Source organism: Ambystoma mexicanum, chromosome 13 (assembly GCF_040938575.1).
Source record: "Ambystoma mexicanum isolate Mex_15411 chromosome 13, UKY_AmexF1_1, whole genome shotgun sequence".
NCBI lineage: Eukaryota > Metazoa > Chordata > Amphibia > Caudata > Ambystomatidae > Ambystoma > Ambystoma mexicanum.
The window spans coordinates 45,976,863-46,048,951 of NC_090938.1; positions in this window are offsets into that span (position 1 = coordinate 45,976,863).

Consider the following 72,089-nt stretch of genomic DNA (forward strand, 5'->3'; position numbering starts at 1 on the left):
AGGAGTGGGAAAGGGGGTGGGGATGTAGAGGGGGGCATACCAGGCAGAGGAGTGGGAAAGGGAACAGGGGGGATGTGGAAGGGGGCATACCAGGCAGAGGAGGGGGAAAGTGGTCAGGGGGGATTTAGAAGGGGGCATACCAGGCAGAGGAGTGGGAAAGGGAACAGGGGGATGTAGAAGGGGGCATGCCAGGCAGATGAGTGGGAAAGGGAACAGGGGGGATGTAGAAGGGGACATACCAGGCAGAGGAGTAGGAAAGGGACAAGGGGGGATGTAGAAGGGGGCATACCAGGCAGAGGAGTGGGAAAGGGGGTGGGGGATGTAGAGGGGGGCATAGCAGGCAGAGGAGGGGGAAAGGGGTCAGGGGGGATGTAGAAGGGGGCATACCAGGCAGAGGAGTGGGAAAGGGAACAGGGGGATGTAGAAGGGGAAATACCAGACAGAGGAGTAGGAAAGGGAACAGGGGGGATGTAGAAGGGGGCATACCAGGTAGAGGAGTGGGAAAGGGAACAGGGGGGATGTAGAAGGGGGCATACCAGGCAGAGGAGGGGGAAAGGGGTCAGGGGGATGTAGAAGGGGACATACCAGGCAGAGGAGTGGGAAAGGGGGTGGGGGATGTAGAAGGGGGCCTACCAGGCAGAGGAGGGGGAAAAGGGGGTGGGGGGATGTAGAAGAGGGCCATACCAGGCAGAGGAGTGGGAAAGGGAACAGGGGGGATGTAGAAGGAAGCACACCAGGCAGAGGAGGGGGAAAGGGAACAGGGGGGATGTAGAAGGGGGCATACCAGGCAGAGGAGGGGGGAAAGGGGTCAGGGGGGTGTAGAAGGGGGCATACCAGGCAGAGGAGTGGGAAAGGGGGTGGGGGTGTAGAAGGGGGCATACCAGGCAGAGGAGTGGGAAAGGGGGTGGGAGATGTAGAGCGGGGCATACCAGTCATAGGAGTGGGAAAAGGAACATGGGGGATGTAGAAGGGGGCATACCAGTCAGAGGAGTGGGAAAGGGGGTGGGGGATGTAGAGGGGCGCATACCAGGCATAGGAGTGGGAAAAGGAACATGGGGGATGTGGAAGGGGGCATACCAGGCAGAGAAGTGGGAAAGGAGGTGGGGGGTGTAGAGGGGGGCATACCAGGCAGAGGAGTGGGAAAGGGGGTAGGGGGTGTAGACGGGGGCATACCACGCAGAGGAGTGGGAAAGGGGGTGGGGGATGTAGAGGGGGGCATACCAGGCATAGGAGTGGGAAAAGGAACATGGGGGATGTAGAAGGGGGCATACCAGGCAGAGAAGTGGGAAAGGGGGTGGGGGATGTAGAAGGGGGCATACCAGGCAGAGGAGTGGGAAAGGGGGTGGAGGTGTAGAAGGGGGCATACCAGGCATAGGAGTGGGAAAAGGAACATGGGGGATGTAGAAGGGGGCATACCAGGCAGAGAAGTGGGAAAGGGGGTGGGGGATGTAGAAGGGGGCATACCAGGCAGAGGAGAGGGAAAGGGAACAGGGGGGATGTAGAAGGGGGCATACCAGGCAGAGGAGTGGGAAAGGGAACAGGGGGGATTAAGAAGGGGGCATACCAGGAAGAGGAGTGGGAAAGGGGGTGGGGGATGTAGAGGGGGGCATAGCAGGTAGAGGAGTGGGAAAGGGGTGAGGGATGTAGAAGGGGGCACACCAGGCAGAGGAGTGGGAAAGGGAACAGGGGGATGTAGAAGAGGGCATACCAGGCAGAGGAGGGGCAAAGGTGTCAGGGGGGATGTAGAAGGGGACATACCAGGCAGAGGAGTGGGAAAGGGAACAGGGGGGATGTAGAGGGGGGCATACCTGGCAGAGGAGGGGCAAAGGGGTCAGGGGGATGTAGAAGGGGGCATACCAGGCAGAGGAGTGGGAAAGCAGGTGGGGGATGTAGAACGGGGCATACCAGGCAGAGGAGGGGGAAAGGGGTCAGGGGGGATGTAGAACGGGGCATACCAGGCGGGGAGTTGGAAGGGGGTGGGGGAAGTAGAGGGGGGCATACCAGGTAGAGGAGTGGGAAAGGGGGTGGGGGATCTAGAATGGGGCATACCAGGCAGAGGAGTGGGAAAGGGGGTGGGGGATGTAGAGGGGGGCATACTGGGCAGAGGAGTGGGAAAGGGGGTGGGGGGTGTAGAAGGGGGCATACCAGGCAGAGGAGGGGGAAAGGGAACATGGGGGATGTAGAAGGGGGCATACCAGGATGAGGAGTGGGAAAGGGGGTGGGGGATGTAGAAGGGGGCATACCAGACAGAGGAGTGGGAAAGGGAACAGGGGGGTGTAGAAGGGGGCATACCAGGCAGAGGACTGGGAAAGGGAACAGGGGGGATGCAGAAGGGGGCATACCAGACTGTGGAGTGGGAAAGGGGTGGAGTGGGAAAGGGGGTGGGGATGTAGAAGGGGGCATACCAGGCAGAGGAGGGGGAAAGGGGTCAGGGGGGATGTAGAAGGGGGCATACCAGACAGAGGAGTGGGAAAGGGGTGGGGGGATGTAGAGGGGGGCATAGCAGGCAGATAAGTGGGGAAGGGGGTGGGGATGTAGAAGGGGGCATACCAGGCAGAGGAGTGGGAAAGGGAACAGGGGGGATGTAGAAGGGGGCATACCAGGCAGAGGAGATGGAAAGGGGTCAGGGGGATGTAGAAGGGGGAATACCAGGCAGAGGAGTGGGAAAGGGAACAGTGGGGATGTAGAAGGAAGCACACCAGGCAGAGGAGGGGGAAAGGGAACAGGGGGGATGTAGAAGGGGGCATACCAGGCAGAGGTGTGGGGAAGGGGGTGGGGATGTAGAAGGGGGCATAGCAGGGAGAGGAGTGGGAAAGGGAACAGGGGGGATGTAGAAGGGGACATACCAGGCAGAGGAGTAGGAAAGGGAACAGGGGGATGTAGAAGGGGGCATACCAGGCAGAGGAGTGGGAAAGGGGTCAGGGGGGATGTAGAAGGGGGCATACCAGGGAGAGGAGTGGGAAAGGGATCAGGGGGGATGTAGAAGGGGGAATACCAGGGAGAGGAGTGGGAAAGGGGTCAGGGGGGATGTAGAAGGGGGCATAGCAGGGAGAGGAGTGGGAAAGGGATCAGGGGGGATGTAGAAGGGGGAATACCAGGGAGAGGAGTGGGAAAAGGGTCAGGGGGGATGTAGAAGGGGGCATACCAGGCAGAGGAGGGGGAAAGGGAACAGGGGGGGTGTAGAAGGGGGCATACCAGGCAGAGGAGTGGGAAAGGGAACAGGGGGGATGTAGAAGGGGACATACCAGGCAGAGGAGTGGGAAAGGGGGTGGGGGATGTAGAGGGGGGCATAGCAGGCAGAAGAGTGGGAAAGGGGTGGGGATGTAGAAGGGGGCATACCAGGCAGAGGAGTGGGAAAGGGGGTGGGGGATGTAGAGGGGGGCATACCAGGCAGAGGAGTGGGAAAGGGGGTGGGGGATGTAGAAGGGGGCATACCAGGCAGAGGATGGGGAGAGGGGTCAGTGGGATGTAGAAGGGGGAATACCAGGGAGAGAAATGGGAAAGGGGTCAGGGGGGATGTAGAAGGGGGAATACCAGGGAGAGGAGTGGGAAAGGGGCCAGGGGGGATGTAGAAGGGGGAATACCAGGGAGAGGAGTGGGAAAGGGGTCAGGGGGGATGTAGAAAGGGCAATACCAGGGAGAGGAGTGGGAAAGGGAACAGGGGAGATGTAGAAGGGAGAATACCATGGAGAGGAGTGGGAATGGGATCAGGGGGGATGTAGAAGGGGGAATACCAGGCAGAGGAGTGGGAAAGGGGGTTGGGGGGTGTAGAAGGGGGCATACCAGTCAGAGGTGTGGGGAAGGGGGTGGGGGGACATAGAAGGGGGCATATCAGGCAGAGGAGTGGGAAAGGGGTCAGGGGGGATGTAGAAGGGGGAATACCAGGGAGAGGAGTGGGAAAGGGGTCAGGAGGGATGTAGAAGGGGGCATACCAGGCAGAGGAGTGGGAAAGGGAACAGGGGGGGTGTAGAAGGGGGAATACCAGGGAGAGGAGTGGGAAAGGGGTCAGGGGGATGTAGAAGGGGGAATACCAGGCAGAGGAGTGGGAAAAGGGGTGGGGGATGTAGAAGGGGGCATACCAGGCAGAGGAGGGGGAAAGGGGTCAGGGGGGATGTAGAAGGGGGAATACCAGGGAGAGGAGTGGGAAAGGGAACAGGTGAGATGTAGAAGGGAGAATACCAGGGAGAGGTGTGGGAATGGGGTCAGGGGGGGTGTAGAAGAGGGAAAACCAGGCAGAGGAGTGGGAAAGGGGGTGGGGGGATGTAGAAGGGGGCATACCAGGGAGAGGAGTGGGAAAGGGGTCAGGGGGATGTAGAAGGGGGAATACCAGGGAGAGGACTGGGAAAGGGGTCAGGGGGGATGTAGAAGGGGGCATACCAGGCAGAGGAGTGGGAAAGGGAACAGGGGGGTTGTAGAAGGGGGAATACCAGGGAGAGGAGTGGGAAAGGGGTCAGGGGGGATGTAGAAGGGGCAATACCAGGGAGAGGAGTGGGAAAGGGAACAGGGGAGATGTAGAAGGGAGAATACCATGGAGAGGAGTGGGAATGGGGTCAGGGGGATGTAGAAGGGGGAATACCAGGCAGAGGAGTGGGAAAAGGGGTGGGGGATGTAGAAGGGGGCATACCAGGCAGAGGAGGGGGAAAGGGGTCAGGGGGGATGTAGAAGGGGGCACACCTGGTAGAGGAGTGGGGGAGGGGACAGGGGGGATGTAGAAGGGGGAATACCAGGCAGAGGAGTGGGAAAGGGGTCAGGGGGGATGTGGAAGGGGGAATACCAGGGAGAGGAGTGGGAAAGGGAACAGGGGGGGGGTGTAGAAGGGGACATACCAGGCAGAGGAGTAGGAAAGGGAACAGGGGGGATGTAGAAGGGGGCATACCAGGCAGAGGAGTGGGAAAGGGGGTGGGGGATGTAGAAGGGGGCATACCAGGCAGAGGAGTGGGAAAGGGAACAGGGGGATGTAGAAGGGGAAATACCAGACAGAGGAGTAGGAAAGGGAACAGGGGGGATGTAGAAGGGGGCATACCAGGCAGAGGAGGGGGAAAGGGTCAGGGGGATGTAGAAGGGGACATACCAGGCAGAGGAGTGGGAAAGGGGGTGGGGGATGTAGAAGGGGGCCTACCAGGCAGAGGAGGGGGAAAAGGGGGTGGGGGGATGTAGAAGAGGGCCATACCAGGCAGAGGAGTGGGAAAGGGAACAGGGGGGATGTAGAAGGAAGCACACCAGGCAGAGGAGGGGGAAAGGGAACAGGGGGGATGTAGAAGGGGGCATACCAGGCAGAGGAGGGGGAAAGGGGTCAGGGGGGTGTAGAAGGGGGCATACCAGGCAGAGGAGTGGGAAAGGGGGTGGGGGGTGTAGAAGGGGGCATACCAGGCAGAGGAGTGGGAAAGGGGGTGGGGGATGTAGAGCGGGGCATACCAGTCATAGGAGTGGGAAAAGGAACATGGGGGGTGTAGAAGGGGGCATACCAGGCAGAGGAGTGGGAAAGGGTGTGGGGGATGTAGAGGGGGGCATACCAGGCATAGGAGTGGGAAAAGTAACATGGGGGATGTAGAAGGGGGCATACCAGGCAGAGAAGTGGGAAAGGAGGTGGGGGGTGTAGAGGGGGGCATACCAGGCAGAGGAGTTGGAAAGGGGGTGGGGGATGTAGACGGGGGCATACCACGCAGAGGAGTGGGAAAGGGGGTGGGGGATGTAGAGGGGGGCATAGCAGGCAGAGGAGTGGGAAAGGGGGTGGGGATGTAGAAGGGGGCATACCAGGCAGAGGAGGGGGAAAGGGGTCAGGGGGGATGTAGAAGGGGGCATACCAGATAGAGGAGTGGGAAAGGGGTGGGGGATGTAGAGGGGGGCATAGCAGGCAGATAAGTGGGGAAGGGGGTGGGGATGTAGAAGGGGGCATACCAGGCAGAGGAGTGGGAAAGGGAACAGGGGGGATGTAGAAGGGGGCATACCAGGCAGAGGAGATGGAAAGGGGTCAGGGGGATGTAGAAGGGGGAATACCAGGCAGAGGAGTGGGAAAGGGAACAGGGGGGGTGTAGAAGGAAGCACACCAGGCAGAGGAGGGGGAAAGGGAACAGGGGGGATGTAGAAGGGGGCATACCAGGCAGAGGTGTGGGGAAGGGGGTGGGGATGTAGAAGGGGGCATAGCAGGGAGAGGAGTGGGAAAGGGGTCAGGGGGGATGTAGAAGGGGGCATAGCAGGGAGAGGAGTGGGAAAGGGGTCAGGGGGGATGTTGAAGGCGGAATACCAGGGAGAGGAGTGGGAAAGGGGTCAGGGGGATGTAGAAGGGGGCATACCAGGCAGAGGAGGGGGAAAGGGAACAGGGGGGCGGTGTAGAAGGGGGAATACCAGGCAGAGGAGTGGGAAAGGGAACAGGGGGGGTGTAGAAGGGGGCATACCAGGCAGAGGAGTGGGAAAGGGAACAGGGGGGATGTAGAAGGGGGCATACCAGGCAGAGGAGGAGGAAAGTGGTCAGGGGGGATGTAGAAGGGGGCATAACAGGCAGAGGTGTGGGGAAGGGGGTGGGGGATGTAGAAGGTGGCATACCAGGGAGAGGAGTGGGAAAGGGGTCAGGGGGGATGTAGAAGGGGGCATACCAGGCAGAGGAGTGGGAAAGGGGGTGGGGATGTAGAAGGGGGCATACCAGGCAGAGGAGGGGGAAAGGGGTCAGGGGGGATGTAGAAGGGGGCATAACAGGCAGAGGAGTGGGAAAGGGGTCAGGGGGGATGTAGAAGGGGGCATACCAGGGAGAGGAGTGGGAAAGGGAACAGGGGGGATGTAGAAGGGGACATACCAGGCAGAGGAGTAGGAAAGGGAACAGGGGGATGTAGAAGGGGGCATACCAGGCAGAGGAGTGGGAAAGGGGTCAGGGGGGATGTAGAAGGGGGCATACCAGGGAGAGGAGTGGGAAAGGGATCAGGGGGGATGTAGAAGGGGGAATACCAGGGAGAGGAGTGGGAAAGGGGTCAGGGGGATGTAGAAGGGGGCATAGCAGGGAGAGGAGTGGGAAAGGGATCAGGGGGGATGTAGAAGGGGGAATACCAGGGAGAGGAGTGGGAAAAGGGTCAGGGGGGATGTAGAAGGGGGCATACCAGGCAGAGGAGGGGGAAAGGGAACAGGGGGGGTGTAGAAGGGGGCATACCAGGCAGAGGAGTGGGAAAGGGAACAGGGGGGATGTAGAAGGGGACATACCAGGCAGAGGAGTGGGAAAGGGGGTGGGGGATGTAGAGGGGGGCATAGCAGGCAGAGGAGTGGGAAAGGGGGTGGGGGATGTAGAAGGGGGCATACCAGGCAGAGGAGTGGGAAAGGGGGTGGGGGATGTAGAGGGGGGCATACCAGGCAGAGGAGTGGGAAAGGGGGTGGGGGATGTAGAAGGGGGCATACCAGGCAGAGGATGGGGAGAGGGGTCAGGGGGATGTAGAAGGGGGAATACCAGGGAGAGAAATGGGAAAGGGGTCAGGGGGGATGTAGAAGGGGGAATACCAGGGAGAGGAGTGGGAAAGGGGCCAGGGGGGATGTAGAAGGGGGAATACCAGGGAGAGGAGTGGGAAAGGTGTCAGGGGGGATGTAGAAAGGGCAATACCAGGGAGAGGAGTGGGAAAGGGAACAGGGGAGATGTAGAAGGGAGAATACCATGGAGAGGAGTGGGAATGGGATCAGGGGGGATGTAGAAGGGGGAATACCAGGCAGAGGAGTGGGAAAGGGGGTTGGGGGGTGTAGAAGGGGGCATACCAGTCAGAGGTGTGGGGAAGGGGGTGGGGGGACATAGAAGGGGGCATATCAGGCAGAGGAGTGGGAAAGGGGTCAGGGGGGATGTAGAAGGGGGAATACCAGGGAGAGGAGTGGGAAAGGGGTCAGGAGGGATGTAGAAGGGGGCATACCAGGCAGAGGAGTGGGAAAGGGAACAGGGGGGGTGTAGAAGGGGGAATACCAGGGAGAGGAGTGGGAAAGGGGTCAGGGGGATGTAGAAGGGGGAATACCAGGCAGAGGAGTGGGAAAAGGGGTGGGGGATGTAGAAGGGGGCATACCAGGCAGAGGAGGGGGAAAGGGGTCAGGGGGGATGTAGAAGGGGGAATACCAGGGAGAGGAGTGGGAAAGGGAACAGGTGAGATGTAGAAGGGAGAATACCAGGGAGAGGTGTGGGAATGGGGTCAGGGGGGATGTAGAAGAGGGAAAACCAGGCAGAGGAGTGGGAAAGGGGGTGGGGGGATGTAGAAGGGGGCATACCAGGGAGAGGAGTGGGAAAGGGGTCAGGGGGATGTAGAAGGGGGAATACCAGGGAGAGGAGTGGGAAAGGGGTCAGGGGGGATGTAGAAGGGGGCATACCAGGCAGAGGAGTGGGAAAGGGAACAGGGGGGTTGTAGAAGGGGGAATACCAGGGAGAGGAGTGGGAAAGGGGTCAGGGGGGATGTAGAAGGGGCAATACCAGGGAGAGGAGTGGGAAAGGGAACAGGGGAGATGTAGAAGGGAGAATACCATGGAGAGGAGTGGGAATGGGGTCAGGGGGATGTAGAAGGGGGAATACCAGGCAGAGGAGTGGGAAAAGGGGTGGGGGATGTAAAAGGGGGCATACCAGGCAGAGGAGGGGGAAAGGGGTCAGGGGGGATGTAGAAGGGGGCACACCTGGTAGAGGAGTGGGGGAGGGGACAGGGGGGATGTAGAAGGGGGAATACCAGGCAGAGGAGTGGGAAAGGGGTCAGGGGGGATGTGGAAGGGGGAATACCAGGGAGAGGAGTGGGAAAGGGAACAGGGGGGATGTAGAAGGGGACATACCAGGCAGAGGAGTAGACAAGGGAACAGGGGGGATGTAGAAGGGGGCATACCAGGCAGAGGAGTGGGAAAGGGGGTGGGGGATGTAGAAGGGGGCATACCAGGCAGAGGAGTGGGAAAGGGAACAGGGGGATGTAGAAGGGGAAATACCAGACAGAGGAGTAGGAAAGGGAACAGGGGGGATGTAGAAGGGGGCATACCAGGCAGAGGAGGGGGAAAGGGGTCAGGGGGATGTAGAAGGGGACATACCAGGCAGAGGAGTGGGAAAGGGGGTGGGGGATGTAGAAGGGGGCCTACCAGGCAGAGGAGGGGGAAAAGGGGGTGGGGGGATGTAGAAGAGGGCCATACCAGGCAGAGGAGTGGGAAAGGGAACAGGGGGGATGTAGAAGGAAGCACACCAGGCAGAGGAGGGGGAAAGGGAACAGGGGGGATGTAGAAGGGGGCATACCAGGCAGAGGAGGGGGAAAGGGGTCAGGGGGGTGTAGAAGGGGGCATACCAGGCAGAGGAGTGGGAAAGGGGGTGGGGGGTGTAGAAGGGGGCATACCAGGCAGAGGAGTGGGAAAGGGGGTGGGGGATGTAGAGCGGGGCATACCAGTCATAGGAGTGGGAAAAGGAACATGGGGGGTGTAGAAGGGGGCATACCAGGCAGAGGAGTGGGAAAGGGGGTGGGGGATGTAGAGGGGGGCATACCAGGCATAGGAGTGGGAAAAGGAACATGGGGGATGTAGAAGGGGTCATACCAGGCAGAGAAGTGGGAAAGGAGGTGGGGGGTGTAGAGGGGGGCATACCAGGCAGAGGAGTGGGAAAGGGGGTGGGGGATGTAGACGGGGGCATACCACGCAGAGGAGTGGGAAAGGGGGTGGGGGATGTAGAGGGGGGCATACCAGGCATAGGAGTGGGAAAAGGAACATGGGGGATGTAGAAGGGGGCATACCAGGCAGAGAAGTGGGAAAGGGGGTGGGGGATGTAGAAGGGGGCATACCAGGCAGAGGAGTGGGAAAGGGGGTGGAGGTGTAGAAGGGGGCATACCAGGCATAGGAGTGGGAAAAGGAACATGGGGGATGTAGAAGGGGGCATACCAGGCAGAGAAGTGGGAAAGGGGGTGGGGGATGTAGAAGGGGGCATACCAGGCAGAGGAGAGGGAAAGGGAACAGGGGGGATGTAGAAGGGGGCATACCAGGCAGAGGAGTGGGAAAGGGAACAGGGGGGATTAAGAAGGGGGCATACCAGGAAGAGGAGTGGGAAAGGGGGTGGGGGATGTAGAGGGGGGCATAGCAGGTAGAGGAGTGGGAAAGGGGGTGAGGGATGTAGAAGGGGGCACACCAGGCAGAGGAGTGGGAAAGGGAACAGGGGGATGTAGAGGAGGGCATACCAGGCAGAGGAGGGGCAAAGGTGTCAGGGGGGATGTAGAAGGGGACATACCAGGCAGAGGAGTGGGAAAGGGAACAGGGGGGACGTAGAGGGGGGCATACCTGGCAGAGGAGGGGCAAAGGGGTCAGGGGGATGTAGAAGGGGGCATACCAGGCAGAGGAGTGGGAAAGCAGGTGGGGGATGTAGAACGGGGCATACCAGGCAGAGGAGGGGGAAAGGGGTCAGGGGGGATGTAGAACGGGGCATACCAGGCGGGGAGTTGGAAGGGGGTGGGGGAAGTAGAGGGGGGCATACCAGGTAGAGGAGTGGGAAAGGGGGTGGGGGATCTAGAATGGGGCATACCAGGCAGAGGAGTGGGAAAGGGGGTGGGGGATGTAGAGGGGGGCATACTGGGCAGAGGAGTGGGAAAGGGGGTGGGGGGTGTAGAAGGGGGCATACCAGGCAGAGGAGGGGGAAAGGGAACATGGGGGATGTAGAAGGGGGCATACCAGGATGAGGAGTGGGAAAGGGGGTGGGGGATGTAGAAGGGGGCATACCAGGCAGAGGAGTGGGAAAGGGAACAGGGGGGTGTAGAAGGGGGCATACCAGGCAGAGGAGTGGGAAAGGGAACAGGGGGGATGCAGAAGGGGGCATACCAGACTGTGGAGTGGGAAAGGGGTGGGGGATGTAGAGGGGGGCATAGCAGGCAGAGGAGTGGGAAAGGGGGTGGGGATGTAGAAGGGGGCATACCAGGCAGAGGAGGGGGAAAGGGGTCAGGGGGGATGTAGAAGGGGGCATACCAGACAGAGGAGTGGGAAAGGGGTGGGGGATGTAGAGGGGGGCATAGCAGGCAGAGAAGTGGGGAAGGGGTGGGGATGTAGAAGGGGGCATACCAGGCAGAGGAGTGGGAAAGGGAACAGGGGGGATGTAGAAGGGGGCATACCAGGCAGAGGAGATGGAAAGGGGTCAGGGGGATGTAGAAGGGGGAATACCAGGCAGAGGAGTGGGAAAGGGAACAGGGGGGATGTAGAAGGAAGCACACCAGGCAGAGGAGGGGGAAAGGGAACAGGGGGGATGTAGAAGGGGGCATACCAGGCAGAGGTGTGGGGAAGGGGGTGGGGATGTAGAAGGGGGCATAGCAGGGAGAGGAGTGGGAAAGGGGTCAGGGGGGATGTAGAAGGGGGCATAGCAGGGAGAGGAGTGGGAAAGGGGTCAGGGGGGATGTTGAAGGCGGAATACCAGGGAGAGGAGTGGGAAAGGGGTCAGGGGGATGTAGAAGGGGGCATACCAGGCAGAGGAGGGGGAAAGGGAACAGGGGGGCGGTGTAGAAGGGGGAATACCAGGCAGAGGAGTGGGAAAGGGAACAGGCGGGATGTAGAAGGGGGCATACCAGGCAGAGGAGTGGGAAAGGGAACAGGGGGGATGTAGAAGGGGGCATACCAGGCAGAGGAGGAGGAAAGTGGTCAGGGGGGATGTAGAAGGGGGCATAACAGGCAGAGGTGTGGGGAAGGGGGTGGGGGATGTAGAAGGTGGCATACCAGGGAGAGGAGTGGGAAAGGGGTCAGGGGGGATGTAGAAGGGGGCATACCAGGCAGAGGAGTGGGAAAGGGGGTGGGGATGTAGAAGGGGGCATACCAGGCAGAGGAGGGGGAAAGGGGTCAGGGGGGATGTAGAAGGGGGCATAACAGGCAGAGGAGTGGGAAAGGGGTCAGGGGGGATGTAGAAGGGGGCATACCAGGGAGAGGAGTGGGAAAGGGAACAGGGGGGATGTAGAAGGGGACATACCAGGCAGAGGAGTAGGAAAGGGAACAGGGGGATGTAGAAGGGGGCATACCAGGCAGAGGAGTGGGAAAGGGGTCAGGGGGGATGTAGAAGGGGGCATACCAGGGAGAGGAGTGGGAAAGGGATCAGGGGGGATGTAGAAGGGGGAATACCAGGGAGAGGAGTGGGAAAGGGGTCAGGGGGGATGTAGAAGGGGGCATAGCAGGGAGAGGAGTGGGAAAGGGATAAGGGGGGATGTAGAAGCGGGAATACCAGGGAGAGGAGTGGGAAAAGGGTCAGGGGGGATGTAGAAGGGGGCATACCAGGCAGAGGAGGGGGAAAGGGAACAGGGGGGGTGTAGAAGGGGGCATACCAGGCAGAGGAGTGGGAAAGGGAACAGGGGGGATGTAGAAGGGGACATACCAGGCAGAGGAGTGGGAAAGGGGGTGGGGGATGTAGAGGGGGGCATAGCAGGCAGAGGAGTGGGAAAGGGGGTGGGGGATGTAGAAGGGGGCATACCAGGCAGAGGAGTGGGAAATGGGGTGGGGGATGTAGAGGGGGGCATACCAGGCAGAGGAGTGGGAAAGTGGGTGGGGGATGTAGAAGGGGGCATACCAGGCAGAGGATGGGGAGAGGGGTCAGGGGGATGTAGAAGGGGGAATACCAGGGAGAGAAATGGGAAAGGGGTCATGGGGGATGTAGAAGAGGGAATACCAGGGAGAGGAGTGGGAAAGGGGCCAGGGGGGATGTAGAAGGGGGAATACCAGGGAGAGGAGTGGGAAAGGGGTCAGGGGGGATGTAGAAAGGGCAATACCAGGGAGAGGAGTGGGAAAGGGAACAGGGGAGATGTAGAAGGGAGAATACCATGGAGAGGAGTGGGAATGGGATCAGGGGGGATGTAGAAGGGGGAATACCAGGGAGAGGAGTGGGAAAGGGGTCAGGAGGGATGTAGAAGGGGGCATACCAGGCAGAGGAGTGGGAAAGGGAACAGGGGGGGTGTAGAAGGGGGAATACCAGGGAGAGGAGTGGGAAAGGGGTCAGGGGGATGTAGAAGGGGGAATACCAGGCAGAGGAGTGGGAAAAGGGGTGGGGGATGTAGAAGGGGGCATACCAGGCAGAGGAGGGGGAAAGGGGTCAGGGGGGATGTAGAAGGGGGAATACCAGGGAGAGGAGTGGGAAAGGGAACAGGTGAGATGTAGAAGGGAGAATACCAGGGAGAGGTGTGGGAATGGGGTCAGGGGGGATGTAGAAGAGGGAAAACCAGGCAGAGGAGTGGGAAAGGGGGTGGGGGGATGTAGAAGGGGGCATACCAGGGAGAGGAGTGGGAAAGGGGTCAGGGGGATGTAGAAGGGGGAATACCAGGGAGAGGAGTGGGAAAGGGGTCAGGGGGGATGTAGAAGGGGGCATACCAGGCAGAGGAGTGGGAAAGGGAACAGGGGGGTTGTAGAAGGGGGAATACCAGGGAGAGGAGTGGGAAAGGGGTCAGGGGGGATGTAGAAGGGGCAATACCAGGGAGAGGAGTGGGAAAGGGAACAGGGGAGATGTAGAAGGGAGAATACCATGGAGAGGAGTGGGAATGGGGTCAGGGGGATGTAGAAGGGGGAATACTAGGCAGAGGAGTGGGAAAAGGGGTGGGGGATGTAGAAGGGGGCATACCAGGCAGAGGAGGGGGAAAGGGGTCAGGGGGGATGTAGAAGGGGGCACACCTGGTAGAGGAGTGGGGGAGGGGACAGGGGGGGTGTAGAAGGGGGAATACCAGGCAGAGGAGTGGGAAAGGGGTCAGGGGGGATGTGGAAGGGGGAATACCAGGGAGAGGAGTGGGAAAGGGGACAGTGGGGATGTAGAAGGGGGTCATACCAGGCCGAGGAAGGGGAAAGGGAACAGGGGGGTGTAGAAGGGGGAATACCAGGCAGAGGAGTGGGAAAGGGGACAGTGGGGATGTAGAAGGGGGCATGCCAGACAGAGGAGTGGGAAAGGGGGTGGGGGATGTAGAGGGGGGCATGCCAGGGAGAGGAGTGGGAAAGGGGTCAGGGGGATTGTAGAAGGGGGCATACCAGGCAGAGGAGCGGGAAAGGGGGTGGGGCGATGTAGAAGGGGGCATACCAGGCAGAGGAGTGGGAAAGGGAACAAGGGGGATGTAGAAGGGGGCGTACCAGGCAGAGGAGTGGGAAAGGGAACAGGGGGAATGTAGAAGGGGGCATACCAGGCAGAGGAGTGGGAAAGGGAACAGGGGGATGTAGAAGGGGAAATACCAGGCAGAGGAGTAGGAAAGGGAACAGGGGGGATGTAGAAGGGGGCATACCAGGAAGAGGAGTGGGAAAGGGGGTGGGGGATGAAGAGGGGGGCTTAGCAGGCAGAGGAGGGGGAAAGAGGGTGGGGGATGTAGAAGGGGGCATACCAGTCAGAGGAGGGGGAAAGGGGTCAGGGGGGATGTAGAAGGGGGCATACCAGGCAGAGGAGTGGGAAAGGGAACAGTGGGGATGTAGAAGGGGGCATACCGGGCAGAGGGGGGGGAAGGGGTCAGGGGGGTGTAGAAGGGGGCATACCAAGCAGAGGAGTGGGAAAGGGAACAGGGGGGGTGTAGAGGGGGCATAGCAGGCAGAGGAGTGGGAAAGGGGGTGGGGATGTAGAAGGGGGCATGTCATGATGCCTACCACTGGAGCACCAGGCCAGGCCCAGCACCCCCGGAAGCAGGCATCATGCCCTCGGGTAAAATCCCAGCGGCCCCTTATAGGGGCTCTTTGGACTCAGTCCTGGCGCCTTTGGCGCCAGGCTCATGTTGGACATCAGTCCTGGCACCATAGGCGCCAGGCTCATAAAGGGAGGTGTTTTGTGCACTTACCTGATGCAGACCATGCTGCACGCTTCAGGCCTCCCTGAGACCTGAAAGGGACTATTTTTTCATAGGGACTATTTTTTCACTCGGGCGTGGCCAGGGAAGGATACATACCTAGTTGGGGAAGGATACATACCTGGGACTTCTTTGGAGGCTATTTAAGCCACGCCCAGACAGCAGCTCATGCTTCGCATTCTTCTGCTTCCTGCAGCTTAACGCTCACCGTGTCTGCTCCTGCTCCTGGACTCCAGCCACGCCCGCCTCGAACCTGGAAGACCTGCAAGGAAGGAAGAGAAGAGAAAGGTGAAAACCAAGGACTATTTCAAACTTCTTACCTGCATCCGGAATCTTCTCGCCAGCATCCCTGAAGAAAGACTTCCATTTAAAAGTATTGCGTTGCTCGCTGCAGCGCCACGCTTCACTCACCTGTCCTCGAGACATCTCCCGGCTCCATCGCGGCTGTCAGCATCGGACGCCACATCTCTGCACCTAGGGGAGAGAGGAAGAAACAAAAGGTGAGCAGAAGGAACACAGAAGGAAAGCCTGATTAACAGCCATAATACTTACCAGCTTTTCTTCTACATTTCGGGTCGGTGCCGCCCCGTTGGCAGGTACCGTACCCCGGCCCCTATGGGGAAAGGACAAGAGACATTTCTGGGGAATGATAAGGACATTTAGAGGGATCGCCCTCATCACTACTCACCTCGGCAGTTTAACCCCTCGACGCATCACCTTCATTCTGCACCTGAAATAAAGGACAGATCACAGGTTAGAAAGACAACATAAAGGGGGCCTCACTTGAACTTTGAACTTTCATACTTACGGTGCATCGCTCAGGAAAGTCAAGTGGATTTTGCCAGCGCCATTCTGAAAACCAGTGAAGTAACTGGACGAACGCGCGCCCCTGCACCAGAAGCAGGATGGAGAGTTCATCCTTCCAAACCATAAGGTGAGCTTAAACCGGGGTTTGGAGGAAGTTAGAGAGGAACAAAGGGGGAAAGGGGGGAGCTAGCACACTATTCTGCAGACTGTTAATCCCCTTTCTCATCTGCAGAAGGATATTCCTACGGGCCAGGCAAGCACGATTTGGAGGTCCTGTCCAATCGGTGTTCCGGGTCCTGCGCATCACGCTAGAAGAGGCCACAGCAATGCAGACTAGACCAGCGCCCCCGTGAGAACCAGGTGAGCGTTACAGACCGCAAAGCCTTCCTACAAATTCCCACCCAGGCGCTATGGAAACTTCCGAAACTGACCAGTTGGCCCAATTACTGGGGGAATTACGGGCCGAAGTACACGCCGCTCGTCAAGAGACTAGTGCCCTCAGGAGGGAAGTGATTGTAATAAAGGATAGAGCTGATGACCTGGCTAGACAGCTTTTGCAAGGTCAAGCTGTACAAACTCCTTTACCCGGTTCCGGGGGGAACCCCGCTCCTGTGGTTTCCAGTAACCCGGTGCAGATTAATCTACCTGGAAACATGCCGCTGGTCCCACCTGAACGCTTTGCTGGGGACCCCAAACGATTCGCCGTATTCATGAATCAGTGTCGTTTGCACTTCCTATGCAGACCTGGGGCCTTCCCTAATGATCAGACCAAGGTAGCCTTTGTGTTGTCATATCTCAGCGGCTGTGCTGCCGATTGGTCAGTCCCACTGGTAACTCAAGATGACCCGATTCTTCATGATTTTCAAGGATTTCAAACAAGCATGGAAAGGTTATTTGCTCGACACTCCCAGGGACAGGCTCTGGATGACGAACTTCTATCTCTGCGACAGGGCAATCAAGACCTTCTATCCTACATTGCAACCTTCAATAGACTAATTGTGGAAACTGGTTGGCCAGAGGATAAAAGAATCACGTTATTCTATCGAGGTCTACGCGGAGAACTTAAAGATGTCCTGGCACAAGTTGTAAATCCGCCCCAAGAATGCACTGAATATATAGACTTAGTGGTCCAATTGGATCACAGGCTGCAAAACAGAAAAGCAGATCGGTCCAAGTTTGAAACCCGGGTGTTGGCCAAGACCCACGCTAACCCCAAGGGGGCTGATGGCTCGGAGCCTATGCAAATCGGAGGGGTTAAAGGACCCCTAACTCAAAAAGAACAGGAAAGAAGACGACAGATGCAATTATGCCTTTATTGTGGGTCCTCTGGACACTTTCTACGAGATTGCCGGTTAAGCCGCCCAAGAAGGTGGTAGGAGCCGGTGATAAAATCCATGGAAACTCTGTATCGGGAAACGACCACGCCCGGCAAGCGTAGGGGTCCACTTGCCGAGCTTGAAAACTAACTCTCAGACCTCGCATTTCATTGTGCCAATGGTCCTCGTAGATCCGGAACAGCCTAAACGGTTGCATGCTATAAAGGCATACATCGATAGCGGGGCTATAGGAAACTATGTGGATCGAGAATTGGTCTCTAGGATAAACCTCCCTCTGCGTCCTAAAACCAACAAAGATGTCATCACCACAGTAGATGGAACCGAAATTGCCTCTGGACCGGTAACACATTGCACAGCTGAGGTGACACTTGTAGGTCCGGATGGCCATCGGGAGGCAGTTGTGTTTGATGTAATCAAGGCTCCACAGTTTCAGCTTATTCTCGGAATCCCTTGGTTAGAGACACATAATCCTCGAATTGATTGGCGAGCGAAGAGAATAAACTTCCCGGATTGTGCACAAACCTGCTACCCAGAAAATCCAAAGATTAATCTAGCATCAGTAACCTCTGTCCCCGTGCAACTACCTCCCGAGTACCAAGACTTTCAGGACGTCTTCCAAAAGGAACAGGCCAACACATTACCTCCCCACTGATCGTATGGTTGCCAAATCGATCTGGTGCCCCGTGCACAACCCCCTTGTAGCAGGATTTACGCCCTTACTGAACCAGAAAATCTGCATTTGAGACAATATTTAGATCAATACCTCGCCAATGGTTTCATTCGCCCGTCAAAGTCCCCGGCATCCTCAGCTTTGTTCTTCGTGCCTAAAAAAGAAGGCGACCTTAGAACTTGTATCGATTACTGCGCATTGAACCAGATAACTGTTAAAAATCGTTACCCTCTGCCTCTGATCCCTGAACTCCTTGACCAGGTGAAGGACGCTTGCGTATACACCAAGTTAGATCTCCGGGGGGCTTATCATCTGGTACGAGTAAAAGAAGGCGACGAATGGAAAACGGCCTTCCGTACAAAATATGGACTATTCGAATAACAGGTGATGCCTTTCGGGTTGTGCAACGCGCCTGCAGCCTTCCAATTCTTCATGAACGATATCCTTCGGGAACTCATCGATGTCTGTGTTGTCGTGTATATTGATGACATTCTTGTGTACTCCTGTTCGGAATCTGATCACAGAAAGCATGTCAGGGCCGTCCTAGAGAAACTGCGCCAGCACAAACTGTTTGCCAAGCTGGAAAAATGTGTTTTCCATACCACCGAGGTTGAGTTTCTCAGATTCATCCTGACACCTAAAGGGATCCGAATGGATTCACGAAAAGTGGATGCCATCCTCAAATGGCCATCACCTAGTTCGGTGAAAGGTGTCCAAAGCATGCTTGGTTTTGCCAACTTTTTTCGCAGGTTTATCCCGGAGTTTTCACGTGTGGTGCAACCCATCACTGCACTCTGCATTTGAGACAATATTTAGATCAATACCTCGCCAATGGTTTCATTCGCCCGTCAAAGTCCCCGGCATCCTCAGCTTTGTTCTTCGTGCCTAAAAAAGAAGGCAACCTTAGAACTTGTATCGATTACTGCGCATTGAACCAGATAACTGTTAAAAATCGTTACCCTCTGCCTCTGATCCCTGAACTCCTTGACCAGGTGAAGGACGCTTGCGTATACACCAAGTTAGATCTCCGGGGGGCTTATCATCTGGTACGAGTAAAAGGAGGCGACGAATGGAAAACGGCCTTCCGTACAAAATATGGACTATTCGAATACCAGGTGATGCCTTTCGGGTTGTGCAACGTGCCTGCAGCCTTCCAATTCTTCATGAACGATATCCTTCGGGAACTCATCGATGTCTGTGTTGTCGTATATATTGATGACATTCTTGTGTACTCCTGTTCGGAATGTGATCACAGAAAGCATGTCAGGGCCGTCCTAGAGAAACTGCGCTAGCACAAACTGTTTGCCAAGCTGGAAAAATGTGTTTTCCATACCACCGAGGTTGAGTTTCTCGGATTCATCCTGACACCTAAAGGGATCCGAATGGATTCACGGAAAGTGGATGCCATCCTCAAATGGCCATCACCTAGTTCGGTGAAAGGTGTCCAAAGCATGCTTGGTTTTGCCAACTTTTTTCGCAGGTTTATCCCGGAGTTTTCACGTGTGGTGCAACCCATCACTGCACTCTTGCGAAAAAATAAATGTTTTGAATGGACCGAGGAAGCCGAACAGGCCTTTCAGGAGTTGAAAGCTAAGTTCACGTCCGCACCTATTTTGAAGCACCCGCGTCCCGATCTCCCATACATAGTCGAAACCGACGCGTCCAGCTTAGCCATGGGAGCTGTCCTGTCTCAGAGAGACCCTGAAACCAACCAACTGCACCCCGTAGCATTTTGGTCCAGAAAGTTCTCGCCGCCGGAGATAAATTATGCGATCACCGAAAAGGAACTATTAGCCATTAAGTCCGCCTTTGAGGCTTGGCGGCATTATCTCCTCGGCGCCAGGCATACCATCACCATGATCACTGATCACCGAAATTTACAATATTTAAAAACTGCCAAGGCTCAATCGTCTCGACAGCTCCGATGGGCTTTGTTCTTTGCTGAGTTCGATTTTGTAATCACCTACCGCCCCGGCTATAAGAATGGTAAGGCGGATGCTCTATCCCGAATTGGAATGGAAGAAATAGACACAAACTCAGAACCTGTGCCGATAATTCCCGAACAAAGAATTTTGGGGATAACCACTTTACAAACCCTTGAAGACATTCAAGCACGAGTGAAACAATTCCTGGACTCTTCAGCCTTGCAGGATTGGATCAAAAGGGGGTCTAACTTTTCAGTCAAGGATGGCTTACCTTACTTTCAAGGACGCTTATTTTTGCCAGAAAAGGAATTGCAAGAACTGGTTATTTCCCGTCATCATGATACCCTGATGGAAGGACATCCTGGCATTGCCAAAACAGAGGAAAAGGTTAAACGACAATTCTGGTGGCCTTCCTGGCGAAAGGATATTAAATCTTTTGTGATGTCCTGTGGAGTTTGTGCCCAAAACAAAGGTCAAAAGACAAGACCCGCCGGTCTTCTTCAGCCCTTAGACATTCCACCAACACCTTGGCACACCCTGTCACTAGATTTTATCACGGACCTGCCCTCTTGTAATGGTTACAATACTATTCTGGTCGTGGTGGATTTATTTTCCAGAATGGCCCACTTTATTCCGTTGAAAGGATTACCTTCAGCCTTTGTTCTTGCCAAGGAATTCCTCGAAAATATCATCCGTTTGCATGGATTCCCATCCATACTAGTCTCTGATCGGGGAAGCCAGTTTCTTTCTCATTTTTGGAAAAAGTGTTGTCAACTGGCACAAATCGACGTAAGACCCTCGACCAGCCACCACCCACAGACCGATGGTCAGACGGAGAGAACGAACCAGACCCTTGAACAATATCTACGATGTATGTTGCACCAATCGGAGGGTAATTGGAAGGACATTTTATGGGTGGCTGAATATGCATACAATAACTCGATACACTCTGGAACTGGTCAGAGCCCCTTTTATACCCTATATGGACATCACCCTCGTACTTCAGACTTGGACTCACCTCTGAGCCTTGAAATGCCCGCAGTGGACCATTTGCATTCTACGATTACTCAAGCCTTCAAGGATGCAACTGCACATTTGCAACATGCGAAAGGGAAATACAAAAAGAATGCAGATCTGCATCGAAGAGAGGCGCCTCCATACCAAATAGGGGATCAAGTATGGTTGGCTACCAAACACCTATCACTCAAGGGGCCTCGAACTTTTAATCCAAGGTATTTAGGCCCTTACTCGATCAAAGCTATAATCAACCCAGTGGCAGTCAAGCTCGATCTACCAGCTAACATGCGGATTCACCCCGTTTTTCATGTGTCACTTTTGAAACCAGTGCACCCAGGAACCAGATTAACAAAGCCACCAGAACCGATTCAGATAGATGGGGAGCCTGAATTCGAGGTGAAGAACATTTTGGATTCTAAGATCTCAAAATCAAAACTTTTCTATCTAATTGATTGGAAAGGGTATGGGCCTCAGGAAAGGTCTTGGGAACCCAGTGATCACGTACATGCACCTCGGCTGGTAAAAAGGTTCCATCGGAATTTCCCAAACAAACCGAAACCTCCAGAAGGAACGACCTTGGGAGGGGCCTTGGGGGGGAGTGCTGTCATGATGCCTACCCCCGGAGCACCAGGCCAGGCCCAGCACCCCCGGAAGCAGGCATCATGCCCTCGGGTAAAAGCCCAGCGGCCCCTTATAGGGGCTCTTTGGACTCAGTCCTGGCGCCTTTGGCGCCAGGCTCATGTTGGACATCAGTCCTGGCGCCATAGGCGCCAGGCTCATAAAGGGAGGTGTTTTGTGCACTTACCTGATGCAGACCATGCTGCACGCTTCAGGCCTCCCTGAGACCTGAAAGGGACTATTTTTTCGTAGGGACTATTTTTTCACTCGGGCGTGGCCAGGGAAGGATACATACCTAGTTGGGGAAGGATACATACCTGTGACTTCTTTGGAGGCTATTTAAGCCACGCCCAGACAGCAGCTCATGCTTCGCGTTGTTCTGCTTCCTGCAGCTTAACGCTCACCGTGTCTGCTCCTGCTCCTGGACTCCAGCCACGCCCGCCTCGAACCTGGAAGACCTGCAAGGAAGGAAGAGAAGAGAAAGGTGAAAACCAAGGACTATTTCAAACTTCTTACCTGCATCCGGAATCTTCTCGCCAGCATCCCTGAAGAAAGACTTCAGTTTAAAAGCATTGCATTGCTCGCTGCAGCGCCACGCTTCACTCACCTGTCCTTGAGACATCTCCCGGCTCCATCGCGGCTGTCAGCATCGGACACCACATCTCTGCACCTAGGGGAGAGAGGAAGAAACAAAAGGTGAGCAGAAGGAACACAGAAGGAAAGCCTGATTAACAGCCATAATACTTACGGGCTTTTCTTCCACATTTCGGGTCGGCGCCGCCACGTTGGCAGGTACCGTACCCCGGCCCCTATTGGGAAAGGACAAGAGACATTTCTGGGGAATGATAAGGACATTTAGAGGGATCGCCCTCATCACTACTCACCTCGGCAGATTAACCCCTCGACGCATCACCTTCATTCTGCACCTGAAATAAAGGACAGATCACAGGTTAGAAAGACAACATAAAGGGGGCCTCACTTGAACTTTGAACTTTCATACTTATGGCGCATCGCTCAGGAAAGTCAAGTGGATTTTGCCAGCGCCATTCTGAAAACCTGTGAAGTAACTGGACGAACGCGCGCCCCTGCACCAGAAGCAGGATGGAGAGTTCATCCTTCCAAACCATAAGGTGAGCTTAAACCGGGGTTTGGAGCAAGTTAGAGAGGAACGAAGGGGGAAAGGGGGGAGCTAGCACACTATTCTGCAGACTGTTAATCCCCTTTCTCATCTGCAGAAGGATATTCCTACGGTCCAGGCAAGCACGATTTGGAGGTCCTGTCCAATCGGTGTTCCGGGTCCTGCGCATCACGCTAGAAGAGGCCACAGCAATCCAGACTAGAACAGCGCCCCCGTGGGAACCAGGTGAGCGTTACAGCATACCAGGCAGAGGAGGGGGAAAGGGGTCAGGGGGGATTTAGAAGGGGGCATACCAGGCAGGGGAGTGGGAAAGGGAACAGGGGGGATGTAGAAGGGGGCATACCAGGCAGAGGAGGGGGAAAGGGGTCAGGGGGATGTAGAAGGGGGCATACCAGGCAGAGGAGTGGGAAAGGGAACAGGGGGATGTAGAAGGAAGCACACCAGGCAGAGGAGGGGGAAAGGGAACAGGGGGGATGTAGAAGGGGGCATACCAGGCAGAGGAGTGGAAAAGGGGGTGGGGGATGTAGAAGGAAGCACACCAGGCAGAGGAGGGGGAAAGGGGTCAGGGGGGATGTAGAAGGGGGCATACCAGGCAGAGGAGGGGGAAAGGGAACAGGGGGGATGTAGAAGGGGGCATACCAGGCAGAGGTGTGGGGAAGGGGGTGGGGGGACGTAGAAGGTGGCATACCAGGGAGAGGAGTGGGAAAGGGGTCAGGGGGGATGTAGAAGGGGGCATAGCAGGGAGAGGAGTGGGAAAGGGGTCAGGGGGGATGTAGAAGGGCGAATACCAGGGAGAGGAGTGGGAAAGGGATCAGGGGGGATGTAGAAGGCAGACTACCTGGGAGAGGAGTGGGAAAGGGGTCAGGGGGGATGTAGAAGGGGGCATACCAGGCAGAGGAGGGGGAAAGGGAACAAGGGGGGTGTAGAAGGGGGCATACCAGGCAGAGGCGTGGGAAAGGGAACAGGGGGGATGTAGAAGGGGGCATACCAGGCAGAGGAGTGGTAAAGGGAACAGGGGGGATGTAGAAGGGGCCATACCAGGCAGAGGAGTAGGAAAGGGAACAGGGGAGATGTAGAAGGGGGCATACCAGGCAGAGGAGTGGGAAAGGGAACAGGGGGGATGTAGAAGGGGACATACCAGGCAGAGGAGTAGGAAAGGGAACAAGGGGATGTAGAAGGGGGCATACCAGGCAGAGGAGTGGGAAAGGGGGTGGGGGATGTAGAGGGGGGCATAGCAGGCAGAGGAGTGGGAAAGGGGGTGGGGGATGTAGAAGGGGGCATACCAGGCAGAGGAGGGGGAAAGGGAACAGGGGGGATGTAGAAGGGGGCATACCAGGCAGAGGTGTGGGGAAGGAGTCAAGGGGGATGTAGAAGGGGGCATACCAGGCAGAGGAGTGGGAAAGGGGTCAGGGGGGATGTAGAAGGGGGCATACCAGGCAGAGGTGTGGGGAAGGAGTCAAGGGGGATGTAGAAGGGGGCATACCAGGGAGAGGAGTGGGAAAGGGGTCAGGGGGGATGTAGAAGGGGGAATACCAGGGAGAGGAGTGGGAAAGGGGTCAGGGGGGATGTAGAAGGGGCATACCAGGCAGAGGAGTGGGAATGGGAACAGGGGGGGGTGTAGAAGGGGGAATACCAGGGAGAGGAGTGAGAAAGGGGTCAGGGGGGATGTAGAAGGGGCAATACCAGGGAGAGGAGTGGGAAAGGGAATAGGGGAGATGTAGAAGGGAGAATACCATGGAGAGGAGTGGGAATGGGGTCAGTGGGGTGTAGAAGGGGGAATACCAGGCAGAGGAGTGGGAAAGGGGGTGGGGGGATGTAGAAGGGGGCATACCAGTTAGAGGTGTGGGGAAGGGGGTGGGGGGACATAGAAGGGGGCATACCAGGGAGAGGAGTGGGAAAGGGGTCAGGAGGGATGTAGAAGGGGGAATACCAGGGAGAGGAGTGGGAAAGGGGTCAGGGGGGATGTAGAAGGGGGCATACCAGGCAGAGGAGTGGGAAAGGGGACAGCGGGGATGTAGAAGGGAGCATACCAGGCAGAGGAGTGGGAAAGAGGGTGGGGGATGTAGAGGGGGGCATACCAGGGAGATGAGTGGGAAAGGGGTCAGGAGGGATGTAGAAGGGGGCATACCAGGCAGAGGAGTGGGAAAGGGAACAGGGGGGATGTAGAAGGGGGCATACCAGGCAGAGGAGTGGGAAAGGGAACAGGGGGGGATGTAGAAGGGGGCATACCAGGCAGAGGAGGGGGAAAGTGGTCAGGGGGGATGCAGAAGGGGGCATACCAGGCAGAGGAGTGGGAAAGGGGTCATGGGGAATGTAGAAGGGGGCATACCAGGCAGAGGAGTGGGAAAGGGGTGGGGGATGTGGAAGGGGGCATACCAGACAGAGGAGTGGGAAAGGGAACAGGGGGGGATGTAGAAGGGGGCATACCAGGCAGCGGAGGGCGAAAGGAAACAGGGGGGATGTAGAAGGGGGCATACCAGGCAGAGGAGGGGGAAAGTGGTCAGGGGGGATAAAAAAGGGGGCATACCAGGCAGAGGAGTGGGAAAGGGAACAGGGGGATGTAGAAGGGGGCACACCTGGCAGAGGAGGGGGAAAGGGAACAGGGGGGATGTAGAAGGGGGCATACCAGGCAGAGGAGGGGGAAAGGGAACAGGGGGGATGTAGAAGGGGGAATACCAGGCAGAGGAGTGGGAAAGGAGTCAGGGGGGATGTAGAAGGGGGCATACCAGGCAGAGGAGTGGGGAAGGGGTGGGGGATGTAGAGGGGGGCACACCAGGCAGAGGAGGGGGAAAGGGGTCAGGGGGGATGTAGAAGGGGGCACACCAGTCAGAGGAGTGGGAAAGGGGGTGGGGGGTGTAGAAGGGGGCATACCAGGCAGAGGAGTGGGAAAGGGAACAGGGGGGATGTAGAAGGGGGCACACCAGGCAGAGGAGTGGGAAAGGGGGTGGGGGGTGTAGAAGGGGGCATACCAGGCAGAGGAGTGGGAAAGGGAACAGGGGGGATGTAGAAGGGGGCATACCAGGCAGAGGAGTGGGAAAGGGGGTGGGGGATGTAGAGGGGGGCATAGCAGGCAGAGGAGTGGGAAAGGGGGTGGGGGATGTAGAGGGGGACATACCAGGCAGAGGAGTGGGAAAGGGGGTGGGGGATGTAGAAGGGGGCATACCAGGCAGAGGAGTGGGAATGGGAACAGGGGGGATGTAGAAGGGGGCCATACCAGGCAGAAAAGTGGCAAAGGGAACAGGGGGGATGCAGAAGGGGGAATACCAGGAAGAGGAGTGGGAAAGGGAACAGGGGGGATGTAGAAGGGGACATACCAGGCAGAGGAGGGGGAAAGGGGTCAGGGGGATATAGAAGGGGGCATACCAGGCAGAGGAGTGGGAAAGGGAACAGGGGGGATGTAGAAGGGGGCATACCAGGCAGAGGAGTGGGAAAGGGAACAGGGGGGATGTAGAAGGGGGCATACCAGGCAGAGGAGTGGGAAAGGGAACAGGGGGGATGTAGAAGGGGGCATACCAGGCAGAGGAGTGGGAAAGGGAACAGGGGGGGATGTAGAAGGGGGCATACCAGGCAGAGGAGGGGGAAAGTGGTCATGGGGGATGCAGAAGGGGGCATACCAGGCAGAGGAGTGGGAAAGGGGTCATGGGGAATGTAGAAGGGGGCATACCAGGCAGAGGAGTGGGAAAGGGAACAGGGGGGATGTAGAAGGGGGCATACCAGGCAGAGGAGTGGGAAAGGGGTCAGGAGGGATGTAGAAGGGGGCATACCAGGCAGAGGAGTGGGAAAGGGAACAGGGGGGATGTAGAAGGGGGCATACCAGGCAGAGGAGTGGGAAAGGGAACAGGGGGGGATGTAGAAGGGGGCATACCAGGCAGAGGAGGGGGAAAGTGGTCAGGGGGGATGCAGAAGGGGGCATACCAGGCAGAGGAGTGGGAAAGGGGTCATGGGGAATGTAGAAGGGGGCATACCAGGCAGAGGAGTGGGAAAGGGGTGGGGGATGTGGAAGGGGGCATACCAGACAGAGGAGTGGGAAAGGGAACAGGGGGGATGTAGAAGGGGGCATACCAGGCAGCGGAGGGCGAAAGGAAACAGGGGGGATGTAGAAGGGGGCATACCAGGCAGAGGAGGGGGAAAGTGGTCAGGGGGGATAAAAAAGGGGGCATACCAGACAGAGGAGTGGGAAAGGGAACAGGGGGATGTAGAAGGGGGCACACCTGGCAGAGGAGGGGGAAAGGGAACAGGGGGGATGTAGAAGGGGGCATACCAGGCAGAGGAGGGGGAAAGGGAACAGGGGGGATGTAGAAGGGGGAATACCAGGCAGAGGAGTGGGAAAGGAGTCAGGGGGGATGTAGAAGGGGGCATACCAGGCAGAGGAGTGGGGAAGGGGGTGGGGGATGTAGAGGGGGGCACACCAGGCAGAGGAGGGGGAAAGGGGTCAGGGGGGATGTAGAAGGGGGCACACCAGGCAGAGGAGTGGGAAAGGGGGTGGGGGGTGTAGAAGGGGGCATACCAGGCAGAGGAGTGGGAAAGGGAACAGGGGGGATGTAGAAGGGGGCACACCAGGCAGAGGAGTGGGAAAGGGGGTGGGGGGTGTAGAAGGGGGCATACCAGGCAGAGGAGTGGGAAAGGGAACAGGGGGGATGTAGAAGGGGGCATACCAGGCAGAGGAGTGGGAAAGGGGGTGGGGGATGTAGAGGGGGGCATAGCAGGCAGAGGAGTGGGAAAGGGGGTGGGGGATGTAGAGGGGGACATACCAGGCAGAGGAGTGGGAAAGGGGGTGGGGGATGTAGAAGGGGGCATACCAGGCAGAGGAGTGGGAATGGGAACAGGGGGGATGTAGAAGGGGGCCATACCAGGCAGAAAAGTGGCAAAGGGAACAGGGGGGATGCAGAAGGGGGAATACCAGGAAGAGGAGTGGGAAAGGGAACAGGGGGGATGTAGAAGGGGACATACCAGGCAGAGGAGGGGGAAAGGGGTCAGGGGGATATAGAAGGGGGCATACCAGGCAGAGGAGTGGGAAAGGGAACAGGGGGGATGTAGAAGGGGGCATACCAGGCAGAGGAGTGGGAAAGGGAACAGGGGGGATGTAGAAGGGGACATACCAGGCAGAGGAGGGGGAAAGTGAACAGGGGGGATGTTGAAGGGGGCATACCAGGGAGAGGAGTGGGAAAGGAAACAGGGGAGATGTAGAAGGGAGAATACCAGGGAGAGGAGTGGGAAAGGGGTCAGGGGGGATGTAGAAGGGGGAATACCAGGCGGAGGAGTGGGAAAGGGGGTGGGAGGATGTAGAAGGGGGCATACCAGGGAGAGGAGTGGGAAAGGGGTTATGGGGGATGTAGAAGGGGGCATACCAGGCAGATGAGTGGGAAAGGGAACAGGGGGGATGTAGAAGGGGGCATACCAGGCAGAGGAGTGGGAAAGGGGGTGGGGGATGTAGAAGGGGGCATACCAGGCAGAGGAGGGGGAAAGTGGGTGCGGGTGTAGAAGGGGACATACGAGGCAGAGGAGGGGGAAAGGGGTCAGGGGGATATAGAAGGGGGCATACCAGGCAGAGGAGGGGGAAAGGGGTCAGTGGGATATAGAAGGGGGCATACCAGGCAGAGGAGGGGGAAAGGGGTCAGGGGGATATAGAAGGGGGCATACCAGGCAGAGGAGGGGAAAGGGAACAGGGGGATGTAGAAGGGGGCATACCAGGCAGAGGAGGGGGAAAGGGGTCAGGGGGATGTAGAAGGGGGCATACCAGGCAGAGGAGTGGGAAAGGGGGTGGGGGATGTAGAAGGGGGCATACCAGGCAGAGGAGGGGGAAAGGGGGTGGGGGGATGTAGAAGGGGGCCATACCAGGCAGAGGAGTGGGAAAGGGAACAGGGGGGATGAAGAAGGAAGCACACCAGGCAGAGGAGGGGGAAAGGGAACAGGGGGGATGTAGAAGGGGGCATACCAGGCAGAGGAGGGGGAAAGGGGTCAGGGGATGTAGAAGTAGGGCATACCAGGCAGAGGAGTGGGAAAGGGAACAGGGGGGATGTAGAAGGAAGCACACCAGGCAGAGGAGGGGGAAAGTGGTCAGGGGGATGTAGAAGGGGGCATACCAGGCAGAGGAGTGGGAAAGGGAACAGGGGGGATGTAGAAGGGGGCACACCAGGCAGAGGAGTGGGAAAGGGAACAGGGGGGATGTAGAAGGGGGCACACCAGGCAGAGGAGTGGGAAATGGAACAGGGGGGATGTAGAAGGGGGAATACCAGGCAGAGGAGTGGGAAAGGGGACAGTGGGGATGTAGAAGGGGGAATACCAGGGAGAGGAGTGGGAAAGGAGTTAGGAGGGATCTAGAAGGGGGAATACCAGGCAGAAGAGTGGGAAAGGGGTTAGGAGGGATATACCAGGCAGGAAGGAAGCAGGGCATAAAGGTAGAGGGGACAAGGGGATATAGAAGGGAGAGGGGACATGGGATATAGAAGGGAGAGGGAACTGGGGGACAAGGCAGGCAGCGGAGTGGGAGAAGGGGAAGGGGGGCATGGAAGGGAGGTGGGACAGGAGTACATGGCAGGGAGTGGAGTGGGAGAGGGGACAGAGGGACATAGAAGGGTCAGGGGGCAGGGAGACATGGCAAGGGGAGGAGTGGGAGAGGGACAGGGGACATAGAAGGGGGAGGAGACAGGGGAAATGGCTGGGAATGGAGTGGGAGAGGGTTCAGGGGACATAGAAGGGAGAGGGAACAGGGGGACATGGCAGGGAGCAGAGTGGGAAAGGGGACAGGGGGACATGAAAGGGAGAGGGGACAGGGGAAATGGCTGGGAGTGGAGTGGGAGAGGGGACTGCAGGACATAGAAGGGAGAAGGCACAGTGGGACATGGCAGGGAGGGGAGTGGTGGAGGGGACAGGGGGATATAGAAGGGAGAGGGGACAGGGGGACATGGCAGGCAGCAGAGTGGGAGAGGGGACGGGGGATATAGAAGGGAGAGGGGACTGGGGGACAAGGCAGGGAGCGGAGTGGGAGAGGGGGAAGGGGGACATAGAAGGGAGGGGGACAGGAGTACATGGCAGGGAGCAGAGTGGGAGAGGGACATGGGGACATAGAAGGGAGAGAAGTCAGTGGAAATGGCTGGGAATGGAGTGGGAGAGCAGACAAGTGGACATAGAAGGGAAGGGGACAAGAGTTCATGGCAGGTAGTGGAGGGGGAGAGGGGACAGGGGGCATAGAAGGGAGAGGGGACAGGGGGCATGGCTGAGAGTGGAGTGGGAGAGGGGACAATGGGACATAGAAGGGAAAGGGGGCAGGGGGACATGGCAAGGGGGAAGACTGGGAGAGGGACAGGGGACATAGAATGTAGAGGAGACAGGGAAATGGCTGGGAGCGAAGTGGAAGAGGGTACAGGGGGAAATAGAAGGGAGAGGGGATGGGGACATGGCAGGGAGCTGTGTGGGAGAGGGGACATGGGACATAGAAGGGACAGGGAGCAGGGGGACATGGCAAGGAGGAGGAGTGTGAGAGGGACAGGGGACATAGTAGGGAGAGGAGACAGTGGAAATGGCTGGGAGTGGAGTCGGAGAGGGGCAGGGGGACATAGAAGGGGAGAGGCTAGGGGGACATGGCAGGGAGCAGAGTGGGAGAGGGGAAAGGGGACGTGATATGATATGATAGTTTATTTATATAGTGCCTATACACAATGTGTTTCAAAGTGCTTCACGGTAGGGGGACAACAAGGGAAAATGCAATGACATTATTACAGGCCATGAACAACAAGAATGTGAAATTAACTATCATACTCGGCCAGGTGACATTTCAGATAGAGCAAGTGCAAAGACACAGATAGGAAGGAATGGGAAACAGACAGGCCACTCCTGTACTAGCCCGACATTTCTGGTAGAGCTGGAATTTAACAGGTGAGGGAGAGGGGATGAGAGGGAAGGAGAGGAACAAAGCAAGCCACTATCGTACTTGGCCTGATGACATTTCAGATAGTGCTGGAAGGTGGGGGGAGAACAACAATGGGAGGGGAGCAGATAGACATTGTTGCTATCATACTAGGTCAAGGGACAATTCTGATAGAATAAGTGCCCAGAAAAGAAAGGGAGGGCGGGAGGTGGGAGGGAGAATGGTGAGGAGGAGAGAACAGAATAAACAGTGAAAAAGAGCAGAGAAGCAGAGGGGAGAGTGGCTACAGTTGCAGAGGTCAGTAAAACACATCATGTTGAAGGGAACAGAGACTGTAGGCAAGGAATCAAGGAGGGCACAACGTGATTCAAGGCCACCCGGAGTGCGAGATCCCAGGGACATCCAGCATTAGAGTTGATAAGGAAGAACACCAAGTCTATGGGCCTCATTCCGAGGTGGGCGGTAAGGGGTTAACATCGCCGGTAAGGGTGCCGGTGCCGTTAACCCCTTACCACTGCATTACGAGGTCCTTTAGCGGGTCCCGCTAAGGGCGGCTGGTTTTACTAGGCACCCTTAGTGGGAGCCGCTAAAGGACCAGTATGCTAACAATGGGCCTGTTATTAACGGGCCCGTTGTTAGCATGGTCCCCATTCCCATTGAGCCCTATGGGGGCTCGAATGGGAATGGGTTCCCTGAATGGGGAAATACCGGGTCCTCCAAGGTTGGAATGGCCCGGTAATTCCCCATTTAGGGACCCCGGACCCGGTATGCGGTAAAGGGGTAGCCATGGCGCTATAAGTACCATGGCTACCTCCAACCTCTGAATGAGGCCAAATGTGTCAATGAAGTCAAATCCAAGCGTTGGCAACAGGTCGGTGCTGGTGAGACAATAGTGAATCGAGACAACTCCTGCAGTGGAAGAGGTGTAGGGGGGGTGGCAGAAAGGATAAGGGAGAAGGGAAGAGGGAAGAAGAGAGCTAGCAAGTAGGGGGGCATAATGAAGGGCAAGAAAGGGGCAGGGAAGTAGGAGGGGGATACAAGGACATCACAGGGGACCAGGAAGGGGGTGAGCCACGGAGCACCTGTCCTCACCCCAGCACCAGAGAAGTTGATGTTGCCGTTGCCTGATGATGGTGGGGGTGGCCTGTGGGGACAGAGGGAGTAAACACATGTTGGTGCATACTTACCTGCTTACATAGAAGGAAAAGGGGACAGGGGAGATGGCAGGGGGTGGGAGAGGGGACGGGGGATCATAGAAGGGAGAAGGGGACACAGGGACATGGCAGGGAGAGAAGTGGGAGAAGGGAAGGGGGGACATCAAAGGTAAAGGGGACATGGCAGGGCGTGGAATGGGAGAAGCAACAAGGGGCATCGAAGGGAGAGGTGACAGGGGACATGGCTAGGAGTGGAGTGGGGGAGGGGACAGGGGGCATAGAATGGAGGGAGACAGGGGAGATGACTGGGAGTGCAGTGGGAGAGGGGACAGTGGAACATAGAAGGGGGAGGGAATGGTGGACATGGCAGGGCGGGACGTGGGAGAGGGGACAGGGGCATAGAAGGCAGTGGGACAGGGGAAATGTCTGAGAGTGGAGTGGGAGAGGGGATGGGGGACATAGAAGGGAGAGGGGACATGGCAGGGAGTGGAGTGGGTGAAGGGACAGGCGGACATAGAAGAGAGAGAGGGGACAGGGGAAAGGGCTGGGAGTGGCATGGACAGGGGGACATAGAAGGGAGAGGGGACAGGGGGACATAGATGGGCGAGGGAACAGGGGGACATGGCAGGGAAAGGAAGACGGGAATGTTGAAGTGAAAGGCAGGGGGGAGGGACATATTGATTGATTGATTGATTGATTTATATTTTATTTCTATCGCGCTCGTACACAAGTGTTTCAGAGCGCGACAAGGCAAGGGAGGGGAACAGGGGAGAACAAAACAGCAATCTTACCAGGCCCAGTGACATTGAGAATGCGCAAGTGCATGGGAGAGGGAGAGGGGAAAAGTGCATGGAAGGGGGAGAGGTGGAAAGTGTGAAGCAGAAGAGAAACAGATAAATAACAAAAAATAAATAATAAAGGCAACAAACAGTGGTAATGCAGCCAGCAATTTGCAAGTGCTAGGTTTAAGGCAGCAGACAGGGTAGGTCTGATAAGTGCAGGAAGAAAAAGGGGGGGGGCTGTATGGGTACAGATACAGACCCCAGTGCAAGGGGTGGCCCGGAGGCAGTACGGGAGGGTGGCAGGATGAGCAGGTACCTGGGCCCAAAAGACAGAGGATGGCCAGGTGCACGGTGCCAAGAGAGAACAGATCAGCAGGGGAGAGGGGGAGTGAAGGCAGAAGAAAAGAGGAAGGTCTTGAGGTGCTTCCGGAACCGGAGATGGTTCTCCTCAAGTTTTAGAGTGGCAGGGAGGCTGTTCCAGAGGGAGGCCCCAGCCGAAGACAGAGATCTACCCCAGCTCGTTTCTTAGAAAAACGACTGACCCTGAGTGAGTTGGAGGTAGAGGAGCGAAGAGCTCGTGAGAGGAGGTATTTGCGGAGGGATAGCTGAAGGTATTTTGGACCCAGGCCCCAGAAAGCCTTGTGGACAATGCAGAAGGTTTTGAATTTAATCCTTGCATCCACTGGGAGCCAGTGAAGAGATTTCAGAGCTGGAGAGATACGATCCCAGGGCTTGAGGCCAAGGACAAGTCTCGCAGTCCTGTTCTGGATTAGTTGCAGAGGGGGGAGAGTAGAGGCAGGGAGATTTAGAAGGAGGCTGTTACAATAGTCCAAGCTAGAGAGAACCAGAGCTTGGGAGACCATGAGCTTCTGGGGTAAGGAGAGGAAAGGCAGAGTACCTCTGAGGAGGTGCATTCGGAAATTTTACTTTTTAGAGACCTCAGAGATGTGGGAGGAGAAGGAAAGGGTGGAGTCAAAGATGACCCGAGGTTCTTAGCCTCGCAGGTGGGGGTAGGAGGAGGGCCAAGGGAGGCCGGCCAGAGAGTGAGGGGAAAGGGTGGTGAAGGTGTGCCAATGAGGAGGATCTCCGTCTTGCTGGCATTCAGACAAAGATCATTGGCGGCACACCAATCTTGAAAGGCAGTTAGGCAATCAGAGATGAGAGAGGAAGAGGAGGTGGCAGAGGGCAGCCTGAAAATGAGTTGAGTGTCGTCAGCGTAGCACTGGAAATTTGAGCAGAAAATGGCAATGCAGTGGGCGAGAGTTGCCAGGTATTGGTTGAAAAGCCAGGGCGAGAGGTTCGACCCCTGGGGAACACCACAGGTAGAGAGGAAGATAGATGAAAGGAATGACCCAAGTTGGACCTGGGAGGGTCGATCTGAGAGGAAAGAGGTCAGCCAGGCCAGTGCCTGATCAGTGATACCCAGGTTTTCACAGAGACGGTTGAGCCGGATGGTGTGATTGACCGTGTCGAAGGCAGAAGAGAGATCGAGGAGGATGTGGAGGGACGGAATGTTAGAGTCAAGGTTTGTGAGCAGATCTTCACGAATGTTTAGGAGAGCAGTTTCCGTGCTTCTGGAAGCCAGACTGGTGCTCATGGAGACAGCCAACAGAATTGGAATGAAGGTTAAGCTGAGAGATGGCCAACTTTTCCAGGAGTTTGCCAAGAAAGGGAGTAATGGAAATTGGGCGATTGTTAGCTGGACAAGAAGGATCAGCTGTGGGTTTCTTGAGAAGAGGATGCACAAAGGTGTGCTTCAGAGGGGAGGGGAAGGAGGTAAAGGAGTGGTTGCAAAACTCAGCAAGGGCCGGAGCGAAGGTGTCAATGTGGTCCTTGATGGTTTTAGAGGAACAGGGATGAACCTGTTTTGAAGAGGCTTTCATAGATCGGACTTGTCTATCAACCTCGTCAGGGGTGAAAAGAGGAAAGGACGAGAAGGATGGTGGGAGGGTGGCTAAAGGAGGGTCAGCAAGCACAGATGGAGAGGGAAGAGGAGGAGTGTGGGTGCAGAGGGTGGACAGGATGTCCTGGGTTTTTGAAATGAAGTGAGAGGCAAGGGCATTGCAAAGAGCGTGGGAGGCAACAGGAGGGGTAGAGACTGCAGCAGGGTTGGCCAGCTCCTTGCAGATTTTAAAGAGTTTGGCTGAGTTGTTAGATGCTGCAGAGACACGAGCTTGAATGTGGACTCTCTTCTTGGTGAGGACAGAGAGTCGGTATTGCCTTTGTAGCAGGCGACAGGCCAGTTTGTCAGAGGATGAACAGGAAGTCCTCCATTTCCTCTCAGCTGCCCTAAACTTGCGTTTAAGTGTAGCTAGGTCAGAGTCATACCAGGAATTGCACTTGGCTTTGGACTTCAAACGGATCCTCATGACAGGGGCAAGAACATCAAGCGTATCAGAAATTGAAGAGTGGAGCAGAGACAGGGCTGTATCAGGATGAGAGACAGCCAAAGGTGGAGGGGGGAGAGAAAGTGGTGGCAAAAGCCTCAACTGACACACGCTTCATGGGCCGGATGTCCGAGAAGGTAGGTGGCAGTGCTGGGGTAGGTTTGGCTTGGTGGGAAGAGAGGGAGAGATGAGATGAGAGGAGGGAGTGATCGCTCCAGGAGAGAGGAGTGGTCAGAGGGATGGAGAGGGGGAGGTCAGAGGAGATCAAGACATTGAGTGTGTGCCCTGCAGAGTGAGTCGGGCCAGAGGGGGGGATGGACAGGGAGAGGGAGTCGCAGAGGTCACGGAAGAGTACAGGGGAGGAGCAAGGAGAGTCTAAATGTATATTTAGGTCACCGAGGAGGAGGAGTTGAGTGGTAGAGGCCAGGAGGGAGGAGGAGAAGTCTGCCCACTCAGAGAGAAATGAGGTGATTTGACCAGGAGGCCGGTAGATGGTAACCACAGTAAGAGAATGGGTAGGCGAGAGAGAAAGCCTACAGACAAGGCATTCAAAAGAGAAGTAGGTCTGAGTGGGAATGATAGAGGCAGGAATCCACTCAGGAAAGATCAGGGCTACCCCCCCCCACCGGACTGGGAGGATCTTGGTGCTGAGAGGATCTTGTAGCCATCAGGGAGGAGAGTGTCAAAGTTTGTGACAGAGCTGGCCGTGAACCATGTCTCAGTAAGACCAAGGACATCAAGGTCTAGTTCTTCAAGGAGGTGGCAGATGTCAGAGGAGTGTTTGACAGCAGAGCGAGAGTTGAGAGTGGCAATATGAAGAAGGTTGCCTGCCTTAAAGACCTTCCGGGGAGGGGTACAGATCAGAGGTACACCCTGCAGAGGAGAAAGAGCCCTAGGAGGGGCAGAGGAGGAGGAGGGGAGAGAGGGCAAGGTAGCCAAGGGGGAAGAGGAAGGGGACAGCAGGAGATGAGAGGAAATTGATGAGGCGAGGGATTGATTAGGGTGAGGAGAGGGTCAAGGGGGACGTGGTAGGGAGAGAAGTGGGAAATGGGAGCATTGAAGCAAGAACCGAGGAAGGGGACATTGCAGGGCGAGGCAGGAAGGGGGATATATCACGGTAACCAATGGACCCATATGCAGACAAAAGTATAACACAACCTGGGTGTAACACATATATTGCACCCCCCCATCCCCCAGGTAGTACACAAGAACATTGTTTGGGTGTTGGCAATAAAAGGCCGTGGAATTGTATTGCCCAATTATGGTCATAACAAACAATCATAATTACAGTAACCATAATATGCTGTACCTTTGGGCACAGAGTCATGAGTTTGCCCCCTCTGGCCCATGCTGACTTCTTTGTCCCACGACAGCGTGGCCACCGTACGGTGGCCTGTCTTCTTTCTCTGTCATCTTTCCCTTTTTCTAGGGTGGGAGGGTTCTGGGAAAAAGAAGTGTACTCTTTTTGCTTGGGTCCCCGTGCAGGGTCCCAAACTGATTTTTGTCTTTCTGCTGAGAATCAGCTCCTTATATTGGACCCAGGGACTGGCCGTGGGTGTTTGTTGTGCATGTGTGGGGGGCTGTTCTGCCAGCACCCCGGGCGGCTGGAACCAACGGCATCCGCACCCTGGGGTGCTTAGGTCAGTTGGTCCCTGCCTACTTCCTGCCTCTCCTGCCTCAGGTGCTTAGCTCCTCTTTGGGAGGAAGGACATGGTGTTGCTTACACCTTGCCCTTCACTCTTCCTGTCCGTGCTGGCGACGGTGGTACCCTTGCGGCGCTGGCTAAAATGAGTGGGGAGGGGCCATTACAGGGATAGGAAGTTAGTTGGAGGGCGTGAGGGACAAAAGTAAAGTTAAGACAGACGTAACATAACATAACATAAGACAGAGAAACATAAAGGGGCCAGTTGAGGAAAGGGCCTGGTGACAGGTGGCAACGGGGGCTAGAGGAATGGGCAGCGAGGCGAGATGAGGGCGGGGACAGTGCAGGAAAGGGCCAGGTGACAGGTGGCAACGGGGGCTCGAGGAATGGGCAGCAACGCGAAATGAGGGCGGGGACAGTGCAGGAAAGGGCCTGGTGACGGGTGGCAACGGGGCTAGAGGAACGGGCAGCGAGGCGAGATGAGGGCGGGGACAGTGCACGCATAGGAAGGCACTCACCAAAGAGAGCGAACGAACTAGGGAATAAGGAAGCATGAAAGGAGAGGGAGAGCGTTAAGGGTAGAGAGAGAGGGGGGAGGAAGAGGGAGAGCGGTGGAGAGAGTGTAGAGGGGGAAAGAGATAGAGGGAGAGAGGGGGAGGGAGAGCAGTGGAGAGTGGGGTAGAGAGAGGGAGGGAGAGAAAGAGAGGGGAAGCAGTAGAGGGAGAGAGGGAGAGCGGGAGGGAGAGAGGGAAAGGGGAGAGGGAGAGCGGCAGAGATAGAGAGGGGATGGAGGGAGATAGAGAGAGAGGGAGGGAGAGAGGGAGGGATGGAGAGGGAGCGAGAGGGAGAGAGAGGGAGAGAGAGAGAGAGAGAAAGAGGGAGGAAGAGAGGGAGGGATGGAGAGGGAGCGAGAGAGAAAGAGAGAGGGAGAGAGAGAGAGGGGGAGGGAGAGAGGGAGGGATGGAGAGGGAGCGAGAGGGAGAGAGAGGGAGAGAGAGAGAGAGAGAGAGAGAAAGAGGGAGGAAGAGAGGGAGGGATGGAGAGGGAGCGAGAGAGAAAGAGAGAGGGAGAGTGAGAGAGGAAGAGAGGGCGAGTGAGGGAGAGATAAATAGAGAACGAACGAACTCAAGGAATGAGGAAGGCTGTAAGGAGAGAGTGCATGGATTTCAGGAGGTGGCTGGGACGGCTCCGGGTGCTGATAGAGGCCTGTGTGCGAGAGGGTGGGCGCTCTGCACGGTCAACAGCCCAGCCTGTGTCCTGTCTAGTGCCCCCCTACCCTTTGTCCCCTCTTTCAATCCCTCCGCGGGCGGTAATCGTGTTACCTGTGGGAACCGTGCAGAGCAGGCCGCGCTTTGTTCCATCCTCCTGGGCGCGTGTTACTTGGCCAGTCCTTGTTACTTGATCCACTGGGAATCTACCCGGGCAGGATTAAGGGAACAGGACCTCTGTGTGTGGGTATGGTGGGCACTCACCCGCAGCCCTGCGCCGCACCTTCCTCCCCTTGAGCCCCGTCTCTCTCTGCTATGCTCGGTCTGAGGCACCAAAGGCCCCGTGTGTGGCGGGTGGGCCGCATCTCTCGGGGTCCGTTCTACCTCTGCCCAGCCTGTGGCATTTACACTCAGTTCTCTGCCCGGTCTCTGTCCACCTCAATGAGCTATGCTCCCAGCCAGGACCCTGCATACCCTCCTTTCTGCCCCAACTCCATGTTTGCACTGTCTTTTGCCTAGAATCTGGCGGCCCTATTGTCTGCATGGCTTCTGTCGGTCGTGCTGTCAGCCTGGCCTGTGTCCGTCTGGCTGTGCCTGGCCCCTTTGCTCTCTGCCCACAATGCCACCTGCCTGACCTCGGCTCCATCCACCCTGCTTTCTGCTTGCTCTCTGCATGTGAATAGTGTAATTGCGCAGTCCTGGCTGTTGCACACGCCTCAGAGTGCTCAGAGGTGCACCACACAGCGCTGTTTTCAGACTAATCCGAGTCTTGTGCTCAATGGACTACTTTTTCCAGACTCCCGTCTACTGGATACATTACCCTTGTTACATATTCTGACTATTTTACCAGACTCTACCAGCTCTCAGATTCCTTCCCCTGGTGTCACGTCTCCTGCATACCTAACCTGCCCTGTCCATCTTCCTAGTACCTTACCAGACTGTACTAGCTCACAGATTCCTTTCACAGGGTGTCACATCTCCCCCATATCTAACCTGCCCTGCCCTTCTTCCTATTACTTTACCAAACTGCACCAGCTCCCAGATTCCTTCCCCGGGTGTCACGTCTCCTACATATCTAACCTGCCCTGCCCTTCTTCCTATTACCTTGCCAGACTGCACCAGTTCCCAGATTCCTTCCCCGGGTGTCACGTCTCCTACATATCTAACCTGCCCCGTCCACCTTCCTATTACCTTACCAGACTGCACTAGCTCACAGATTCCTTTCACAGGTTGTCACATCTCCTTCATACCTAACCTGCCCTGCCCTTCTTCCTATTACCTTACCAGACTGCACCAGCTCCCAGATTCCTTCCCCTGGTGTCACGGCTCCTGCATATCTAACCTGCCCTGCCCTTCTTCCTATTACCTTACCAGACTGAACCAGCTCACAGATTCCTTTCACAGGGTGTCACATCTCCCCCATATGTAACCTGCCCCGCCCTTCTTCCTATTACCTTACCAGACTGCACCAGCTCCCAGATTCCTTCCCCGGGTGTCACGTCTCCTACATATCTAACCTGCCCTGCCCTTCTTCCTATTACCTTACCAGACTGCACCAGCTCCCAGATTCCTTCCCCGGGTGTCACGTCTCCTACATATCTAACCTGCCCCGTCCATCTTCCTATTACCTTACCAGACTGCACTAGCTCCCAGATTCCTTTCACAGGGTGTCACATCTCCCCCATATCTAACCTGCCCGCCCTTCTTCCTATTACCTTACCAGACTGCACCAGCTCCCAGATTCCTTCCCCGGGTGTCACGTCTAATACATATCTAACCTGCCCCGTCCATCTTCCTATTACCTTACCAGACTGCACTAGCTCCCAGATTCCTTTCACAGGGTGTCACATCTCCCCCATATCTAACCTGCCCCACCCTTCTTCCTATTACCTTACCAGACTGCACTAGCTCACAGATTCCTTTCACAGGTTGTCACATCTCCTTCATACCTAACCTGCCCTGCCCTTCTTCCTATTACCTTACCAGACTGCACCAGCTCCCAGATTCCTTCCCCTGGTGTCACGTTTCCTGCATATCTAACCTGCCCGCCCTTCTTCCTATTACCTTACCAGACTGAACCAGCTCACAGATTCCTTTCACAGGGTGTCACATCTCCCCCATATCTAACCCGCCCCGCCCTTCTTCCTATTACCTTACCAGACTGCACTAGCTCCCAGATTCCTTCCCGGGGTGTCACGTCTCCTACATATCTAACCTGCCCCGTCCATCTTCCTATTACCTTACCAGACTGTACTAGCTCACAGATTCCTTTCACAGGGTGTCACATCTCCCCCATATCTAACCTGCCCCACGCTTCTTCCTATTACCTTACCAGACTGCACTAGCTCACAGATTCCTTTCACAGGGTGTCACATCTCCTTCATACCTAACCTGCCCTGCCCTTCTTCCTATTACCTTACCAGACTGCACCAGCTCCCAGATTCCTTCCCCTGGTGTCACGTCTCCTGCATATCTAACCTGTCCCGCCCATCTTCCTATTACCTTACCAGACTGCACTAGCTCCCAGATTCCTTTCACAGGGTGTCACATCTCCCCCATATCTAACCTGCCCCACCCTTCTTCCTATTACCTTACCAGACTGCACTAGCTCACAGATTCCTTCCCCTGGTGTCACGTCTCCTGCATATCTAACCTGCTCGCCCTTCTTCCTATTACCTTACCAGACTGAACCAGCTCACAGATTCCTTTCACAGGGTGTCACATCTCCCCCATATCTAACCTGCCCCACCCTTCTTCCTATTACCTTACCAGACTGCACCAGCTCACAGATTCCTTTCACAGGGTGTCACGTCTCCTGCATATCTAACCTGTCCCGCCCATCTTCCAATTACCTTACCAGACTGCACTATCTCACAGATTCCTTTCACAGGGTGTCACATCTCCCCCATATCTAACCTGCCCGCCCTTCTTCCTATTACCTTACCAAACTGTACTAGCTCACAGATTCCTTTCACAGGGTGTCACATCTCCTTCATACCTGACCTGCTCTGCCCATCTTCCTATTACCTTACCAGACTGAACCGGCTCCCAGATTCCTTCGCTGAGTGTCACATCTCCTTCATATCTAACCTACCCCATCCATGTCCCTAATACCTTACCAGATTGTACGGCTCCCAGATTCCATCCCAGGGTGTTACATCTCCTGCATACCAAACCTACTCTGTCTATCTCCCTAATACCTTACCAAACTATCGGCTCCCAGATTTCTTCCCCAGGTGTCACATCTGCATATCTAACCTGCCCTGTCCATCTTCCTATTGCCTTACTAGACTATGTCAGCTCTCAGATTCCTTCCCCTGGTGTCACATCCCCTGCATATCTAACCTGCCCTGTCCATCTTCCTATTACCTTATCAGACTGCACCAGCTTCCAGATTGATTTCCAGTGTGTCCCATCTTTGCATATCTACTCTACTCTATTCATCTCCTTAATACCTTAACAGACTGTACCAGCTCCTAGATTCCTATCAAAGGCGTCCTTACCCCTGCATATGTGTCCCGTTATTTTCATTACCAGAATACCTTCCTGGAATGTAGCACATCCCAGACTCCTACAAATAGTGTTCCATCTCCTGCATAACTAACCTTCCATTTCTATCTCCATAATAAGTTACCAGACTCTACGCTACTGTCACATCAAGACTGCCACATCCTCCTAGTACCTTACCAGACTGGTCCCTCTCTTAGATACCTCACCATCCTATCACATCTATACCTTCACGTCCCCCTAGTACCTTATCACACTGTTACATCTTCCAGATAGCTGGCCAGACTGCCCGACCCAGACACTTCCAGCTATCTGCTACTTTACCAGACTGTTCCATCTCTTACATACCTCACCATACTGTCACATCTAGACTGTCACACCCCCCTAGTACCATACCACACTGTTACATCTCTTAGATACCGCACCATACTGCCATGACTATACTGACACATACCCCTACTACCTTACCACACTGTTACATCTCTGAGATGGCTGGCCAGACTGCCCGACTTCCAGCAGCCTGCTACCTTACCAGACTATTCCATCTCTTAGATACCTCACCATACTGTCGCATCTAGATTGTCACATTCCCCTAGTACCTTACCTCACTGTTACATCTCCCAGAAAGCTTCCCAGACTGCCCAACCCAGACACGTCAGGCTGCCCACTGCCTTACCAGACTATTTCATCTCTTAGATACCTCACCATACTGTCACATCTAGACTGTCACATCCCCCTAGTACCTTACCACACTGTTACATCTCCCAGATAGCTTCCCAGATTGCCCGAACCAGTCACTTCCAGCTGCCTACTGCCTTACCAGACAATTCCATCTCTTAGATACCTCACCATACTGTCACGTCTAGACTGTCACATCCCCTAGTATGTTACCACTCCCAAATAGCTTCCCAGACTGCCCGACCCAGGCACTTCCAGCTGCCTGCTGCCTTTACCAGACTATTCCAACTCTTAAATACCTCATTATACTGTCACGCCGAGACTGTCACATCCCCCTAGTACCTTACCCCTCTGTTACATCTCTCAGATAGCTTGCCAGACTGCCTGACACAGACACTTCCAGCAGCCTGCTACCTTTCCAGACTGTTCCATCTCTTAGATACCTCACCATACTGTCACATGTATACTGCCACATCCCCCAATACCTTACCAGAATGTTCCATCTCTTAGAAGCCTCACCATACTGTCAAGTCTAGACTGTCACATCCCCCTAGTACCTTACCACACTGTTCCATCTCTTAAATACCTCACCAGACTGTCACATCTATGCTCCCACATCCCCCAGTACTTTACCAGAATGTTTCATCTCTTAGATGCCTCACCATACTGTTACATCTATTCTGTCACATCCCTCTAGTACCTTACCACACTGTTACATCTACCACATAGCTGTCCAGACTGCTCTACCAAGATAGTGCCATCTGCCTGGTACCTTCAGACTCTCCCATAGGTACAAGAAACACATATGACTTTAGTTGTCTACCCAAAATGAGCTGTGTTTTCCTGCTGCAATGGGCGACAGAGTCAGTCTGGCCTCTCAGGCTTCCCGGGACACAGAAGGTATCTCTCCTTCAGAAATAGGACTGGGAGTAGTTTCTCATCTTTCCATTAAGGTGTACATGGCCTTGGGGATGTCAGTCTCTTGCTCTTGCTCCCTGGAGAAGAAACATCACCAAGCAAATGCTCTCTTCCCAAAACAAAGTCTCTTATTAGAGTGAAGCAACAAAAAGGTTCTTCTGTACAAGTCATCTTTCTAGGTCTTTACCCATGTCAATCGCAGTCTCATCACAACTTGGCTCTGGTGAGCATCATCGTGGATCCCGGTGGGCGTCATCGTGGATTCCAGTGGGCATCATCATGGATCCCGGTGGGTGTCATCGTGGATCCCAACGGGTATCATCCTGGATCCCGGTGGGCATCATCGTGGATCCCTGCGGGCATCATCGTGAATCCCAGTGGGCATCATCGTGGATCCCGGTGGGCTTCATCGTGGATCCCAGTGGGTATCATTGTGAATCCCAGTGGGCATCATCGTGGATCCTGGTGGGTGTCATCGTGAATCCCAGTGGGTATCATCCTGGATCCCGGTGGGCATCGTCGTGGATCCTGGTCGGTATCATCGTGGATCCTGGTGGGAATCATCGTGGATCCCGGCGGGCATGGTTTTTCTCTCACTTTTGATTGGAGCTGGCCCTGCACCTCCATGGACACCCCTAATCGCTACTTCTCCTGTCAACTTCTCCTTTCCTTCTCCAGCATTTTCCTCCTCCTGTTGGTGTTACCACATCAGGTCCACTCTGTACTCGCCACGCCCCCTTAATCTTTTTTTTTTAAAATGTTTTTATCAATTGGCTTTTGGTTTAAAAAAACGTTTAGCCTGAACCGCATTAATGTAAAACAAAAAAAGAAACGCACACTCATCACAATGCACTATTCACAAGAAAATATGTCAATGAACTGAAAATAAAATATAAAAGGTGAAACAGCTTAGCAAAATTCATAATTTTCTTTAAAATAAATGTGAATTTATCATGGAAAGTAGGAAGATCAATACATTTGGCAATCCCCTTAGTTCCAGAGTTTCCCAAGGTCGCAGAATTAGATTAGCACATCAATGAAACGTGGGCGCTTTAATGGCTTGTCCGTCTAGCCGTCGTCATCCCATAACAAGTCGAAAAGGGCTTTCAAGAAGGCCGGCAAAGCCACGGTTGTTGAGACACGTTCCCTCAACATAAATTTTGACCACCAGTCCTCGACCGTCAATGTTGTACATTGATTTAGAAACCCATCCAGCCACTTTGTTTGCAGATTTTTGGTTCCACGGCATATCAAAGTTAGGTGGTACATAGTCTCATTTTTGCAATCGCACAGTCTACATTGGAAGTTCCTCTGAAGTCTTGCTTTTCTGTTCTTTATTAGGAAACAGGTTTAACCTGGAACATATAAATTGACTGCACCAATATCTACAAGGGAACGTACTCAGGTATTTGGGCACCAAGCCCCTTGCCCTTATGTCTGGGAATTTACTTCCATAAAGTTTGGAGCTCTGCCGTGCCTCTAAGGTCTAGATCTAATCTACAATCTGCATACAGTGACGCCAGTCCCAACTCAGCTCTTATGACTTGAGGGCAGGAACACAAGTTGGCAGTGACAAAACTCTTCTTCAAAATATTCCTTCCTATTTCCTCCAAATGCCATGGGATAAAGTGAAAGAGGCTTCCACACGGTAGGTCAAAATGGGGGAGACTTTCAGGCGATAGAATTCGATGACTAGTGTTAGAGAGAATTTACAGTCCCGAGCCTGTATCACTCTGGCTTGGGCAGCTAGGCTCTTGGCCTTACTTCGAAGCATAAATTCCCTTTGTGCATTCCCTGCGCTGTCATTCAGACACGTGCCCAGATAGGTTAAAGAGGCAACCTCCAAGATTTTCTCCCCTTTTAGAAACCATGCTTTGGCTTTATTCACTGAAGCTCCCCTTTTCCGTCCGAATGTAAGAATTCTTGATTTCTGGACATTGATTTTCAATGAGTTAGTATTGATGTCGTTTTCCAATGTTTCTAGTTGTCTTTGGAGGCCCACTTTGGTTTGATCTAAGAGGATCAAGTCATCTTCATACAGACAGCGACCGATCGCCATCCTTGTTAGACGGGGGGAAAACACCTTACTGGATCCAGAGCTGACTTTACACCGGAAATGAATAGGTTAAATATAGCGTGTGCCAGTGAACAGCCTTGTTTTAAGCCATTAAATGTTTGGATATGGTCACTCAAGTTCCCCTTTCGCTCCAGCCATATTTAGAAGGAAGTGTCTTCGTGTAGCAGCCTCAGCACCTCCCTTATATCATCCGGACATCCCCAAGATTTCAACTTAGCCCAGAGCATTCGTCTATCTATAGAATCGAATGGCTGAGCTAAATCAATCGAGGCAAGGTACAGTTCAGACACGTTTTTCCTTTTTGCTCGTGACTTTAGAATCTTAATCACAAAAAGATTGAGTGCCGTTCCTGTGCCTTTCACAAAGCCTGCTTTCCACGGGTCATAATGCTGTGAAGCTTTTGTCCAGGAGTCCAGGGCCTTCAGAAGCAAAGAGCCGAAGATTTTGCCCATCACATCCAAAAGGGTGAAAGGCCTATAGTTACTTGGGTTGGACCTATGACCCTTTTAAAAAATTGACACAATTTTGGAGGTCATCCAGGTTTTCCGGAATTCTTTTTTCCCTCTTGATCTGTGTAAACAAGTCCTACATTTTCCTGGCCCATTTATCAGGGTCTTTCTTGAGAGTTAGATTGGTTACTCCGTCGGGACTTGCTGCTCTGGAGTTGCTCATTTTCTGGATCCGATCTAGGACTCACTCTTTTCTGTCAAAAAGTTCCATGGGCTTTCGGTGCTCTCCTCCCCGCAGAGTTTTTCTGTTTGCAGGGAGAGAATACAATAGACTAAAATTCCTTTCCCAGGATGCAGCAGATAATGGATTTGAAGTCAAGGCGTTCTGAGGCGCATGGACAGCGTTCCTCAGTCTCCATGTTTCAGCCGTATTCTTGGATGCGATGGAGTACAACATTTTCTCCGCATCTTGTTGTAGCATCCAGTATTTATGGGTCTTTAACCAATTTTTGAAACCCTGCTTTAATTTCCTTGAAGGTTCCCTTGACTGCTCTGTATTTATTAGTCGATTGGCTCTGACTGATTTATATAAGGCTTTTTCCCTCTGAGCCACCGCCCCATCGAAGGCATGGTGTGATATCAAACCAGGTTTATTACTTGAAATTTGATTTATATCATACACTTTCAAGTGTGGATGTACTTGAGCTGAGGTTTCTCCTTCACAGGAGGCGGCTATGGGCAGCGTGACCTGTTCAACCCTCATCCGATTTCTGCCTGGCTCCACCTCCAAGCTTAAAGGAAATACCTGGGCCCTATCTGTGGTCCACTCACTGATGGTTATGGTCATATTGTTATGATCACAGAGATTTGTGTGTTGAACCGATAAGCCTGATATGTGTACGAGCATATTGACGGAGGTGAAAACATAATCCAGGATCTTTCTTCCTTTCCCCTTTTCCACGTTGGATTTGGTGGAAAATTTCTGTTAGTGGAACCATTTACCATGAAGATGTTTCTCAAAGCAAGCTCCTGTCTCCATTGGAGGCCCCGCAAAACTTGTGTTGTAGCCAACGGAGGACGGTCCTTAATCAGCTTAAAAGGTGCATCGAAGCAATGGATATGTAGGTCTCTGCATAATAGGATCTCCAGATTTGGCCAGATACCTTGTGCCTCATCTATGAGAGCTAGTCCAGAGCTTATAAAGGCCTTTCCTGTGGCAGTGGCCACGTTCCAATACAGGTTAATCAGCAGGACTGTTTTGGGGTAGTTTACGACGACTGATCTTGATGTCATTATTAAAGCCTGGATCAGTGGTGATTTTTGTATTTCATAGATTACTTCGAAGCTCCTGTCGTTGTTCAATGCAATTAGCAGACCCACTGTTGGTCTGCCTTTCAAGTCCCTCTCTGCCGCGTTAAGGTAGATGGTAAAACCTTCCAATACGGGGACAACCTGGAGCCACGTCTCCTGTAGACAAAGGATATCGTACTCGTTGAATTTTAGGGTCCCCTCCCCAAAGAGGGGAGCGAAACCTCTCGTATTCCAACCGTCAAGTCTGATCCTGCCAAGATATTGATTAGTCCCAGACACCCCCTTCCACCTGGGGTACTATGAATGGTCGTTTCCGGCGTCCAGGGCCCCAGCCAACCACCCCCAGCCCTCCTTATTCAAATTTTGTCTCTGGGTATCACTCAGGTCTTTTTGATCTTTATGGATGCTATTATTCTCCACTACAAGGGTACATTTTTGATTATTAAGAGGGAAAATGTCCCTCGTGGTTGGTGATCTTTCTCTCCTCAAGGTGTTCCACTTGTGTACGTTCAAGAGTGGTCGCCTAATCTCCTGTCAAGATCTTAGTGGCTCAGCTTCGAAATGTTCCTCCACCTCCCTTGGCTCTCCTTGATGAGAGGAGTCATTATTGGCCAAGGCAAAGCCCATGGAGAGCAAAATTCCCCTCTCTCTTAATAATAGATATTTCTTGTTCGGAGAGGACAGATACATTATTATTTCATCAAGCCGGTCTTCCTCTGGAAATCCCACCAAGTGCACGTCCCTAGAGTTAATTCGAACCAAGGTTGGAATGCTCTGTAGGAGGTGCAAGATCTTAGCCCTATTCAATATCAGATTGCGCTTGATTACAAGGACTCTTTCCAGTGCAAGTCTGAAATTCTAAATGGAGTTTTTGTTGGTCTATAGTGGAAGGATATGAGGAATTTCTGGACCTATCAACTTATGAAATAAATGACAAGGGATACGTCGATCACGGCGAATGGCTGGACCATGACAACGAACATCAAGAGTCATATCCTAGTCCATCTACCAAGAAAGTTGGACAATTGTCCATGCAAATAGCACCAAGACCGACAAAAAAGCAATCACTAAGATTGGTGAAAATTGAGGCTTCTCCGAAACCTAAAGAAGCGTCTCAACCGACAACTCCAGTGTTAAAGCCGCTAATTAATCTTAAATTCTTTACCTTAGAAGAAAAGAGAAAAGCCATAGAAACAAAAGCTTTGATGTCGCAACCCCCTTTACTTAATGAAGAAATAACGAAAGCTGAAAAAAAGAGAGTTGACTTCGAACCCGAAAAAATTGTGAAAACATTGCTGCAAAATCAATCCAACAACTCTAGGTACCTTCAGAAAAAAACGGATACGAGTTGGAATGAAGAGATGCTACCTGCAACACACTATAAAAAACTCCAAGAGAAAAAACACGAAAAAAATCACCTTCAAACTATAGTATTTTGTTGGAGCGAACACACGACTCTGACGATGGACTAATCCTAAACAGAGCCAATTCATTAGGTTTATTCCATCACATAAAACGATTGAAAAACATCTTGTCTAAATTATAAAAACTGTGGAGTTTCTAAATGAATCTCAAATGGATCAAGTCCTATTGCACATTAATGACAGAGTCATCAAAGATCTGATACTAGAAGGTGATTACGCTCTCATTGAAGTAGGCTTTAAAGTTATTGAACGGACCGTGAAAAACGTGGACCTGATGGACCCCCATAAGTCCGACGGCCGCTTTCTCGACAATAGAGATGGCACAGAAAAAGACTATAAAGTGCACCCACAAAAAAATGAGCGCACAATACAATGTGTCGCTGGGAGTCCTTTATCTGCAAAGTCAACTAAAGACAATGAACCAACAGCTGAACCAGCTCCTGCCTTAAAACGATCCATAAAAATCACAATTCTGTGTGATAATGAGGAGAGCAGTACCATAAAAGAAACCCCCCAGAGCACGATAACTCAGATAGAAGCAAACTGGAGCTGGATAGCCAGTGCATTAAATGCAAACAAAAACAGCTAATGCTTAATGCTGGCTGATAATGAGCTGACAAATATCGGCTCATGGAATACAAGAGGCCATTTTCATCTTTTTCATGATCAACTCAATGTCTTAACGGATTTAGATATTCTATGTCTACAAGAGACATGGCTATCAACAACACCAATAACTGCCGATTATGAAATAGCCGGGGCTGCTAACTTTAGTTAAAAAGCAATCGTGACTCTGAATAATAAAGTCACCTAACAAATCATCTTACATTCAAGTAACAGTGATAGACAGTGCCGTCGGACAAACTGGATCCTCCAAACCACTATTAATAGTAAACATCTATTGGCAGCATAAAGCCACTGGGATGTGGGAGTTCTCTGACGATTTATGCGAAATCATAGATGAAATGATGACAGAGAACAATGATCCACAAATTATCATATGTGGTGATTGGAATGTTGACTTCCTGAACATGCATACTAACAGAAACAACAACAAAGAAGCAATAAAGGGACCTAGAAGAAACAAACTCAATCTGCTGTCTGATCACTGGCTACAAGAAATGAGAATGAGAAAAATGAGAATGTTAAATGAGAACAAACCTGGTGACATGCCTGCTCAGGTTACATGGAAACGGGAGAATCAACAATCGATCCTTGACTACGTCTTTGCCTCGAATTGTACAGCTGAGAAAATCTTGTCACTGAAAATAATTAACACGACTCAGAGCGATCATAACTTGGTGACCTTAGTGATGAGTAACTTCGCTCAAAAAAAGAAAAACGACCGGTACAATCACGACATAGAAGTTGAACCTGGCCGATCCAGATTAAGACTAAATGCTGGAAAAATAGCTAACATTAAAGATGTAATCAAAGAAAGTTGTGATATGAATGATATTCCCCTTCTGGATCAATACAAAGAAGTGAGAACATCTAATAAAAACTGTCAATGCAGGCCAACTCACAGCTACGATCATGAAATTGTATTCATGAAGCGACAGCTACGTAGAAGCATCTGAGCCTTAAAAACTAAGAAGAGTACCACGATCGAAGAGGAAATCAAAAAAATAAAAAGAAACTATAAAAACTGGATACAATCGCATAAGGCAATTATGGCCCAAAATGACGCAGAACACATGCAAGCTAGCATGAGGAATAAAACCGCAAAATAATTTTGGGCAATTATATTCAATATTGAAGCTCGACAACTCGCCTTGACAAGGGCAATGGTAAATGAAGAACAGTGGATTGAACATTACACCAATCTCTTTAAACAACAGAACATCTGCAATCAAGAAAAATTCGATGAAGATAGGCCATGGAACATCAAAATAACCAGAGACAACATCATTCTGAACATCAAAAGGCTAAACTCCTCAAGGGCTCCTGGACCCGATGGCCTGACAAATTTTACACTGAAACAAAATCCTGAGGAGTGGGCCGATATGTGTGATGCTTTATTTGAGATCATCTTAAGAGAAAAGAGAATTCCAGCATCCTGGAAGTGTGCGGTCATAGTTCCAATTTTCAAAAAGGAAGTGACAGTGATCCTAGGAACTATAGGCCGCTTGCCCTACTGGATGTAATCGGAATTTTTTTTGCCACAAAGCTTCAAATCCAATTGTCAGCATGGATCAAGATATCTGGCAAATACGATATTAGACAAACCGGCTTTGTAAATGGCGTTGGCTGTAACCTAAATCTAATAATAATTAACATACTGAAAATGGAGGCCATACAAAAAAAACAAATATCTAGCCTTCGTGGACCTAGCACACGCTTTTGACGCAGTAAACCGGGATCTGTTATGGAAAAAGCTAAAAGAGAAAAACTGTCCCGAGGGCCTTATTCGTGCCATCAGAGAACTATACCTGGAAACCAACATAAAAATCAGGCTAGATTGTGGCGGCACCCTGTCAAAACCAATAACCACAGAGAGTGGTGTCAAACATGGTTGCCCTTTAGCAGCGATCCTGTTCAACTTCTTTACATCTGATGTAGGACAAGCCTTGAGTAAAACTAGATCATCTCCACCTAGATTGAACGGGACTCCAATAAATTGGATTTTATACGCCGACGATATTGTTCTCCTAGCTCTAACCCGAGTTGGCCTACAGCGAAAACTGCAAGCTCTAAGCAAATACACGAGCGAAAATGGTCCCGGAATTAACATTGCAAAGACCGAAATATTGGAACTAAAGAACTTATGTGGCCGGAAAAAAACTAATGTGAAGTTTCAATGGAAAATTGGCAACGATAAACTTAAGACAGTGAACCAAGCTAGATATCTTGGCGTCATGATAAGTTCTCACAGAAATGACGATCCTATGATAAAAGAAATCAACTCTGAAATGTAAAAACTTCACTAACCAGGGTGTAAGGATCAACAACAAATATGGAAAACTCAGTATTAAACAAGCAATGGAATTCTATAAAAGCAAGATTGTGCCGTCCGTAATTCATGGAACCAAGACCTTGTTTGGATGTTCGTACAAAGTATGGGATTCTTGCAAATAGAAATTCTGGATAAGAATTCTAAATCTACCTAATGGAACACCGCTGGCTTGCATTAGGTTTGAGCTGGGCTTAACATCCATAACTGCAAAAATGATGTGGAACTCGCTATCACTATACAGGAAAGTGTATGGAATAGATAATATTCCTCAATTCCAGATTCTGAATAAAATCTTCGAGAAAAATGATCAATCGATACAAGGAACTTGGGTGACCAGCTGCAACAATCTGCTGTTAGAAATTCTTGAAACTTCAAATGACACGCTCTGGTGGAATCCCGATGAGGTGAAAAAAAACTCTGGCAACGGGATTGGATACACACATTACATCAAAGAAATATGCACAAATGTATGAAGCTGGTACCACCTGAAGTTAAATCTTACAACACCTTCTCTAAGTATCTGATCTAATTTCCGGACAGAACTCAAAGGGATTTATTCCTGAGATTCAAACTGAAGCAACTTGAAACAAAAGAAATACTAAAACAAAGGAAAACAAGTGGAGTGAATGACACAAAGAGCAGACTGTGCCAAAACACTGATGAAAACTTAAAACATCCAGTGCTTTATTGCTCCGCCCTTCAAGACATAAGACTAAATCTGTTTGGAGCCGAAATTGAAAAAAGAAATCGACTTGGGATGCTGAGCAATGGTGGGCTGCCATATTTGAAGGTTCAAAAAACAAAATATCCTTCCCTCTTATCAACTTCGTGAAAATGATATTGGGAAAACTTCAGAAGGAGTCGGTATTATCCAAGCACTCTGTCACCACTGATCATACCAGCATATTCTGACCCGGAGACGCAGATGGCATTGTGATAGAGAACTCAAGATTCAATACAGGACTGCTAATTGAACTTGAATCCGCTCATCCAAATGAGCGGAAGAAGGTCACGATGATGCTCGTCAAAAGCAGGGGAAAAAAAAAGAAGTGTTTTCTGTGTTTTTTAGTATTATGTTTAGTCACTGCATATGATTCTCTTTTTAAAAGTTTGTAACAAAAAGAATTAAAAAAAATAATAATAAAAAAATAGTGCTCTTCCTACCCTGGACCGTGTCCAATGTTGGCTCTGGGTTGCTGGCCCCTCTCCACAACCTTAGATCTCCATGTGACCTTCTTTGGGAGGTCAGGGCTGCCCCTCCATTTCTCTCTGAATTTTCTCAGACTGTCCTGTCTTTTAAGGTCCATTGATGTAAATGGGATTTCGGTTTTGCCCATTGTCTTGGCCCTTAGATGAGATCCTGACTTTTACCTGCGGTGGGGCTGAAGATTCTCGATCCTCTGTGCTAGACCAATCTCTTCTCCCTTCAGGATTTATTAGAACCCCTTTCCCGCCCTTCCTCCCAGACAGGTTCGATCTAACATCTGGACTACCCAGAGACACAACATCATCCTCTTCCTCCTCAATGCTTTTATGAATGCCCTCTGTATGGGTTTCATAGGGCGACATGCGCCCAGAGTCTACTGGCCCCTCTTGATCAATGCCAGTCGCAGGTTCTGCCTCTCCCAAGGAGGAGTAGGTGGAAATATTAATCAGGTCGATAAGATCCTCTTCCTGTGTGAGTGTCGGTGTCTGGGACGACCCAATATCAATGCTCTCGTCCCTCATCCTGATAGCCTGGGATTTTGTTTCCAGGGACCTTGATATGTCTTCTTTGCCGGTCAGATCTTCAATTTGGTAAATTGAGTTGTCAAGGCTCTCACGTCTTCTCCCAGTGGCGGGGCGGTTTGATGCCAAGGAGCCTAGTAGAAACCTTTTGCGTGATGTATCATCTTTCAGTGGAATTACATTTCTAGGGACCGATTTTAACTGAAATTGATTGGACTTATCTCTGCACACTTTCATTGGGAGAGCTACTCCCTTTTCATTTGCCAATTTCTTTGTTAGGGCATCCCTCTGGCTTTGAGGGGACTTATTTACACTTGCTCTCTTCCCCTCCGACAATTTTAAAAAATATTTCATATTTCTTCTTGGGCGGCTGGCCTTGCAGGGTGCCTGTTTCTACAGACCAAGCCACTACTTTATGGGCCAGCTCCTGGGAGATTGTGCCCAAGGTTGGAGGGAACCCTTCAGATTGCAAGCATTCTAATAACCACTACTGGGCAACATGCATTCTGTCCAGATTTGCGATGCCTACATGAGAAGGTCTCTGAGCAAGCCAGGCTGCTTTGGGCCTTTTCTCTCCTCTCTGTGACTTTGCCACATCGTCATCCTCCTCCTCTTCCTCATGTGTGTTGTTGGATAGCACTGTAATATCTTCATTCGTTTTTGATCTGTTGGAGCTTTGTTCTGACCACCAGGCGCCTCTTATTTTTATCTATCGTAACTGATTCAATGAGATTGTGGAGGATGGTGGTGATATCCTTCTTGATTTTCTCCAATTTCTTTGAATATCTGCTACAAAACCTTCCAAGAATAGCAGTTTAGTGTAGAGCATGGCCATTACCGTGGTCTGATCCCTGATTTGCTCACTTATGGTTTTGTGCAACTTCATGAACGGCGCAAGGGGTAAGTGTGAGGGATGCTATTAAGCCTACATCAATCGTCTGTTGAGCCTTCGGCCGGTCCTCAACTTGCGCAGCGGCCGAGTCCATCAAAAGATCTTTATCCGAGAAGGGCCGCTCTTGATTCTTCTCTGTTTCCTCATGCATCCTCCCCTATAAGGACCTGCATATTAAAATCCGAATTTAAGGGGGTGGATGAAGGACTGCACTGTTCAGCCTTATCCGTAGACAATGTGACCCTTTTATTCTGGGCCGCTGTGGAATCCTGTGCGGTTTTGATCTATTCCCACATTCTTTTCTGTGATCGACTTTGAATGGGAGACTGGATTCCCTCAGGGCGGTTGGAAGTTGACACTCGTATATAGTCAATGCTGGCGGCCTTTCTCATATCCTGTAGATCACTAGAAAGTGCTGTAATATCTTCCCTGTTGAGGGAGTTTGGGTTTAGGACAGTTCTACTTAGATCTTTTCTTCCCAGCCCCTCAGACCCCCTTCCTGGGGCCGGCTCCTCCAACCTCCTATAAAAAAAAAACATTTCCTAGACAGGAGGTCATCCGGTGCCAAGCTTCTTGGCTTGGCTTCCAGAAAATCCTTTGGCTTGGCGGGCCCTTTTTCTTTTGTTTGGTCTCCCAAACATATAGACGCCTTTCAAGGATGGGGCTACAGGCCTTGGAGCAGTAGCCATATTTACCGCTGGTAAGCACCCTAAGACTTGGGTGTTTCATTTATTTCCTGCCCCTGCATTAAGAGAACCTCATCCGGCACCTCATGGTTTCTCAATGGGGAGGATTTGGCAGTTGAGGCGGCCCGGATTAGCCGCCTCAGTTTCCGTCGGCGGAATGGAGCAGCGTAGAGGCGCGCTTCAGCTCGGACTGTGCAGGCACGCAGGTCTAGTGTTGTACCAATATAGTACCACGCAAAACTGTACTCACGGACTTGCAGTTGACAGCCTCAGTCCGTATTGTAGTCACCGTAATTTAGAGAAGGCAATGGTGATGGCGGGCCGCGGACTACTTTCCTCCACTTTCTGTCCACTTTGCGGCCGCTTCGCGGTCCCGCAGGTTTTTTAAGACTTATGAGAGGGTGGAGCACGTCTCGCTCTGACACAGCCTCCCTCGTGGCTTAACGGTACAAGTGCCTATTTATGGAACGAAGATTCTTCGCCAATGTTGATTCCAGAAAAACAAATCAACAGTTTTTTCACCGCAGTCCAGCAGAGTAACCGACTGCAGACTGCTTTCCTCCACTTTCCGTCCACTCTCTTTTCCCTCCATTCCTCCTTGATTATATGCTTCTACAACCTTTGGTCTCTCCCCTTGCTGCTTAATGTTCTCCTCCAACCCTGTTTCCTTCTACTCTGTCTCTCCCACTCTCATTCTTCCACCTGCTCTGCCTTATGCTCTCTCTCCACTAACTCTTCCTCCTGAGCCTTCAGCTCTTTCCCACATCCTCCACTTTCTGGTCCTGCACTCTCAGCTCTTTCCCCGCCTACTTCTCCTGTAACCTCAGCTTTCTCACCACATTTTCCTCCTACACCCTCAGATGTATCTTCACTTCCTCCTCCTGCACCTTCAGTTCTCTCACCGCATTCTCCTCCTACACCCTCAGATCTATCTCCTTCTGAACTTACAGCTATCTCTCCACTTCCTTCACCTTCAGCTCTCTCACCACCTTCTCCTCTTACACCTTCAGGTCACTCTCCACCTACCTCCCCAAGCACCCTCAGTTATTTCTTCACCTTTGTCTACTCCTGTAAACTCGCCTATCTCACCACCTTCTCCTCCTGCTCCTTCAGCTCTCTACACTACTTTCTCCTCCTGCAACGTCAGATTTCTCTCCACTTCCTCCCATGGCACCCTCACCTCTCTGGCCACATTCTCCTCCTGTAACCTCAGCTATCTCACCACGTTCTTCTCCTGCACCTTCAGCTCACTCTCCACTTCTTCCTCCTGTACCTTCAGCTGTCTCTCCACCACCTTCTCCACCTGCACCTTCAGCTCTCTCCACTACTTTCTCCTCCTGTAAACTCAGCTTTCTCTCCACTTCATCCTCTGGCACCCTCACCACTCTGGCCACCTTCTCCTCCTGTAACCTCAGCTATCTCACCAAATCCTTCTCCTGCATCTTCAGCTCTCGACACTACCTTCTTCTCTTGCAACCTCAGCTCACTCTCTACTTCTTCCTCCTGTACCTTCAGCTTTCTCTCCACCACCTTCTTCTCCTGCACCTTCAGCTCTCTCATCACCTTCCCCTTCTGCACCTTTAGCTATCTAGCCACTTCCTCCTCCGGCACCTTCAACTATCTCCCCACCTTCTCCTCCTGCAACCTCAGCTGTCTCTCCACCACCTTCTCCTCCTGCACCTTCAGCTCTCTCGGCTCCTTCTCCTTCTGCACCTTGAGCTATCCAGCCACACCCTCCTCCGGCACCTTGAGCTCTCTCGCCACCTTTTCCTTCTACACCTTCAGCTATCTAGCCACTTCCTCCTCCGGCACCTTCAGCTCTCTCGGCTCCTTCTCCTCCAGCAACCTCAGCTGTCTCTCCATCACCTTCTCCTCCTGTGCTTCCTGCTCTCTCTGCACCTCAGTCTCTCCATGCCTGCTCACTCTGCTTCTCTAAACACTAGGGTAACCAGATTATTAAAAAAAAAACTAAAAAAAAAACGGGACAGGCAAATGACATAGAAGTAGGACTAGAGTAAACACAAATATGACTCCGATAAACTGTAGTCCTACTTCTATGTCGCTCACCTGTTGTGGGCTGTGCTCACAGACACACTCCTCTGAGTGGTCAGGGAGGGGGTGGGGGAGGGGAAGGGGAGGAATTGGGCGCATGAATGCTTGAATTCACAAGCAGGAAGAGTCTCACCTGCCCCGATTTTGGCCAAAAACCTGTACCATAGACACGCACACACCCAATCATGGGACGGGGTTAATTAAATAAAAAAACTCCCGGGACCCTGGGACAGAGTGTGATTTCCTGGGACTGTTCCGGGAAAACCGGGACGTCCGCATACCTGCCTAACCTCTGGAATTTTTCCGGAGACTCCAGAATTTTAAGCATTTCTCTGGGTCTCCGGAAAAGACCCGGCAATCTCAGGAATTCTGTCGGTCTTTCTGGGTCCCGTCATATTCTCCACCTGATTGTCTGCCGCCGGTAGCCAATTGGGTGGGAAAGTGGGCGGGACCCGGAAACGGTGCGAAATGTTTGTGCCCACTCACTGCCTGCACCACTATATAAGGCCGCTGCTGTCGGCCAGCATTCACTGACTTTTTTTTCAATGTGACCGCCGTAATAATGCTGTTTACAATCCATGCCATTGGATTGAAAGCAGCATTATTTCGGCGGCAGCGTGCAAATATCGTGTACTCGATTTGGAGCGATCTGGTGGAGTTGAAATCATGATCCCTGGGGCAAAAGAAATCTCCCGGCAATCTCTCACCTGCTCTCGGCCTTTTCTAGGTCCACTTTGGTTGTGTTCTCCCTGGGACTAGGCTCTCTTCACTGCTCCAAGCTCTGAGGAGAGAAGAAGCACTAATCATTGGATTGAAAGCAACAGCCGAGTTTACCCTTTTGACAGGTGGGCGGGGCGTGTGGGCGGAGCCATGTGCAAATGGGCGGAGTCTCGTGTGGCTGTGGGCGGGGCATACATCTCAGGTATTTTAATTTTCAAATGTAGACAGGTGTGGAGGTCTGGCCACCCTACTAATCCCCCACACTCACTGGGGATTTCATATGGTCTTCATAGACCTCCGATCCCCTAGGCCGGGCTTTTGTCTATGGCCTGCGCATGTGTGCACTGATGACGTATCTGGAGATTGGCTAAGTGGGGAATATATTCGGGTGGGTCCATTCCACCCCTACACGCCCCTTACTCCCTGTGGGCATCGCTTGACGAGGCTGGTCCTCCATCTTGGAAGTTTCCCGTGCACGTGTCTGGTAGAACATTACTGTTTGGCTTGAGTGTGTGCAGGCCAAAGTGCTCTGATTTCTGCTGCTGGGCTCTGGGATCTGCAAGATCAACTCCCCTTTGAACTCCCAGGTCAGTAATGCTTTCAATGTTCTTGTCACTATTAAACTCCTGTGGTTCCGCGTAGGCATGGGCAGCGCCAGTTCCTGCCATCTTACATAAGGACTGATGCAGAGGGTCCGTGATTTCTAGTCCTTCGTCACTTTTCATTACTCGTGGGACCACAGAACCACAGACTATGGTGGCAATAAGTGGCTCACGGTGATTCAGAGGGCTTGCAACTGCCGTAGACTTCGTTGTGGAACCCTATTCCAGTCCCCTAAATTGATCCTGCCTTTACCTCCTCAAAGCACACATAATGTGATGGGTGGTGGGGCCCAGACACCGAGTCGCCCTCACACATACCCACACCCTTAGAACCACACAGACACTTTATCATCACAGTACCTTCTCGCTGGGAATCGCCCATGCTTTGACTTTGATAATTTCAAGAAGGAAAATATCAGACGTAGGTCCTGTTCTCGTGGCTTTGCCACCTACTGGCAAAGGCGGCCAGCATTCACCGACTATTACAGTCACTATAAACAGTTGTGGCCTGGCCTATAGTAACAACAGCACGTCTCCTGGCAGAGTGCTGTACCTCAAAGTTTGTTCTGAGCCTGTAACACAAGAATCTGCCATCTTGAGCTTGCCAGATGTTTTCTACAACTCCCAGTAGCCCTCACCAGCAAAGTCAGCGGTCAGGAATCAGGGGATTTGTAGTTCATAAGATCTGGAGAGCCAAAGGTTGCAGGCCTCTTGTGTAAAATGTTGAGCACCGCCTTGTTTACATCAACCATTGGCACAGCCAGTAGTTCTGAGGTTTGCAGTTTCATTGCATTTCACATTTGTTGGTAGGAATGGAACACATACATGGGCCCCCACCTGTGTATCCAGTTATGGTTCAAAATATCTGTGTGAACCTGCAGGATTCTGGGGGATGCTCCCACCATCCCCCCATACATTCCTACCTAGGACCACATCCTGGGTGACAATACACTTCGGCCCCACCCCTGATCGTTCTGCTTCCAGTGTTGCCCCTCAAGCCCTGGAGCTGCATGGAGATGGTTCTACCCTCCTGGTGGGCGTGGTGAGGGCTCGCGGGCAACACACCCTGACCCCCACCTGAGAATGGACCGTGCCAGGCTTCGTGCACGATTGACTGAGAGCGGTGGACGTGCAGACACGAGTGGTCAGTGTGCACCTGGCCCTCATTCCATTGGGTGGCAGAAGAGGACGAACATCTGGGCGAAGGCTGGACCGGGAGGATAGCTCAAGTGCAACGCGCTTGTCTTGGCAGCTAGACTAGAACACGCATCACAGGTTTGAAACTCGGCCCTGCGCTTAGAGGCTGGACTGCAGGGGTGTTGCTAGGTCTGGAAAAGACCGGGGGCTTTGCTGATATCGGGACTAGGGGCTAGCAAGCCTTTTGGTTTTAAGTCCTGAGATTCTATCCGGGGCTACAACCAAAACATCAGGGGCTATAGCCCCCTTATCCCCCCCTAGCAACGCCTCTGCTGGACTCTGCAATGAAGCGTGATATAAGCACCGAATTTCCTTTTTTTAAAGTGAATGAAAAGCAATCTCTTGCATAAATGACTCTGGGAAGGGAAGCAACCGTGCAGGAGCCCTGAATGTCACAAGGGTTCACAATAAACTTCTAAAATAGCAACAGGAGTGCAAAGACAATAGCTGCCAATTCAGAGTGCAGAGTTTGTAACTCAGGGGTGGTCGGCTACCCACTGACTCCTGCACAGCATTGCACTTAGAGGCAACCGCACTGCGTGGATAGATCTTGGCCCCTGCATGCTGCTGCTGACCCCACTGCTGGATACCTCATAGAAGCCCATCAAAGGGCTAGGAGCCCTGAGAGCACTCAGCATGCTCGGTCTACTGTTCCGCCCTCAAATGGCCCTTGGAAAGCTCAGAAATCCCTGCTCAGCCAGGCATAGCTCACATAAACCCATACCAAGCACTAAGCTGCACCCAATGCATGGCTCTAGGAGGTCGCTGCCCCCTTACACAGCTCTGAGAGACCCCTGGTAGCACTAAACTCCCATTGCACCTTCACCCTCAAGCCAAGCCGTCTCACCTTGATGTATAGGTGTGACGCATCAACTTCCGGGGCACCAGTGGTCAGGGTTGAATATCGGTTTCTAAACCATCAATCAGCCCCACACCTCTAGTACACCAGAAGGGATCCGAACAGATTGGAAACACAAGCAAATTATAAACCTCTGTGTCCAATTTTTGGTAATGTGGACGGAACAGCAGGCTTATCTCTGCAAGGTCAGTTGGTTAGTGTTGAAAGTGTTTTCTTGAGATAATTCTATTTTAATGTTGGTATTGTAGGTATGATACAGCGTGGCACATATTTCACATGGAACATTGTATTGGATAAGTGAAATTACACTCTTTTTTTAAAGGCTCCCAAAATAAAACACAATGGCCCTCATTACGACCTTGGCGGAGAACCATGGTGCTATTAGCACCATGGTCCATGGCGCTAAGTTGCCAACTCCGCCATGGTGGTTGGCGGACTTACCGCCCCATTCCGACCTTGGCGGGGCGGTAAGTCCCCAATCCCCATTTACCCTTCCCCATTCCCATTTTTGCCCCATAGGGCATAATGGGAGTGGGGAAGGCGTTAATTACGCCACCGTAAATTACGGTGGCGTAATTAACAACAAGGTCCCGTAGCGCCATGGATTTTTCCGCCTGCAAAAAGCAGGCGTAAAAATCACCATGGCGCTACGGGAACTCGTACTCAGGCGGTAAGGGTCGGCGAAGTTTACGCCGGCGTAAACCCCTTACCGCCTGGGTCGTAATGAGGGCCAATGACAGATAGGTGAAGAGTACACCCCAGGCTTGGGGGGTTATTTTGTCAGCATCCTTTTGTTAACCACAGGCCTTAGGTACTTTCCTCTAACAGTTTTGTCCTTGTGTTCTTTTAAAATATTACAGGATTTTCTCAGAAAAAAAGAAATAGAGCAATAAAGTCAATAAGTACATTTTAAAATGTGCCTTTTCTCTTGGTTCATTTTGACATATTTCTGGTGCAAAAAGTGTGATGAATCCACTTCCGGGCACCAGTGGTCCAGGGATGAATATCAGTTTCTAAACCATCAATCAGCCCCACACCTCTAGTACACCAGAAGGGATCCGAACGGATTGGAATACAAGTAAAATATAAGACCCCCTTGTCAAATTTTGGTAACATGGACGGAAAGGCAGGCTTATCTCCGCAAGGTCAGTTGATTAGTTGGAACACAGAGTAAATACAATTATCACCCAAAGATAAAAGGAACTGTGCAGTCAAGATTGTATTCAAATGTATCTTCTTTATTATTATTGCAACAGAGAGTCCTAGCAACACTACAAAATACAACCCACCCTGTAAAGGAATGCAGAGGACAGACAGTTTCAAAAGGAAAAGGGATGCACTCTGGATACTGACAGTAGGGTAGTCGGTAAAGTAATTAATTGCAATAGTTCAAGGATACTTGGCTTCAACGCAAAGGGAGCATTGGGTCATAAAATGTCACTAGCGGCCTTCGGAGAAGGACCAGGGTGACAGAACCACAATGTACCTTGTGCTTGTAGAAGTTCTTGGTGCTCAACAGCGTAGAGTTGGTTTTAGGGCGTTTTCCAGCTTCTACAACAGAGTTCAAGATAGGAATCAGCTGCGGGTATCAGGCAGCAGGCAGTTCGGCGAGCAAGGCTGGATGGACGGCTAAGGGCTGGCCTACACAGTGGCTCGGGATCAGGAATCGTCTCAGTGCTGGTTGATGGTTCTAAAGCACTAGTTGAGGCGTCTCAGACAGCTTTAGCCACTGCACATAACAAAAGTCAGCAGTGCAGTCAGTTGCAGCTCGAGGGATTCGACTGGCTTGAAAATGTCCTTAAGGCGGACGTCGGTAAATGCTTGTTGATGAACTCCTCCTAGCTTCTTCACAGCACTCGTGTCGTCCTTTAAGGTGGACAGCCCCTAGCTGAGGAGAGTGTTGCAGGCAGCTGCCTTGTACTTGGTTTGGTTCAGAGACTCCCTGGCACTTCCCACCTAGGAAGCTTGCTGCAGAGCCTGACAGGGCACGCTGTGTGCTGTTTGGGTACCAGTTCTGGAGCTGCTGGAGGGTTCGCTGAATTCGGTATCTCCGTCTGTTCCCTGGGACCGACTGTACCTTCACCAGGGTCCAAATGAGTTCTTCTTGTTACTCCTTGCAAAGTCTTCAGATGATCTACCAAAAGAGGAGTTCAGCCCTCTTTTAAAAACCAAATCGGCCACAGGGATTGGTGTAGGCCAAGCCTACCTTAATAAACAAATCCTGGGTCACCACCAACAATCTCCTGTATGCATGAGGTCATAACCAGAGTGCTTTGCAACAGAAAACATGTACTACAAAGTCCCACCCATCTTCCTGTCTGTTGTGGATCAAAGGGCATCTCTGGTCAATGGAGCTCTCTGTGGTTCCTGATTTAAGCGGCAGGTCTCTGTTGAATCTGTGGTGCGACCAGACTTCCTGGCACCATCAATCCACATACTCATACCTTCTGAATGAGGTCCCCCTGCAGGGATGACTACTGCAACACACGCAGTCCCAGACATGACATTTCACTGACCATTGATAGTAATGGGAGAGCTGGCTTCAGGTTGCCACAGTGCATCTCAAAGGTTGTTGGGGGTTTCCTTTCTCCTTTGTTAACCTCTGCAGCCAAGCCCCATGTGGGCTTGTTTGAACTATACTCTATTAGTGTATTAATTATGTTAATTGCTGCCACCACCTGCAGAGCTATACAAAAAGACAGGTCGGATCCATGGAGCCTCTGATAGTTAATTAGGCTGGCCATGGCAGGGGGAATGTTTTGCCCTCCACCTTCTGAGATGACCTAGTGTAATCCTGGCTGACATATCCCAAGTATATATGGCTGGGGGGACTGCGCCTCTAGACTGTGTCCAGCCAGAGTACACAGGTCTACGTGTATGTTGTGCAGTGGCGATAGGAAAATGTGTGCAGATTAGCCCCACATATTTTCCAGAGGTTGATCCACCATCATTTAATTTCATTTAAAATTTCAAAAAAGACTAGGCGAGCGCACACACGTGTAAATGGTTGAATTCCTCACAATAGGAAATTAGGCTCCAGACTGGGCAGTGTGGCGAGTTAGAATAAGGACACAGACCCTCTGAGGATATGATGAAATCTTATTTATGAAAGTAAAAGTAGAAGGCATAACTTTCCCTAAACTATGAGTGATCCCTGCCTGTATTACCAACAAAGGTGCTCGTTTGTCAGTTGCGAATGGCCAAAGAAAAAAGTCTGCTTTCCAATACTACCCTAACTGACCCTAGCACCACACAAGAGAAAAGTAACTTAGGTCAGGAGAATGATTCTCTTCTCCTGAGGGTTCTGCTTGTGCCAGTGTTTAATATACAATCCGAAGGCGAAGTGCGGCTAAGTGCAGTCTCTGGCAGTCTGCTCCGTGCTCTTTTGCTGTGCTTTTGGATTGTTTAAAGCTGCTGGACAAGACTGTGTTCCCCTTGCAATGTGAAGGACCTTACTGTGTGAAACATTGTGCAGAGGTTTGCAGCGCGAGAAATATCATTACTGCTGCTTTAAGAAAACTGGCGTGGAAGCGGGCGCTCCGCCTCTCTTGAAACCTCTACTGCTGTTAAGCCTTTTTCCTTCACGAAGCGACGCGAAGTGCGGCTAAGTGCAGTCTCTGGCAGTCTGCGGCAGGAAGGCACGAAGGCAGCAAGGTAATTTTGAGACCCCTTTTCTTTTGAAATACTTGCATATCAACCTGGTACCTCTGAAATTCCAGTAAATTTGGCCAGGTTTTATTGACTAACTGCTTACAATGGTCGACTCCCCGGTTATAAAGCCTTCGCCACACAGGTCAGTGGCGGGTTGCTACCCCGAGGTAGTCATTACATGCAGTACTGCTTCGTATGAAAACATTTTACAAATAAATGTGGAAACGGCTGAGGAGGTGGTGAAAGGAACTAGTTCAGGAGAAGGGGAAGGCTCCTATACACAGCTTCACTCACAGCCCCAACAGCCTTTACAGACCCCGGAAATATCGGCGCCACCCAAAGAAACTGTAATTTGTGGACTTACAAATAGTATGGTGGCCATTGAAGACATGGGTCAGAGTACGGAACCACAAATGGGACCGTCCCCTAAGGATACAGTGCGGGAGGTTTCCCCTAATTTGACTCCCTTAAATTCTACTCCCTCCTCTCCAAAGGACTAGGGTGAAACTCATGATGATGAGACGGGCTCTCCAAGGTCAACCCCCTCTTCATATGTGAACCCCTTTCTCTTTGGTTCTTTAAATGGGACTAAAAGAGATCAGCCCCTTGCAAAAAAGCCGGACAACGGCTGGAAACCCTTCGGGATTTCCTTGCTGAACACCGATTTCCACACAAACTACTCAAGTGTGAACCAGCAAAACAGGGTGACCACTCGAGAATGTCTACCGGATTCCTTTACGTCACGGCCCAGAACCCAACAAACGAACATTTCAGGGTCTTATACATTCATCCCCGAGCGTAAGGGGTCACCATCAAATAAATGGGGGGGTCGCTTGCCTCAGTTAATAAAACTCTACCTTGGGGACCCTCACAAAGATTCCACAAAGGAGTATTCCCCCAGCAAGCGCTGTTTCCAAGTAAACGGCAAAGAAGACAACCCTCTCCTACAGACGAGGATCTCTTGTCCGTCTTGGAATCTACCCAAGGAGATGTCCCTTCTAAAAAGGATCCTCAAATCGATCCTGGAATGATTACAGCATTTGCTCTCGTAATGGCCCCCTTTATGAAACTTATTGAGTCGCAAAATGATCAGCTTCGGGACCATACGACAACAATCGCAATGCTATTTTCTAAAATGATCTTTATAGAAGGCTTCGTCTCTGCAATTCAGTCGAAACTCGAAATAAATGACGAACATACGACTGAAATTTTGAAAAGTATCATCGAGCCGATTATAAAAGAAAAAGAAATAAGGAGATCGGAAAGGTCAAGTCTTCGGTGTAGGTGGCCCAGAGAGTGGTCCGTCAACTCTGGAGCTGTCTCAAAACCCGCAGGTGGTTTTGCCTACAAAGAGTACTCTTGAGGAAATTTCCACTACTAAATACATGGACACTTCTACCAACACGGACCCTTCTGTGTGGGCAACTAGCCCAGCAATGAAGGAGGGTAGGCGAGCACCGAAAGAGGGATGTTCAGTGACTTCCATTGCAACAAATACTTTGCCCCAGGTTACACTGGATCAGCCCGAGGCTCCAGTGCCAACTAATAACATCAAATTGTTTGACTTATTTAGGAAACCAAAATCAGGGCTATCCCCTTTGAAGGAAGGTTTACTCAAAGTAAACAAGAAAGGGGACAAAAACTATGGGAAAATGGTTACATCAACGGAAAAACCTATAGGTCAGAGGCCTTCGCCTATTAGGAAACCCACAATAAGATCCAAAATTGCTACTGGTCTACCCCTTCCAAGGAACTTGGCATTTCCCTGCAAACAGCCGATTCACGAGAGACCATTAAAAAAACAGATAATGCATCCGCCGCCCGCCCAAAAGTGAGTCCTGACGAGTCCCCTCGCCCTCTGGACATCAACACGGCGAATGAAAATATGGATATTTCTCTTATGGATTTATCTGTTTATTCGGACATAAACATCTCATGGGAGGGGATGTCGGGATCTAACACTTCTGAAATAGAAAGTGGTACCGAGGACGAAGACCCAGAAATATACAACAAGACCAAAGGTGTTGACTCTAAAGGGGAGACGAAGGGTCAGATGGCTAAAGACAGGGTGGAGCGGCAAGTGTCTTTTAAAAAGCCCTTAATGCCCACGTTGTCGATCCCGAACCCGGATCTCGACAAAAAATTCAAGTGGAAAACCAGAGTGCACTCTGGTAGAGAAGAATCGGCCAGCCCCACAGAAAAAGAAAGGATAGACATACATCCATTCAATGCCTTGGTTTACACAACACTGGAAGACAGAAGGAACTTCCTTGTCCAGAGATCCTTGGAAACTAGCAGTAGCAAAGGAGTCAGCCCTGACGCGACAAAGGAAATTAAAAGAACAGTGTCATGGGCAGAAACTATTGAGAGTAAGCCGGTACGTGGGCCTACCAACCAGAACGCTCACAAAGGATCTGGGGCAAATAATGCCAAGGAACACTACAGTGTTCTACTGGAAAGAACTCTAGGTTATGAAGACAACTTAACGATGAATCGGGCAAATGTTATGAGGCTCCTACAATCCCTGGACCATCCTGAGAAAGTAAAATCAAGGGATTTAGACTGGATTGAATTCCACGATGAACAGCGACACGACAGTGTGATTCTCCACACAGGTGATCAAAACACCAAAAATTCACTCTTAGAGCTGGGTCCAAAACTCAACTTATGTGGATTTGTGCTTAAGGAGTTGGAGGAGGAAATTAGAACTGATCGTGAAGTTCCAAAGGTTCTGAAACATCCACTAAGTAATTCCTCAATCCCCACTACCAAACCCAATAAGGAACAGGTGATGAAAGTAGGAAATAGTGGTGGGGGACCCGAGAGGTTGACAGTAGAAGAGACCAAGTGCACATTCAATCAGAAAAAGCAGGACTAAATTTGGGGAACAGTCAAGAGGATTGGAGTTGGCTGGCAGGGGCTCTATCTGCTAAATCATAACGCCAACATCTATCTACGAGTGCCCAATCCAACCCCCCGCCAAAAGGGATAAAGATCATGAGTTGGAACACAAGGGGTTATTCGCATTTAGTTGGAAATTCAGCAACACATCTGTCCTCGTATGATCTCTTTTGCTTGCAGGAAACCTGGTTGTGTGATCTACCTCTTTTGGACAGGTTTGAGCTATACTTAAACCCCGCAATAAAGGGCACGAAAGGTAGACCGAGTTCGGGTTTATTGTTAGGGTTAAAGCGCACTACTGGCATAAAAGTGCTCTCTTCTCTAAACAGAAACCCTTGGATCCAACTCACTAGGATTTCATCCATGACTAAACCCCCTTTACTTATTCCTGATTGGCAGTTGCTCATATGCAATGTATATTGGGGCCCGACAGCTCGAGAAGAGGACAAATTCATGGAAGTTCTACTGGAAGCCATAGACGATGCGAGGATCGAATGCTCGTCACTCGAAATTCTGCTATGTGGAGACTTTAACATGGAATGCTACGATAAGAAGCAGAGGAAAATAGAGCTCTTGCCTCTGAATGCCTCAAAAAATATAACGAGAGAAGTGACCATGGAGAAGGAACTAATAGCCAGGAACATACACATGGTAAACGGGAACTTGGCGGGTGACAAACCGGCCACCCCTACATGGAAACGGGCTGCCCAAACGAGTACATTGGACTACATTTTTGCATCAGAAAACCTCTTTGGAAAACTAACATCGTTGGAAGTGATCCCCACGATCCAGAGTGACCATAATATTCTGGAACTCAAATCTGAGGCCTGGGATAAGTTCTCGTTTGCACCAGGTAAACATCTACCAAACCAGCTTCTTGAGTTAATTTCTGGGGGCAATAGACTACGTATGGGAAGAAAAGAGACGGCCCTGGTGCTGGATTCCTTAATCAAGGACCAAGGTTCCAATTTGATAGAATATGCTGAAGCACTGAAGATCTTTCGCCCAAAGGTAGTTGCCAAGGAAATCCATCAATGCAAGCGGCACTGTTACGACCATCAAGTAGTGACAAAAAAAAAACTGGTAAGAAAAGCCAGGAGGTTATACGTCAAAACCAGTGCACCAGCTGACCTAGTCCTGTATAATAAAGCTAGAAACAACTACAGGAACTGGCTTAAGCAACATAAACATCAAATAATGCAACAAGACAGTGAGAAGATGCTTCACCTACTATGTACCAAAAACATCACTGGTATTTGGAAATTGATTAATGAAATAAACATCCCTTCTGATTCAAAAATGGTGAACCCCATAGCCTCAGAATTTTGGGAAACTCACTTTCGGAACCTTTATTCTATGGGGAAAATCTGTGGTCCCGCCTCATTCTTACCATCGAATGAGTCTTGGGACTTCAAATTTGGAAAACAAGATATCTTAGACCTCATTAAATACTCGAATTCTTCAAGGGCTGCAGGACCAGATGGACTTACTAACGATATCCTTAAAAGGGACCCGGAAAAATGGGCTTCATTTATGTTGGTTCTGTTCAATGACATAACAAGACTAAAAAAGTTACCTAAATCTTGGACGACGTCCATAATTGTGCCGATTTTCAAGAAGGGAGACAGGTCCGCGCCCACGAACAACAGACCGATTGCCCTTTTGGATGTCGTCGGCAAAATATTTGCAGCCATAATCTTGAAACATCTGAATGATTGGAGTCGGATGGCAGAACATTTGGACCCTTGGCAATCAGGCTTTCGAAAGGGCATTGGAACATCCCTAAATGTGCTAATCATAAATATAATTAAATGTATGGTTAAGGACAAGAAATACAAGAACATCTACATCACGTCAATAGACTTGGAACAGGCGTTCGATTCTGTTGACCGCGGAATTCTATGGCAAAAACTGAGGAAATGAGGTTGTCCGAACAACTTGAGAGAACCTCTGGAAGCACTGCACACTGGGACAACCCTCAAAGTGAGGTTGGACAGACAGGGCAACCTTTCAAACAATGTGGAGGCCTTGAATGGTCTGAAACAGGGCTGTCGGTTGGCTCCTGCTGTTTTTTGCCTTTTCATATCCGATATGCAGGAAGCTTTCGAAGCAGTGAGATGTTTCCCCCCAAAAACCGCGGAGACCACCGTGGGAAGGCTGTTGTTTGCGGACCACCTCCTGTTGCTAGACCAGACGGCTGTCGGATTACAGCGGCAACTAAAGGCACTCGAGTTATACATACAAGGAAAGGGCCTCCGTATAAATCCGAAAAATAATCAAAGATCTTGAGGCTAGGACCTATCATTGGTATGAAAAATCTAAGATGGTTCCTATCGGGGGAAGAGGTACCAGTGGTCTCGACCATGGTATACCTTGGAGTAACCTTAAACAACAGCATCTAAGATGGTCCGGGTACAGTCAGGCTTAGAAGTAAAGTTACGAACTTAGCTTCACAAGCATTGCTAATTAAGCGACGATACTGTTCCTTCTCCCTTCGTCCTCTGATAGATTTTTACAAACTGAAAGTTGTGCCTATTCTCACTTACGCGGCGGAGGCGAATTTCTTCATTAATTCAGAGGTTTGGAAACTGTTGGAGGGCCTATTCTGCAAAAGCGTATTGGGCTTACCGACATCAATTCCAATGGAAAGTGTGCGTAAAGAACTGGGCCTATCCTCCCTTTATATATCCATGGTCTGGAAATCCTTGACACTCCTTGGCAAATGTCTGCACCCACAGGAAAGAAGCGGATTTGTGGCAATTAATGAAGCAATCAAAAGAAAACTGATTCCGGTTCTAACCAAGTGGCAATTAATCTGCTCAGAAATTCTGAATATCATAGCATTAAAACTAGACAATCTTATGTTAAACCCGCTCATGGTAAAGAGGAAACTCTTGGATTGGGATTGGACAGTCACTCTGGACAGGTTTAGTGTTTTGCCATCAATAACCCAATGTATGGACGAGCACTACTGCAGAGGTACCGTTCACCCGTACGTGGACAAATTTCCCTCAAATACGGAAAGGCAGCGGTTTCTAAAATTTAGATTAAACCTTTTCCATACAAGAGAAGTCTTAGGGAGAAGAAACAAAAAAGAGGAAAACCCCAGTTTGCTGTGTCGAGGCTGTGGGCAGGAGGCTGAAACCTTACAGCATCTGGTGATGACCTGCGTTACCTTATCTAAGCACAGAGAGAAATGGTTGGGGTCGCACCTTTTAAATTTAAGTACTTTAACCTTGCAGGACAGGTGGTTAATCCTGAGACGGGGAGAAAAAGTATCTATGACTTTGGCTTTGTTGAATTTCGTGAGAGAAATCTCTTCAATTCTGGATATTTAGTTATTCCTCCTTAGTTATACTGTTTTCTCCCCTATATATAATTGATGTAATTGTGTTTTTTTTAATTCTCTTTCTTTGCCTCCAATATGCATTTAATGTTTCCTTTGGTAACAATTGATGCAATAAAAAAATGTAAAAAAAAAAAAATCTACAATCCACAAATAGTCTCTTATGACTTCTTGTACCAACCTCTTCAACTACACATGTGGGATACTGACAGTGCTGGAAATGGATAACATTTACTGGGGGAACCATCTCAGCCTTTGTGGTGTGGGGCTCTGAGGGGTGGGGTCGGGGCGGGTTCGAGGGGCGTTGCCCCACGCCAGGTCACGTAATACAATATCTCTTTATAGAAGCAAATACTGGTGATTTGCATAAAAGCAAAGTGCATTATGGGAACATAATGTCCACAATTTTACATTTGAAACATGTCTCATAGTGAGTCAGTAAGAATCCCTGTTGAACGAATAATGGAAGTTGGGCTCTGCAGTGTCGATTGGTCACACTACGCACCCTAAGAAAATAATGTATGTACATTGCAGCACATATATACCAGTTTGGACAGCTGTAGCAAGTATGTGAGGCTTTGGCTGTTTCTGTATTCAGTTTCTATGCCAAGTCTACTGAATGTGTCTGCTTGTTGAAATGTGGGTTGTTCGTGCATGTGATAAATCGGCTTCAGGACAGACTCTCTGGAAGCACCTTGTTCTGAAGCTGAGTTATCACATGCACAAGCAGCACACGGTTTGGCAGAGTCTTCAGAAAATAGCCTGCTTGTTCAAGTGTGGGTTACATGTCTGTCATGGGCAAGCCCCTGGGTCTGGGGACAGAGCAGTGCTCCAGAAAGACTTGTCGTGCCAGAGCAAAGCTCTGTCTTGTTCCCCCCCATTTCCTGGGCTGGATGCTGACCTTTCTCTCAGAGTCGTGAATCCCTCTTGTCTCCCCCCTTGGTCAATTCAAGGTGTGATATTAAGCGTCTGTACCGTTCTTTCTCTTCAGCACTATATTCTTTTTGTACAGGATGACACTTTAGTTTCCCCCTTCCCTGGGGTATTTTCTTATACTGATTTTCTTTTATTGTCCAATTTCTCTTCAGACGTTTCCCTGAATTCATCTTCTTCATATTCAATCGGTCTAGAAATTAACTCTGTTTTACTTCTTCAACTGGGACGAGTGAACTGTGTATGATGAGGCTTTTCTTTTACTTCCAAGTCTTTATATACCTTTGCTTTCAAAGTTAGACCTGTTTCAGATTTCTTACTGTGACGAGTTAACTGAGTGTTATAATGATTTTCTCTCTCTACAATCCTTATATCCCTCTGGCTTAAAAGTTAACTCTGGTTTATATGTTATACTGCGACAAGTTTTCTCAGTGTTATAATGATTCCCTTGGGTGTTCCAGCACCTCCTGGCCGCCTGGTTACCTTCCCTCTTCAAGGAGAGCTTTTCCGGAAGGTTTCCGTCTCAGGGCTTCACTCTCTCTCCATGTCTTGAGGACGTTGTCTTCTTCCTGAAGTTTGTGTCCTCGCTCTCTCTCTCTTTCACGTCTTGTCTCGCTGTCCGACTCCCTTCACGAACACACTGGGTTCCTCTATGCTTGATGGTATAGGCAATGTTCGTTGGACCGTCGGTCCACCACAGACTCCTCTCTGTGGTCTTGCCACCACATGTGCTTCTGTTGGGCTCCTGCCCGATGGGTTTCTCGGGTTACGGCTTTGCTGTGTCTTTGGCGTCCCGTTCAACATTTGCAGGTGAGTTTGAAACTCGCGGCTTTCATGCATCTCGTTCTCTTCCTGCGTTACGCAGATTGGGGATTCCCACAGCCTGCATCTGCCATCCTCTCTCTCCTCTCCTGCTTCTCTCTGTTCTTTGGAGTCACACTCTCTAATATACTCGTCCAAATGAAGTGGATATCTTTATTTAAAGGGAAATTACCTTTTTTTTAACAGGATAACGATATCTCTTTGTAGTTTATTTGTCCCAGTCATGACAGCTCAGATTATCTTGTATTCCAAAGCATCCCATGTAGGCCACGGTATGACCACCCTGAGGGAGATCCTCACAGGAATGGGAGTACTTGTCCTCAAAGGGAGAGCCTCTTCTGGTGAGGTCCCACTTGCCTCTACCCCTTGGGAGGTTAATGCTGAGCGGGCTCACCTCCCTAGCCTCACAGGAAGGGACTCCACCCTTGGGGAGAAGGGGCGTATTCCCTCGATTTCTCACAGCGGCCTGATGGTAGCTACTGCTGTAAAGCTGCACACTGGGGGAAAGTGGTGGTGTAGCGTGTAGCAGAGGTCCACGCAGGCTGTGTGGCGCATGATGCGGACTGCACTGGCTGCAGACTCAGACTTATCTAGGGATAAACTCGGGTGAGGTGCAAGAGCTGAGGAAGGTCCAGCCGATCATACAGCAGAGACTGCTGCGAAGGCTGTAAGTAAGTACCTGGAGCAATTAACAGATTGCACAGACCCCGGCAGCCAATAGGAGGGAGTATGCAGTGGCACACAGAAAAATGACTGCCACTGACAGGAAACAATGTAACAATTTGAAATGATTGTATTTAGAATGGTGGCACCAACTCACAGGAACAGAACCTCCCTACATAATAATTCCCTATTGAGCAAACCTTTAATAAAACGACTCTTCATTGGCTGATATGACGAAAAACACAACAAATAACAACTGGTACAATAGCCAGTTCATGCCTAACGCATTGCCAGATAGCTGGCCAAACCAAAACCCTGCTTCTCAACATGTTATGTTATGTTATTTGGCATTTATATAGCCCTCTATATATCAATGGTATGACCTGAAAGCGCTGCTAGGTTGAACACCCTCGGGGACGGTAGTCCAGGTCAATTG